The 72,089-nt window shown below is 37.9% G+C and overlaps 2 protein-coding genes across 2 annotated transcripts; one reads left to right on the plus strand and one right to left on the minus strand.

The window, feature by feature from the left end:
• Positions 1–38,435: 38,435 nt before the first annotated feature.
• Positions 38,436–40,433, plus strand: LOC111901577 (GDSL esterase/lipase At1g71691). Its single transcript, XM_023897447.3, has 5 exons — positions 38,436–38,987; positions 39,072–39,199; positions 39,408–39,647; positions 39,759–40,008; positions 40,075–40,433. The coding sequence occupies exons 1-5, from the start codon at positions 38,672–38,674 to the stop codon at positions 40,293–40,295; spliced, it is 1,155 nt and encodes a 384-aa protein (XP_023753215.1). The 5' UTR covers positions 38,436–38,671; the 3' UTR covers positions 40,296–40,433.
• A 589-nt stretch (positions 40,434–41,022) lies between these two features.
• On the minus strand, positions 41,023–44,035 carry LOC111901569 (stromal 70 kDa heat shock-related protein, chloroplastic). Its single transcript, XM_023897438.2, has 8 exons — positions 43,341–44,035; positions 42,999–43,251; positions 42,824–42,903; positions 42,599–42,741; positions 42,420–42,518; positions 42,131–42,320; positions 41,649–42,047; positions 41,023–41,566 (listed from the first exon to the last, which is right to left on the minus strand). Exons 1-8 carry the CDS (start codon positions 43,848–43,850, stop codon positions 41,168–41,170), a joined length of 2,073 nt encoding a protein of 690 aa, XP_023753206.1. The 5' UTR covers positions 43,851–44,035; the 3' UTR covers positions 41,023–41,167.
• Between the last annotated feature and the right edge of the window lie 28,054 nt (positions 44,036–72,089).

The following is a 72,089-nucleotide window of genomic DNA, read 5'->3' on the forward strand; positions in this document are numbered from 1 at the left end:
CATCGCGTTGTTGACATGCAGGACGCAAATAAACACAGACAACTTCGAGAGGACTTAACAGATTATATCTTCTATGGTAACAATAACGATAACGAATAGTGTTGTATTTTTTTTTTTTTTTTTTTGAATTTGGATGTTATTTCTTTTTTTTTTTTTGTTTTTGGATGTTATGTGTAATTTAATCTCTATGTTAATTTTAATCTTTAAAAATCATTATATGTTATTTATTATTTTTAAACATTATGTTTTATTTATTATGTTATATTTAAAAAATATTTGTCTAAATTAGAAAAAAATAAAAAATAAATTATAAAATAGAAAAAAAAAGTTGGTGTCATAAAAAGATACAACATGGTGACCATTTCCCCACTTGGTGTTATAACACCATTGATGATGTGGTACCAAAATGATGTTAGATCTAGTTGCCCACACCAGTGCTCTTAACTAACATGTATTTTTGAATTTTGTTGTTTCCTCTTTGTTGTTTGTAACTCTTTACTCGCCTGGAGACTTGCTATGTGTAGTCTATTTTTAATATATCATTAGATGGTTTCAAAAAAAAACAATATACAAACATTAAGAAAGTATACTATATTAATAACTAAACAAATAATATATTATATTAATAAACAAACAAATAATTAACACTGTTTTTAATTTTTTTTATTAAAGTTATAAATATGACTATAATTAAAATAAATCATAAAATTAAATCAGGTTATATTAAAAAAAAAAAAAAAGATGGAAACCGGAAATATGAGAAAATATAATTTGACAGTTATATATTTCCATACACAGGGTGCATGTTGAGTTATATGAATTTAATGAGTACAAACTTTATAATTCATTGTATCACTTTGAGCATCCACCAAAGGGCCAATGGCCTAGCGGTATGGAGTGACCATCTCATATGAGATGTCTGGGGTTCAAGTCTCGGCGGAGACATAAGTGGTTATTTAGAAGTAGATTAATTAGTTTGACGTTTCAAATATATATATATATATATATATATATATATATATATATATATATATATATATATATATATATATATATAGGGTTAGGTTATTTTGTTTTCACTATCTATTGTGTGCATGTATGATTGATTCTGGACCAATCATTTTAATTATTTTAAGAAAGTAATTAATGCATATTACATGTTGAATGCACACAATAGATAGTGAAAACATTTGAACCTAACTCTCTCTCTCTCTCTCTCTCTCTCTATATATATATATATATATATATATATATATATATATATATATATATATATATGTTTGTTATGATTTTGTGCAGGAGGATATATTGTGAACAATTTGTATAACTATTGGATTGGATTAATAATGTGGTCAAGATATGTACACGCGGGTTATATTTGACCTATATTATTGATCAAATAATCTGAATTGACTTGTCAAAGATATAAATAGGATATTTGTGTAAGGATTGAAGGTTACTGGGACTTTAGCATGAATATCTTCTTCTTTTTCTTATCTTTAGGGTTCTCTGTTCATAGTGTTCTTCTTTTGTTATTAATCATTCTTTCATGAAGAGTGTGGATTAGTTGAGTGATTTGTAGTGAGGTCTTTTGTAGAGAGAAGAGTGTTTATGTAGAGAGGTTTGATTTGTAAGTAATCCTGAAAACCTGGTTCTTAATGAAATAAGAAATGTTGATGTTGTATGTTTGTTGTGTTTGAGTTTCTTTTGTTGGTATCAAAGCCGAGTAACGGTGTTTGTGATCAGTACTTGTCTAGATTGGTATAGGGTTTCTCGTCTAGGTCAAGTTAGGGTTTCAGATTATTTTTGTAGATCGGGTCAGAGTTTTAGGTCTAGTATCTGGATCTGATTCTGGTCTTCGTTTTTTTCCTGGGTTTTTTTTGGATCTGTTATCAGATCTATTATCAGGACTATAATTTTTTTCCTGATCTGTGGTGGATCTTGAAGAAAGTGGTGATCATCAACCTAGTTGTTCTCTTGTCACTTCTTAAGAGTAAACGTTTGTGGTAGTAGTAAACGTTTAGGGTTAATTTGTATTAATCCTAACGGCCAACGCTATCACAACGGTCAACGTTAAGATTGTGCAAACAAGGTTCTAAAATCGGGTTGGTTTTGGCATTTGAATGCCCTTTACGATTTTCAGCGGTGATTCTGTATTACAGAACTCATCGGAACTACTTTGCTGCTTGCTGAGCGTATTAATTGTGGATCACTGTAAGTTTCGCACACTTCTTTTGTTTTCTTTTTAGTGTTGTTCTTGATAGATCAGTTAACATCTGATCATTTGTTTTGCTTCCTTCACATCTGTAAACTAGATTGCTTTAGCCTTCTGTGTGCTATAATTCTTGTCTAGTCTATAGAAACTATTATGGAGGTGTGTGTTTTGAGTGTTGGCTTTCTGATTTATCTATTTTTTTGATTGGTTATTGTTGTAATCATGTCTGATACACCACCTGAAACATCTAATAAAAATGATGTTGTTGATTTTGATGATCCACTATATTTGCATCCTTCAGATCATTCTGTGACAACTATTATAAGTTTTAAACTTCTTGGTACTGAGAATTTTAGAGTTTGGAAGAGTTGTATGACTAGGGCTCTTAAAGCCAGAAATAAACAAGGGTTTATTGAAGGAACTAAATTGAAGGATAATAAGGATATTGTTAAATCTTTAAAATGGGATAGAGTTAATGCTATTGTATGTTCCTGGATACATAACTCTCTTTCTAAATCTATTTACATTGGACATGCTTGTTCTGAGTATGCTTTGGATGTTTGGAATGAACTTTGTGAAACTTATTATAAGGTTGATGGTTCTGTTGTTTTTAATATTCAATAACAGATTAATAATCTCACTCAAGGTAGTTTGTCAGTATCAAATTATTTTAATAAGCTAGATGGTCTCTGGAAAGAATTTGATGGGTTAATTAAGTGTCCTGACTGCACTTGTGAAGCTGCTACTCATACTAAAAGTCATTCAAAACTCATGAAACTTATGCAGTTTCTCAATGGTCTTGATGACTCTTTTAACCAAGTTAAAAGTCATATTCTTTTGATGGAACCATTGACTGATGTTAAAATTGCTTTTTTCCATTGTGTCTAGAGAAGAGTCTAATCAGGAACATGGGAATATTTCTGTTTTATCTAATAAAAGTCAAAATTCTTCTACCTTTGCTAGTAAAATTGTTGATAATAAAAAGTTTAAAGGTAGAAACCAGAACTTAATCTGCAAAAATTGTTGAATTAAAGGTCATACAATTGAAAAATGTTATAAGTTAATTAGATATCCTAAGGATTATAAACCCTGGTTTGAGTTTAATAAGTCATCTACTTCTACTGTGTCTGGTACTGCTTCACATGTTAGTGAAAGTATTAATGCTTCTGATAAGTCTGATCATTGTTTGTTAATAGATGATCAATGTACAAAGTTAATGTCACTTCTTCAAGAGAAAGAGTTATCAGAAGGAGTACCTGCTAATGCTAATATGGCAGGTATGACTTGTAATAATGTTCTTTTTAATAAAAGAAAATGGATTGTTGATTCAGGGGCAAGTCAACATATGATTGCATTTGAATCATAACTTTTTGATGTGGTTGATGTCTCCAAACTTAATGTAAGAGTTGATCATCCTAATGGTTCAACTGCTAAAATAGATAAGATTGGAAACATTAATCTTTCTGATTCTATTATGTTGTCTGATGTCTTTGTTATTCTGATTTTCATGTCAATCTGTTGTCTGTTCACAAAATTTGTAAAGAAAATAAGTGCAAGGTTGTTTTTGATGAAAATAATTGTTTGATTCAGGATTCACTATCAATGGAGACTGTGAAGACTGGTAAAGAATTTGGAGGCCTTTATTATTTGGAAAATCAAGTCTTAGGTAGGTCAAATACAGTAATTAATACTCATATATATTTTGTATCAAAATTAACATGACATAATAGAATGGGACATCCAGATGATAAATCTCTAAATGTTTTAAAACCTTTTTTAAAATTTGATGATGGGTTAGTTATGCCATGTGATGTTTTCCATAAGGCTAAACCGTCACACCCCGAAATCGAAGGCGGAAACGTTCCGGGGCGGAGGACGTCATGAAGTATCGCAACCAATGTACATAGTAAGCATAGTAAACACAAAACATTACATTACATAGATTCATTACATTTGTTTGAAAGTACAGTAATACAAGTTTTGTAGATACATAAGATTAAACAAAAGTAAGATGTAACTTCCATAAGCTCCGTCTTCTGCAAAAGAACGCGAGATACCTGTCTAAGGAGAACCTGAGAATACAAGCAATTTAAAAATCAGCATAAAGCTGGTGAGTTCATAAGTGTTTTGTTTTCTGAAAATGAACATGTTTCCTTTAGTTTTCTGAAAAGTTGATATCCAAGAAAATCCCGTATTTTCTTATAAAGACAGTTTAGTTAAAGTTCTGATTTTCCGTTACAACAGTGTATAGTTTAATACATAAAACTATATATTGAAAACTACTGGGAATACCATCCAGTACAACAGTAGATATTTTTAATACATAAAAATATTGATTGAAAACCATGGGAATACCATCCCGTACTAGATATAAGATAGTTTTAATACACAAAAACTATAGATTGAAATCCATGGGATTACCGTCCCGTACTAGATGTAAAAACCATGGGAATACCATCCCGCACTAGATATAAGATAGTTTTAATACACAAAAACTATAGATTGAAAGTCATGGGATTACAGTCCCATACTAGATGTAAAAACCATGGGAATACTATCCCGTACTAGATATGAAGACCATGGGAATACCATCCCGTACTAGATGTAAAGACCATGGGAATACCATCCCGTACTAGATATAAGTTCTATAGATCAAAGATAGATATGAAAATAAAATCCGTGAATAAACTTATATTAATACGTATTGTGAGTCGGGTAACCATGCTAATACGAAACCGAGACCTCCTTGACGTTCATCAGATGTCGGACGATATCCAGAATTTGTCACCCCAGGCGTTCCCGCCTAACTGTAGCTAGCAGTTTAGGTGTGGGATTGTCAGTCCCGAATAGATCTATTCACAAATTCCACGCTCTCCTTCCAGGAGACTCTAGTTACACTTCCGGGGAGGATTTACTGATAACCCAAAAGGGTTTAATAAAGACGAATCTCACAAGCTAGTATTAAATTATTCACGGTGTTCTCAGATGTTATCAAACATACTAATCATTTTGAAACATAATACAGTGAAAATAGTTAAATACAATGGAATTATCTGGCAATATACTTTAAATTAAACAGAGATAAACTGAATCAGACATAGTTTATCTATTAACTTTACATAAATCTGTGCTCGTAAAACAAGAACTAAAGATCCCAAATTATTCCCATAATAATTTGATTGATTTGATTGTTTCCTTTACTGTAATTGAAATCCATGTATTTATATTAAAATAAACATCCCTTATGCTCCGCATAGTACATAAGGGGTAAAGATATCTAAAAGTTAGCCAGATATTTATAGAAGTACATCAGTTTTAGGTTTTGAAAACATTTATAATTTGCTTGTATTCCCCACCTGAAAACATTGAAAAACACGGAAAAAGGCGTAGGGGTATGAACTCACCAGACGAGAGATGTGCCTGTTGGATGCTAATTGTCAGTTCAGGGATTGAAACACGCGAGGTTCCTATGTAATATGAAGAGATACATAATTTGTATCTAATTAGACCTTGGTCTATTAATTAATTAAGAATAAACACTTCTAGACGCGAAAACACTTCAATTCAAGTGTTTGGAGTGACCCGGGTCGCATCTACGGACGTATAGGGCATAGATAATGAGTTTGCTCTTCAAGAGTAAACTCCTTAGGGAGTTTACGGCCCTAAGACCATGTCCACATGAGTTCACGGCCGTGAACTCATGGATGATGGGTTTTAAGGTGTTCAAGGGTCAAACATCACTTGGGGAATGTTGTTAGGATTTAATCTAAGGCATAGGAAGGAATTAAACCACCAAAGGAACCATCAAAGGGAGTTTACGACCCTAAAATAGGAGTTTATGACCGTAAGCTCCTATACCTTACTTCTCTTAATGATTTGGTGGCCTTAGATCAATCACATGTGGTTCAAAATAATTTTACAAGCCTTGGAATGGATTTATGGCATTATTTGGCTAATGTATAGGAGTTTACGGCCCATGAACCCATTCTTGGGGGGGTTTACGGCCGTGAATTCCCTATGGAGTGGTTTCTATCAATTTTAAGGTCCCTAACTCGATTGTGGTTGCTTCTAGACTTTATTCCAAGGCTCTTGAGGTGTTTAAGGGGCATCTTAACACCCTAGAATGAGTTTACTCCCCATGAATTGGTGTTTACGGTCCAAGCATGTGCTTGGGCCGTAAACTCTCATTGACCCTCTAAATGATGAGTTCTAGGTGTTCCAAGTCCATTCCATTAAGTCCTTATGTCATTTCTAAGCTCCATAAGTGGTTTGAGAGGGTTTTAAGGCTCAAAAACCCATCTTATATGTGTTCACAGCCCATGAGTGTTCCAGGGACGTAAACACATGTTTATGGTCCTAAATCATAGATTAAACACGAATTTGAAGGTTGAAGAGGTTATACAATGAGTTAGGATAGTTACCTTAATGATTTGAGGCTTGAATTGGATGATTTTTGGACCAAGAATTGAGTTGTAGAGAGAGAGAGTAGTGAGAGAGGGTGCAAAAGCTTCAAATGGAAGCCTTTTGAACTTTATATATGGTTCAAGTTTTGGACACGGTGGAATTCTACCCGATACTGACGTTATACGATGCTTTTGGTCGTACCCGATTAAGTTGTCGTAACCCGATATGGTTGTAACTAAAAATTTTCCAATTATTAAATTGGGGCATTATCATGAGTTTCTAATGTGTTTGGACACCCATTAAGTCATAATAGAAGTCCCAGAATTAATGATTTATTTAATAACGTAAACGGAAATAATTCGAAAACGACGAATTTATTAATGGAACGGGTTATAATAACGGAATGAACTTCGGGTTGTCACATAAACAAACTAGGGAACCTTTCCCTCTGAATGAGCACAAGTTCTTTAGTTTAGGAGAGCTTGTTCACTTAGATGTTTGGGGTCCCTATAAAGTTGTTGCTATTGGTGGTTTTAGGTTTTTTCTTACAATTGTGGATGATTTTACTAAAGGTATATGGGTTTTTTTGATGAAGTCTAAAGAAGAGGTGTTTAGTTGTTTCCATGAGTTTGTTATGTTATTAGAAAATCAGTTTAATGTTAATCTAAAAATTATTTGATCTGATAATGGAACAGAGTTTGTTAATCTAAAGATGAAAAGTTATCTTGAATCTAAAGGTGTTATTCATCAGACTTCTTGTGTTCACACTCCACAACAAAATGGAGTGGTGGAACGAAAGCATAGACATTTATTGAATGTTGCAAGGTCTTTATTATTTCAAGCTGGTTTGCCTAAAAATTCTGGGGTGATTCTATTTTTACTGTTGTGTTTTTAATAAATAGAACCCCATCTTCTGTTCTAAATGGAAAAACACCTTTTGAACTAGTCTATAAGTATGTTCCAGTTTATGATAAAATTCGTGTTTGGTTGTTTAACTTTTGCTACTAAGTTAAACATTACTGATAAATTTTTTGAACGTTCTGAGAAATGTGTCCTTATTGGTCATTCTAATGTTAAAAAAGGTTACAAATAGTTTACTCTTGATAATGGTTATTGTTTCTTTTCCATGGATGTGAAAGTTTATGAGACTGTTTTTCCTTTTAAGTTGGCTTCTAAATCAAATGAAATTTCTCATTTTTTTAGACAACTTTTTTGAATAATAAGGATCCCTGGGATCCGTTTTCCAATGATGAACTTTTATTTTCTGAAAATTTTGATGATAATCAAAATAGTGGAGATTATAATAGTAATAGTCAGGATGGTGATACAGTTGTTAATCAACCTTCGGGTGCAACTGATTTAGGTATTGATGGTAGCTCTAGTTTAGATGCAACTATATCTCATCAGGAAGGTACTCTTGGTTGTGAAACTTCTGGGTCGCAACCTGAGATTGTTACATTGGATCCCACTAATTGTTCTGAGGAAAATCTTAATAATGATAATTCTGTTTCTGATTCTCAGTTAATAGGAGTTAGAAAATCTACTCGTGAGTCCAGACTTCCTCAAAAGTTTAATGATTTTGTTATAGAAGGAAAGTATAAATATGGAATCGAAAGGTCTGTTAATTATTCCTTTCTTAGTTTTGATAACAAACGTTTTGCAACAAATTTAAACAAATCAGTAGAACCACAATCTTATTATCAAGCATCCTTGGATCCTAACTGGGTAAATGCTATAAATGAAGAAATTGAAGCTTTGTATAGAAATAATACTTGGGAAATTTGTGATTTACCTGCTGATAGAAAACTCATTGGTTGTAAATGGGTGTATATAATCAAGTATAAATCTAATGGTGAAATAGAAAGGTTTAAGGCAAGGCTTGTTGCTAAAGGTTATAACCAAAGGGAAGGAATAGATTTTGATGAAACTTTTTCACCTGTTGCAAAAATGGTTTCAATCAAGATTGTTTTTTGGTTATAATGATAAGAATAGTAACAAAGTATGTAAGTTACCAAAGTCTCTATATGGGCTAGAACAAACACCTAGAAAATGGAATGAAAATTTGTGTGGTTTTTTACTTGAGTTTGGATTTGTTCAAAGTATGAATGATTTTTCACTGTTTGTTAAAATGGCTAATGGTACTACTGTTATATTACTTGTATATGTTATTGATATAATTTTAAGTGGTAGTTGTGATAAAGAGATTAATAAGGTTAAAAGTTTTTTAAAATCCAAGTTTTTAATCAAAGATTTAGGAAAATTAAAGTTTTTATTATGAATTGAAGTTATAGATATTGATAAAGGAGTATGTTTGTGTCAAAGGAAATATTGTATGGAGTTATTACATGAATTTGGTATGTTAAGCTGTAAACCAGTTAAAACTCCTTTGGATTGTAATGTTGTAATTAAAGGAGAAGACATTGATAATAATGATGTGCTTATCCAAAATGTTGTTCTTTATCAGAAGTAAAAAGCTCCTATCTTGACCCTTCCTTCGTGAGATCTTAGTTTAGGGAGGTTTTGAGGGTTTTCTCCCATCCATCCTTGACAATGAGTTATTTGAGCATATCATGGGGTTGAAACCTCAGATCTGGACTATAGAAGGAATTGAGAGACCAAATATCCGAGCTTTATTGAGCTAGAGTCTAGCTTTTGTGCATCTAACCCTTGTTGGAGTTTGTATTGGCATTATGGGTCTAATATGCCATGCATGAACGTAAAGCTTTCAGCTTTACCTGACATTCGAGACTTGGGAGGCTAGATCTAGAGTTTGGGGTTGTAGATATGACTTAAAACTGTTAGGGTGCAAAGTCATGCTTGGATGTAATGTTTCAGGCTTTCCTCTTTGTATGTGTAAATGGGTTGAGTCTTTTCCTATAAATAGGAAGTGAGTGACTCCCATTATGTAAGAGTCCATTTTGGAGTGTTAGACTAGAGAGAGAAATTGTATACAAACCCATTTTGTATAATCTTTCTAGATCTAATAAGAGCTTACAAAGATTTATTTACTCCTTGTGTTCTTGAATTTGTATGATGAATCACTAGATCTTTCTAATTCCGCACATGCCGTCAGAATCAACACAACTACAATTGGTATCAGAGCGGGTGTTCTTGATTTCATCAAGAATTGATCATTGATGGCGATTTTTGATTTGGTGATTCTTCATGTTCTTATGGATCTTCGTGATTAGAGTGTTTTTGTGTTCTTGAAGTCGAATTTTTCCTTAATTTGATCCATAATTCGACTTTCTCTCTCTAGAATACTTGTTTGTACCACTTTCTCTCACTAGAATTTGGTTCATATTCACTTTCTCTCTCTAGAGATCTCCTTGATTTACACTTTCTCTCTCTAGAAAACTCAAGTTCATAACATTTGATTCAAAAGAAAAGAAGCAATTATGGAGCAATGGTTGGTTCAGAATGAAAGTTTTATATACGTATACACTTCTTTTGAATGCATTCTTTATCAATTGACTGTTGGATCGCAAAGTGAAGATGCACTTATGTCAAATGGAGAAAGGGATAGAAAGGGAGATTTCATTGGTTATCCAATTTATCAAAACAAAGATTTGTTTGATCGATTGATTACAACATATCAAAAAAGACGAAGAAATAAGAGGAATGGTGAAGTCATAAAAGGAATTCCTCTTGCTAATTCTAAACCGGGAAGAAATAGACTTGAATATTATGCAAATTGTCATGAAGCTCAAGAACATGTTCTTGATGATGTTCATCGTGTTCATGATGTTCAAGGAAAAGAAGTTCAAAACAATGGAGTTCAATGTGATGTTCTTGATGTTCAAAAAAAAGGAGTTCAAGTTGATTTTCAAGATGACAAAAGTTTTTTGCTCGAATGGAGTTCAAACCGATGATATTTTGTGTTCTTGTGATTCATTTGAAGGAATGATTCCTTATCGGAAGCCGGTGATTCAAGAAATTCACAAATATCAAACTCCAAAAGATTTGATTCAAACTCAAAATGTTCATGTTGTTGAAAGTGAGTTTGTTCATGAAGTCAAGTCTTCAAGATGTAAAAAGATGAGAAAGAAAAAGAAGAAGAAGATGAATCGGAAGAATAAGCGGGTTTACTCACAAAAATCGTCATATGTTGTGAAGCCAAAATCCGTGAAGCAAATTTGGGTTCCAAAGCAACAATCTCCAAAGATTGCATTGAATTTGAAGTCAAAACCCAAAAGTGTTGGTGGTTCTTTTGAAGATGTTCTTGGTTTGATGAAGAACACGAAGAACACGAAGAACGAGTTGTACATCTCGCATGGTGGGTGGTACAATGTTCGATTTGGAGATTTTCTCATTCCGACAAAAGAACCAAGATCTTCCAAATTTGATTCGTTCGTTGAAAACGGAACTCGATTCGTCAAAAAGGTATCTCAAATTCTCAAATGGATTCCAAAACATCCATGATTTCGATTCGTGCTTTGCGTTTTTCAATTTTGATCAATTTGCCTCATTGGATCAAATCCGTTTCAACCCCGTTAATTGATCCAATTATTTTTCTCTAGATCAAAACCAAATTAAACTCATTTTTGTTTAATTTCACTGTTCATAGAACTCAATTAAATCGAAATCTTTTGAGCCCAAAATTGATATCACAACTGTTCATCAAGCACGATTTAGCCCAAAACCTTTTAAGTTTGTCACTGTTCATCTTTGGCCCAATCTTTTTCTCTAAGCTGGTCACAAATCCGAATTCTTATATTTTTTTCTCGTTGATCGACTTCTAGACTCTTCAGTTCTTAATCAAGATAGACGTTGATTAACTCTTAAATCGAAACTGAATCTTGATTGATGTCGTGAAGACGAACTTTGGAATGTTATCAATCTGGGATGCTCTTGTACTCAGGATCTTCAACAGATGAATTTGTTTCATCTGTTTTGATTTCAATTGAATGGGAAGAGATATCGGAATGAATTTTGAAATCAATTGATTCATGACGATTTTGAGTAAGGTTCGATTGAAGATAATCAATTTTTGGTTCCTGTAATGAAATCGAAGGTTCTTGATAATAAAGAACGATTGGAGAAAACGAAGAACGAAGGATCGACAATCAATTAGGGTCTAAGTCGATTTTGGATATTTGGAAATTGATTTGGGAGTCAAACCTTGAGGATAGATTCGATTTTGATAGCAGATGGGTTCGTTATTGATAGCTTCATTTGTTTTTGGAATCGATTGAAGTTGAAGTCGACTGATATGATTTGGATATTGTAATCAAATTCGATTTCAAAATTTCGACTGATTTTTGATGTTGAAATCGAAATTGGTGTTAAAATCGAATGGTTATGTGAATCGAGTTCGCATATTTGGCTTGAATGATAACGAAGAAATTGGGAGTGATCTTGGTTTCGACTAGAATGATGGTTGTAAATTGCTAGCAGACAACGAGATTGTTGGGTTTGCATATTAGCTGTAGATTGATTTTGTTAAATCGGTTGATTTGGAGTCGATTGTGAATCAAAGGATCGATTATGCAAAGTAACAGCTTTGAATCGATGGTTTGCGAATGTTTCAGGTTGAAATTGATGATTTAGGAATCGAGTTGTTGTAATGAAAAAATTAAGTTCGCATATTGATCTTGTTTGGGTTCGCATTGCCATGTTTGTTCAATTCGCATTTGTGTGAATGGAATTCGCATTTGGTTAATTGGGGATAAAAATGCGAAGGAGATAATGATTCGCATTCATGAAATTTTCTTATACATCGTTCGCATTCATGATTCACAAATGTGCGAAGGGTCAAAATGCGAAATCAAAAAGTAAGGAACGTGCGAAGTCTTTTACAGTATAATGTGAATTGGGGAAGAAGAAAGAAAAGATTTTCAGTTTACACCCCTGATCTTTTCACGAAATGACAAAATTGACCCAACTTCGCAAAATGGGTAATATAAGCTGAAAAATTGCAGAATTTTCAGTTTTGGTCCATGCAGTTTGTGCGAATTTACGCTTTATGCCCGGTTTCGCAAATGGGCTAGAGTTTCGCATATTTGACTGTTTTTGGCGCAACGAGTCCCTGCAAGTTTCAGAAAGTGACAGTTTCTACCCGGATTTTGAAAAATCTTGCAACTTTCACCCAAAAAGTCAAAAAATTTCATACATTGGAAATTTTTTTGTGGCTTTTTCGTGATTGTTTTTCCGTGCAAGATTTTTGGTGATTCATTTTTGGTACACATCAAGGGGGAGTATCGTGAAGACTATTCCTCGGACGCTTCTCATCCTTAGTGGGTTTTATAATCAATTTTTGATTATAAAAACGGGGAGAATGATGGGTATTCAAAGCTTCTCGGGTTTGTCGAATATTCATTTGCGGATTTGAAGACCGGTGTTACTTCGAGGGGGAGTTTGGTCTTGATCGCGCTAGCTCGTTGGAGATTAAAGTCGGACATCCAATCCTAACTTTGAGGGGGAGAATGTCAGGGTGAAAAGTCATGCTTGGATGTAATGTTTTAGGCTTTCCTCTTTGTATGTGTAAATGGGTTGAATCTTTTCCTATAAATAGGAAGTGAGTGACTCCCATTATGCCAGAGTCCATTTTGGAGTGTTAGACTAGAGAGAGAAATTGTATACAAACCCATTTTGTATAATCTTTCTAGATCTAATAAGAGCTTACAAAGATTTATTTACTCCTTGTGTTCTTGAATTTGTATGATGAATCACTAGATCTTTCTAATTCCGCACATGCCATCATAATCAACACCACTACAAAAACGAGTGAATGAGGAAATAGATTGAATGGACTCGCCGAGTCAATGAGCTGACTCGACGAGTCGGCTAGGGTTTTCCCTGATGTGTCTGGAAATGGGTAACTCGACGAGTTGACGAGACAACTTGACGAGTTAAGTTGGGTTTTTGAGAAATTTCAGAGGAATCGAGGGGACTCGACGAGTCACATAGATGCACTCGGCGAGTTGGGTCAACATGGACTGTTAACTCGAGTGTTGACTTCTGTTGATTTTAGGGTTTGGTCAAGACAGAGTTATGGGGACCGTGGAGGGGTAAAATGATCTTTTACCCATTCTAAGAGTTTGAGAGAGAAAAAAACTTAGTTTATTTAGAGTCGTGATTTAAGTGTTAATTAGAGATAATTATTCTATGTGTCAGGCGGAGGCTAGTTCGAGATTCGTGTATGAGGTTATTTGCTTACTTGTTTGCGAGGTGAGTCTTCTCACTATAATTACCTAGAGTGGTAATCTTTCTGTGACTGGAGGGTATTATGTGCTTATATTGAGTATTATGATATCCTGTATTATGTCTTTGTGATTTATGATGTGTATTATCCTGAGCTTACTGAGTTAGGACCAGAGGGTCCACCCGAGTTGTGGGACTGGAGGGTCCCACTGAGACACATTGACTGGAGGGTCTTATTTGGGTATATCCATGAGAGGCTAATGAGATATGTGTGGTATTTTGGGGAACTCACTAAGCTTCATGTCTACCGTGTTATGTGTTATGTGTTTCAGGTACTTGTCAGGATCACGGGAAGGCACCGACTTGATTGTACACACACGAGTTGGAGATATGTTTTGGAGGATCCTGGATTGTGTTTTAAACAATTTATGAACATGTGTTTTGATAACTTGATATTTTGGGGGGGTGATATGTGCATAATTAGTTAATTATTTAGCATACATTTTTTATTCATTTTCAACTAATTATGTGTATAATGTGGACAAAAGGTACTTAATACTGTTTAAATTTTGTTTTCAGTCCAAAAGACATGCTTGGGAGTGAAAGGGAACAAGGGGAAGCAGTTAGAGACCAAAGAATGAAGATTGAGGGACAAAAGCTTTCCTACTCGACGAGTACACGAGCCTACTCGGCGAGTCCATTAGAATATTCCAGAAGATAAGTCACGACTCCCGATTTGAGATGGATAACTAGAACCTACTCGGCGAGTTGGGTCTGCTACTCATCGAGTACACCCTGTTTTGAGATAGCTATAAAAACCGAGCCTTTATCCGATGGGACTACTTTCCTGACGTTTTTTTTGAGATTCATCTGCGATTGGAGAACCTTGGAAGGCGCTGAGGAACTCTAATCTTCAATCTCTTGAAGAATCAAGGCAACTAGGTTAATCATTCCACTTAGCTTTAGGAATTAAGTATGTTTAGCTTAGTTAAACCTGTTTTTGTGTTTTTTTTACTGCAACTATGAGCTAAATACGTTTTTGTTTCTGTTTGGGGAATACCAAGTAACTCCTATGGTTTAATTCTTAGCTTTTGATTGATTGTTTATTGGTGATTTATTAAATTAAGTTTGTTAAAGAACCTTATGCATTAATCACAACTATTTTCTGTTAATTGGAAGACAATTAAGCTGCATGAACATCTCTTAGTTGTTAACCTCATATGTCTATGTGAACACTTAATCATACGCTTAGGAATAATGAATATGAAACTAAGATTAACAAGATAATGGGTAGATTAATGTGTGAGCTTGTTTGAGAAACCAACAAACAAGAGGTTAATTGAACCACTAATTTGATTAACCATTACAAATCTTATTTAATCCAAATCATTAATCTAGGGAATTAATTAGTTTAAACACTTGATCACCGCTTGAATTAATTGACTGTCTAAGGGTTAGGAGTAATGAACATGAACCTAACCACTATAGTTGGTAGCCAATAACAATTAATCTATCATAAATTCAAAATAACCATAGGAGTGAATTGGTTGAACCTAAATAGAAACATCTTTATCAAATTTGGTGAATTAGTTGTTTGCTTTAGTTACTTAGTTAATTAAGTGTTTTTATGGTGTGTTTAAGTTTCTAGTCTTGCAAAACTAGAGAAAAAACCTTTTTACTTTCATTATTTGCTTAGTTAAAATTAGCTATTAGTTTAATTTTCCCGTTCCCTGAGATCGACACCCTATTTATCCAACTATACCACTAAAAGACAGGTTCACTGCCTTTGTGTGCTAAATTTATCAATAAAAAGTAGGAATAAAACAAGTGCATTTTACACACATCAAAATACCCCACACTTGACTTTTGTTTGCCCCCAAGCAAAACTGAATTTTAAACATATTAGAACGACATATGACAACTCCAATCTAACCCAACCATTATGCCAAGACCGCAACACATGTATTTGTGTCTAAAATTGTCCTAAATACCCCCATACTCCAAATATTCACAATCCTCATAAACATTCGCCCACTCACCCCAAACTATTCTCATTTTATGCATCCCTCCGAATCCATCCGTAGAAAACCTCTTACCCTCAAGGTATTTTTAGTTGAGCAACCCAAGCATACATAATCTAGAATTACAATTTATGGTACCACTATGGAGCTTTTTTGAATTCTTCACTTCCTTGATAATTTGATCTTTGATCTCTTTGAATTCACCACTTTGTTGTTTGATTTTTGGTATCTTCAACTTTTTGAATTTCTTGGAATTTTGATCTTTTGATCTTCACTTTATTTGCTCCAAAATTCTTCAAACTTTTCTTGCAATTCTCGTTTTTTTTTTTTTTTTTTTTTTTTTTTTTTTTTTTTTTTTTTACATGTACCTCTCTTTTTTCACTCAAAAACCTACATGCTTAAGCAGGGGCGCTCAACCTCAACCTTTATTGGCTAACGATAATAATTTTCCTAGATACATTTCAGGTTTAGGCTGCTAAACATATTGCATCCCTCAGGCTGAGCGGGGTCGTGTTGTTGTCCCATGATTTCACTGGAATAAGGAAGCCACAAATGCACTAGAACGTGTATAGGCTCAACTAAACATTTGGGTTTTCATGCAATTATCAACACAATTCTAACATGAAATCCTAATTTGCTTTTACCAAAATTTTCTAAATTAAGTCCTAAGTAATATTTTTGGTATGCAACAATTTTTTAAAATTAGCCTAAATTAAGATTCTAAATTTTCGAATATGTGACCAACCCCCTACCCCACACTTATTTTATGCAATGCCCTCATTGCATATTATGCAAAAAAATAAAAATGCAAATATAGAGAGAATTGGAACAAACTCCCCTGGGGTAGCAGTCGATAGGTTGATACTCTTCTCTTCAGCTCCATCTTCACTTGACTTTAGCCATGGGAACAGCTCATCCATGTCTTGGGTGTCATGCGTCTCGTGTGGTTGACAGCTCGAAAATTTCACGGAACAAGCTTCTTAGAAAAATCCCCAGTAACAATTTCTTTACAAAAAGTGGATAAATGTTGCAGTGAAAGTGCTTAAAACAGCTCTTGAAATCGAAAATTGCAAGTCTACTCGGCGAGTAGGGACGTGTACTCGGCGAGTATCTCTTGACTTGGAACTATATCGTGTAATATCTCATGTACTCGCCGAGTAGAATTTGTGCACTCGACGAGTAGGCGATGTATTGCCAAAACTGATCCAACTCATGTTCCTTTTGACTCAGGTTTTGAAATTGGAAATTTCACTGACCCTCACTCTAAATCCTTCAGCAACAACACTCTCCATTACTCTCGACTCTAACAGACTCAATCCTAAGGACAAAACTTTGTACTTTTCTTGAACATCTCTCATTCCTTACTTGACCCTCAACAATTTAGTATGCTTCCTAATCTTCCATCCCTGAAAAATAAACAACTAAAAGTGAAAGTAATAACCATCCCAACAAAAATAAAAATCATCCAAGTTTTATCATTTGTTCAAAACATAACATCATAAAAACACAAAACATAAGTAAAGTCTTCAGTCTTCTTCTTCTTCTTCTTCTTCCATATCGGCTCCTCCCGCGCCACTTCCTCCTTCTTCATTTCTTCTCCTCATTCTCTCGTCCCAACTCATAATGTATGGATACCCGGGTCCGGGTCTTGGGGCAATGTTCATCTGTTGGAAGAGGTATTCAAAAGATTGATTATTATAATTAACCCCGCGTCCAATATCGTCAAAGTAGCGCCGGTACTCCACTTGGTTCCACCCATCGTTGTCCTCTTCCACAGGAATAACTGATGGGTCTTCTCGCACCCGCTCGCTACGTTGTCGTACCCGCCTTCCCGGCTCATCAGGGATTGCCGACTCGTCTGCATGTGGAATGGAAAATGAATCACCAAACTTCTCAACGATCCGTGCCCTCCTGTATAATGCAGTGTTGAATGGTGGAGGGTGAATGACCGTGAGTGCCCTAGCTTGTTGCAAATCTAGGACCCCAAACGACCTGGCCAGCCTAGTAACAAACATGCCTCCATTGATTTTGGAGTAAACTTTTTCCTTAACCGCCCCTTCAGCAAGAAATTTGGCAATGCAATAGGGGAGATTGCAGAAAGCGTTGGGAGTAATAATACTCCATAGATAGAAGATATCAAGGGTTGGGACCTTGGCCCAATCCTTCCGCATATTGGTGGTGCTGGCCACGAAGCGGTGAATAAGGCGATGGATCGGCGAGCGAATATGACTCTCCTGAGCGGTGGAAGGAATATACACCCGGTTGGCAATTGTGTTCCACCATGTAGAGGCCACCACTGCCTCGGGAAGTTCCTTATGGCAGTTCTCCAAAAAAGTCTCAAAGTCCTCAATCATCATAGTGCTCTGGTCATAAATCCCCAGCCTCCAAGAAAACTCAGCAATGCTGCATTGTCGCAGCTCCCCGCCCAAAGAAAAAGAAATTATGTTGGGGTTGTAATACTCACTACCACCTCAAAATGAGATGGTAGCAAAAAATTCCCAACACAACTCGACATAAACAGGCTCTTGTATCTTGAATAATTGTAACCAACCATCACATGTGATGGTGGTATATACCCCAAACTGCACTCCTTCACCAAGTATGGTGTGATCTCCTCCTCCAAACCCACATGCATTGATTACCGAGAGCTGAACAAGGCAACAATAAAGAATAGATATCCGTTGCCGAGGATTGATGACCTGTTTGATCAATTGCAAGGATTACTCGCCGAGTAGGCACGTATTGTTGCCTTGTTCAGCTCTCGGTAATCAATGCACATTCTCATGCTTCCATCTTTCTTCTTTACAAATAACACCGGAGCTCCCCAGGGTGATGAACTAGGTCTAATGAAACCGTTGTCCAATAACTCCTGAAGTTGCATCATTAGCTCCTTCATCTCCGTGGGTGCTAATCGATAAGGTGCTTTTGCAATTGGCGTCGTTCCTGGCAACAAGTCAATACGGAATTCCACTTGTCGATCAGGCGGTAATCCAGGAAGATCTTCGGGAAATACTTCCGGATAATCACACACCACTGGAATATTCTGCATCACCTTCTTTTCCTTCTTAGCATCAATCACGAATGCTAAATACGATGTACACCCCTTGGTCAAACATTTTCTGGCTTTCATCAATGAAATGATTCCAGAATTCACTCTGCGTTTATCTCCATACACCATAAACGAATCTTTCCCAGGCGGGTTTACTTTGACTATTTTCTTCTTGCATAAAATTTCGGCGTCGTTGGCGCTAAGCCAATCCATTCCCAATACGATGTCGAAACCATTAAGTTCGATAGGCAATAATTCCTCGTGGAACTTATTCCCATTCAGATCAATTAAGATGTTTTTCATGCGATAGCTAACAGGTACAAACTTGCCACTAGCAACTTCGACTAATAAGACATTATCTAGTCTAACAACAGGCAAAGCTAGCTTTCTACCAAATTCATGCGATATAAAGGAGTAATTGGCTCCAGAATCAAATAAAATTTGGGCAGGCAATTCGTTAACGAGAAAGGTACCTGAAGCGACATCAGCTTCATCTTTAGCAGCTTCTAGTGTCATCTGGAATGCTCTCGCCTTTGGCTTTGGCGGAATGTTGGGTCTAGCTGCCTCCTTCTTCTTCGGGCAGTCTCTCGACATATGACCCTCCTCACCACAACCATAGCAAACTTTCTTTGTGAGGGTACACTCATTGGCATAGTGCCCTGGCTTTCCACACTTGTAGCATGTGTTCGCCACCTCACATCTTCCATGATGCTTCTTCTTACAGTTGTCGCACCATTTCGCTTCACCTCCACCTCCCCTCGAACCAGACTTCGAGAACTTGTTTTTCTTGTTGGACCCTGAAGTTCTATCGAACCTCCTCTTTTCACCAACATCTATCCTTTCCAGACCCTTTTCCTTCTGCTGGGCCTCCACATTCTTAGCTGCACGAACAGCCGTTTTCAGAGTGGTTGCCATTTTGACTGTCGGACCAAAGTCAGCAGGCAGTCCGTTAGCAAACCTCTCAATCTTGGAGAGTTCCGTTGGCACTAGGTACGGAAACAACTTCATCTTCTCAGTAAATGCAGTAGCATAGTCATCTATGCTCATCTTCCCCTTCTTTAAGTTTTGAAACTCATTGTTCAGATCAATCAGATCTATCTCCGAACAATACTGCACCCTTAACTGTTCCAAGAACTCCTCCCATGACATTTTCAGGGCTTCTCCTCGTGGCATAGTATCTGCCAACAACTTCCATCAACTCAAGACTCCAGTCTTCAGTTGTCTAACCGCAAAGACGGTCTTCTGTTTGTTGCTACAGTCGCAACTTTCAAATACCATCTCCATTTCGGAGATCCAATCCATTATTTCAACAGGCTTTGGGCTCCCAGAAAGACTTGGCGGCTTGGCGCCCAAGAAGTTCTTGTACATACGCCCATCCTTGTTGTTTCTCCTTTCTGGATCATTCCTTCGTTCCTCTTGAGTCCCAACTTGACTCACCATGCGACTATTGTTCCCTTCCTCCGATTGCTCGGGAATTAATTCGGGTTCCTCAATAGGTATGATAGGTTCATCCCTATTATTATGCAACATTTGTCGCATCTCCTCCCTTTGTTCGGCTAGCATAGCCCGAATCATGGCTTGCACCGCAGCCATTGTTATTGGTTCTGGTGCTGCTGCTACAACAGGTATCTGCTCAATCACTGGCGGTTGATTCCTGTTTTCATCTGCGTTTCCAACGCCACTCCTCGTTCTCACCATTTAGATCTACACACCGAATAAGGTGAAATTAGATCTTCATTTACGATAGATATTCAAATCATCCTTATTACTCCGAAACGTTTACATGCTAGTTCTAATACCCTAGACATACGCTTAGAATCCTACACACATAAGGTTTCCAGATCCGGTCGGCAACAGACCGTAGATCCGAACAAATAATATCATATATGGCAACATATAACATTTAGCACATAAAGCATTTTAGGCAACTTTCCTAAAATAAACTAGTGCTCGTGTCTAAAATCCAACAGACACACATCTCATCATTCCATTTAGCATTCTAAGTTTAAGTCTAGAAACCCTACAAATTCCTAGTTCGCTTAAACTAATGCTCTGATACCAACTGTGACATCCCCAAAATCTCGGCCAGAAAAGACCATTTTCATTTATGCTTTTAAATATTTTCAGAGTAAATCCTTTTGATTTGAAAGAGTTGTGGAATTTGTTCCCAAAACAAAACATGATAAATAATATTTATCAAAGCATTTCATCAAGAGATGCATTTCATTATATAATCAAAACTCGGGATGTCATGTTCCGATACAGACCATAAAGCATAAACGATAAACATTACAAGTCATTCAACAAATATATACATATACAGACTTGTAAACAAAACAACAAGATGATCCATCCATCTTACGCCCTTGTGCCACTTCCTGTAATACAAATAAAACTGAGTGGGTCAGGCTTGGGAGCCTGGTGAGCATATAGGGTTTTCAACCCACAATAAATAAGTTATATTTAATTTCACCAACCAATCACTATCCCGATTACCCTTTCCCGTTATCCTCACTTTACGTCCCTAAAACAGCTATCTCAAGGGACCTAATCTAGGATTTTCATCGGGACGGACATCACTGCGAAGGGGTTTCCTCAACAATAGATATCCTAAAGGCAACCATGAGGGGGATAGAGTACACCGGTGAACACATCGTTCACAACACCTACAGGTTATGAACCTGCTAGCATTCCACTGGACTGTCTAGAAAGAGTCCGTGGTCGTTATCCATACTCCGCTGAATAACTAGATCAACAACAACAACAACATCGAGGCCTCTCATCTGTTTATTACACACCAACTATCTACCCATGTTCTACCCAACATATTAGTAGATAAAATATATATTTTCATACGTAGTTTAAAGAAAACCTTTATAGCATGCTTTAATCAACACATATATCACATAACAGATGAGGCACACACACACATAACACATATCTCATAAAGAAATAAGCAGATCTATAAGATAGAAGAGAGTGAATACTCATTCACACATAACACAACCAAATATATACACATAGCATGTATTTTTATATAAAATACTTCGTATTATTGTATTAGAAGAAATAACTACACACTCACTTGATCAGAAGACGATCCGACAACACTACGGCTTATAGAAGTAGTATTCCTCAGCAGATCTGGAATATCTCCTCGAAAATCGAACTTCTCGCGGGCAGAGCTTCGACTCGGGAACCGCGCTTCTCGGGATCTTCGGGGTCTCGGGACTTGCCTCGGGGCTAGAGTATGATACTGGGACTTCGGGGTAGCTTCGGCACGAAAAACGATGCAAAAGACTAGAGAGAAGAGAAGAAATTGAACAACAAAGAAGGCTGTCTTCGGATCCTTTATATAGAGGCTGGAACCTCGGAGTACGCGGGGCGTACTGCGTTACGCGGGGAGTACTGCCCAAAACGTCATTGCTTACGTATCCGAAGTGCTCGAGTGCGAGTGTCGACATCCCTCGGAGTATGCGGGGCGTACTCGAGTACGCGGGGCGTACCTCGGATCAGATCGGTGACTCCTTCGGATAATGCTTCCGAATTTTGATTTAAATTTAAATACAAAATGATTAATAAACTTCGGAAATTCATAACTTCTTCATACGAACTCCGTTTTCGACGTTCTTTATATCCACGGAAAGGTGAGACCATGCTCTACGACTTTCATTTAGACTCCGTCGGCTAATTTTGACTTTATTTTTATTAATTATTTTTAATAGGCCGCGACAGAAACTTTCGTTATAAATTCATAACTTCTTCGTTTGACGTCCGTTCTCGCCTAACTTTTTATCGCTTCGATACCAACAACGAGATCTTCGATTCTCATTTAGATTGCTTCGGCTAACAACCGCTCGATCTCAATTCGAGTATTTCAGGCTGTATACCGCTAAGCCGGAACTTCGATAAATCATAACTTCCTCATACGAAGTCAGATTTGGGCGTTCTATATATATTCGGAAACCTCGTTTCGACTACTACAACATTAACCAAAGATATTAAGTTTATTTTACACTTAAATTTTGACGCTTATTTTTATTCTTAATTATTCAGACCACATAATTAAGTAATTAAGCACAAAACACATAATACTCAAATAATACATTCTTATTATTTCAAAACGGGTTACAAAGGTTAACCTAGACTATTATATTGCTAAATATGGCAAGCCCGAAAACACAGACGTTACATCTTGACAATAGCTCTATAGCACCCTGTGGAAACACCGTCACCAGAAAAAGACCATCCCATCTTGACTTGAGTTTTCCCGAGAAAATTTTAGTCGTGAGTTAATGAGTAACACTTTTTGGCCTTCATGAAATTCTTTATTTTCTTTGATCCTTTTGTCATGCCACTTCTTGGTCTTCTCTTTATAGATCAACGAACTTGAGTATGCATCATTTCTAAGCTCCTCAAGAGCATTCATTTGCGTCAACCAGTTACTTTTGAGTTCCTCCATGTTGAAGTTACACATCTTTAAGGCCGAAAATGCCATATGCTCTATCTCCACCGGCAAATGGCATTGCTTTCCATAAACTAACCTATATGGTGTAGTACCAATATGTGTTTTGAAAGCTGTACGAAAGGCCCAAAGTGCATCATCTAGCTTATCCGACCATTCCTTGTGATTGCTCCCCACCGATTTCTCCAAGATTCGCTTTAAAGCTCGATTGGTCACTTCGGTTTGTCCACTAGTTTGTGGATGGTAGGATGTAGAAAACTTATGGGTTACCCCATATTTCTTTAACACCTTCTCCAATTGGTCATTGGCAAAATGTGTGCCTCAGTCACTTATAAGAGCTTTCGCGACTCTAAATCGTGAAAATAACTTCTTTAAAAACCTCACCACCACCCGACCATCATTAGTTGGTAACGCTTGTGCCTCCGCCCATTTGGATACATAATCCACCGCCACCAATATGTATTTGTTTCCTTTAGACATGGGAAATGGTCCCATGAAGTCGATTCCCCACACATCAAACACCTCGCACACTTGGATACTATGTTGTGGCATTTCATTTCGAGATGAAATGTTTCCCACTCTTTGACAAGCATCACATTCTTTGACAAATTGGGCTGCATCTTTAAAAATTGTGGGCCAATAGAACTCAATGTCAAAGATCTTCTTTTCAGTGTAGTGTGCTCCATGATGTCCACCCGTGGGCCCGCTATGACAATGCTCTAATATCTTCCGGCTTTAATTCCCGAACACGCATCTTCGTATGATCCCATCCGCGCAGCTTTGGAAAAGATATGGTTCATCCCAAAAGTAATATTTTATCTCAGAAAAGAATTTCTTCTTTTGTTGACTTGTGAGATCTTTTGGGATGTAATTTCTAGCTAAGTAGTTAGCTATATTTGCAAACCATGGTTCTTCTCCCATGGTCACCATAATATACTCGTCCGGAAAATCATCGCCAACTCTATCTTCGTGCAATTGCGGGTTTTCAAGCCTTGACAAGTGGTCAGCTGCTAAATTCTCCATTCCCTTCTTGTCTCGTATCTCTATGTCAAACTCTTGAAGAAGTAGCACCCATCGTATCAGTCTTGGCTTAGCATCCTGTTTGGCAAATAAATACTTGATGGAAGAATGGTCAGTAAAAACGGTTGTTTTAGATAAAACTAAATAAGGACGGAACTTGTCAAAAGCATACACCACAGCTAATAATTCTTTTTCCGTGGTGGTGTAATTTTCTTGGGCTGGATTTAGAGTCTTGCTAGCATAATATATGGGTCGAAAGTGCTTATCAACCCTTTGACCAAGGATAACTCCTAATGCAAAGTCACTAGCATCACACATAATCTCAAAGGGTAAACTCCAATTTGGTGCAACAATGATCGGGGCATTAGTTAATTTTTCCTTTAAAAATTCAAATGCCTCTAAACACTCTTTAGTAAAATTAAATGGTGCGTCTTTTAATAACAATTGTGTTAGAGGTCTAGTTATTTTGGAAAAATCTTTTATGAAACGCTGGTAAAAACCCGCGTGTCCTAGAAAACTTCTAATGTCTTTCACATTAGTTGGTGGGGGTAATTTGGCAATGGTGTCAATCTTTGCCCGATCCACTTCAATTCCCATTTTGGAAACCTTGTGGCCCAAAACTATACCCTTCTTGACCATAAAGTGACATTTCTCCCAATTGAGGACCAAGTCGGTTTTTTCACACCTAGCAAGCATTAAGTCAAGATTTGTGAGACAATCATGGAAAGAAGATCCAAAAACGGAAAAGTCGTCCGTAAAAACTTCCATGAATTTTTCCACCATATCATGGAATATGGCTGTCATACACCTTTGAAAAGTCGCGGGTGCATTGCATAGCCCAAAGGGCATGCGTCTATAAGCAAAAGTCCCATTTGGGCAAGTAAATGTGGTCTTTTCTTGGTCCATTGGGTATATGGGTATTTGGAAATAACCCGAGATTCCGTCTAGAAAGCAATAGTAACTATTGCCCGATAGTCTTTCTAACATTTGATCAATAAAAGGTAAGGGAAAATGGTCTTTACGAGTGACATCGTTTAGCTTTCGATAATCGATGCACACTCTCCAACCGGTTACCGTTCGTGTCGGAATTAGCTCGTTCTTTTCGTTGGTTATGACCGTCATCCCTCCTTTCTTGGGCACCACTTGGACCGGACTCACCCACGGACTGTCGGAAATGGAATACATAATTCCTACATCTAAGAGTTTAACCACTTCCTTCTTGACTACTTCTTGCATATTTGGGTTTAACCTTCTTTGGTGCTGTACAACCGACTTTGCTCCTTCTTCCATATTGATCTTATGGGAGCAATAGGATGGGCTTATTCCCTTGATGTCGGTGATGCTCCATGTTATGGCCCGCTTCCGCTTCTTCAACACTTGCACGAGCTCTTCCTTTTCAGAATTGGACAGGTCAGAGGCTATGATTACTGCTTTTGGTTGCCTTCTTCAAGGAAAGCATACTCCAAATGTTTTGGTAAAGTTTTGAGCTTAGATTTTTGGTTATGACTGTTGGACTCGCCGAGTGCAGGTAAGGTACTCGGCGAGTTTGTGGCTGCATTCACGAATTCTGCCTTTTCTAAGGAAGAACTCGGCGAGTAGATCGGCCGTACTCGGCGAGTAGGGCTGTCAGTTTGCTTCACCAATTCTTCAAACTCAGCTTCTTCCAGCAGCCTTTCAATCTCCATTAAGTCTTTTTCTCGATCAAATTCTTCATCATCAGTTGTGAACTTGCTGGAATCTTCACTCATGCATTCCTCCAATAATTCGTCAAGCATATCAATTGAGAATGCCGTGTCGTCACTGTTCCTTGCATACTTCATAGCTTGGTCTACCCCAAATGTGACTGAATCTTCTCCTACCCGCAAGGTGAGCTTCGAGTCCCTCATGTCTACTATAGCACTTTCCGTGTTGAGGAAGGGCCTTCCAAGGATGATTGGAACTTATGGATCCGCCTCCATGTCTAGAATGATAAAATCAGCGGGAAAGACGAATTTGTCCACCTTGACTAGTAAGTCTTCGCATATGCCTCTTGGGAAGGTGACTGTCTTGTTTGCCAAGTGAATGGCCATGCGAATTGGCCTTGGTTCCGGGAGATCCAACTTCTTAAAGAATGAATATGGCATTAGGTTCACACTTGCTCCGAATCGGCTAAGGCATGAATAGCAGCCAAGTTGCCAAATTGGCAAGGTAAAGTCAAACTCCCCGGGTCACCCTTCTTCTTTGGTAGCTTATTTAGCATAGCAGTTGAGCAGTTTTCATTGAGGACTACCTTCTTCACTTCTTCCATCTTCCTTCTATTAGTGAGAAGTTCCTTAAGGAACTTTGCATATTTGGGCATTTGCATGACGGCTTCAATGAAGGGTATGTTAATTTGAAGAGTCTTGATATGATCTAGAAACTTTTGGTACTCCTCTTCCTGCTTCTCCTTCTTAGCTCGGGTTGGGTATGGCATTGGAGGCTGATACGAATTTTTTAGGATCTGTTTGTTCGGATTTGGTAGTGTACTCGCCGAGTCCATACGTGGTACTCGGCGAGTAGGGCTGTCAGATTGTAAGTTTTGCTCTTCTGCTTGATTTTCTGCCTCCTCCTTATGTGATTCCTTGGATGCCTCAGTCTGAATAGGTGCCAGGGGAGTGATTATCTTCCCACTTCTTGTTGTGACTATGTTTATGTGCGCGCCTCGTGGGTTATTTTCAGTTTTGCTAGGAAGTTCGCCCGGTGACCTTTGGTTGATTTGTTGAGCAAGTTGCCCAAACTGCGTTTCTATATTATGGATAGATGCTTGCTGGTTTCTAAGCATGGTCCTTGTTTCTTGATATGACCCTTTAGCTCGAAAGTAGCAGTCGCGGGAATTGCGGGTTGCACAAGTCCCAGGCCAGTGTCATCGCGCATCCTCTTCTTCCATTCTCCCATGGGGATTTCATCAATGTTAGCCATTGTGATAGCTAACTCTTCCTCGGAATCGGATTCGTGCTCATATGTAGGCTCCTCTTCTTCCTCGGTCTCGTACTCGATATCTTCCTTAACCGGTTCGTCGATTACTAAAGAAGCGCTAGATGCTCCTGATTTGCTGCTCTTCTTTTTCCCAAAAACAGTCTTCAAATTGGACAAAGGTGACTTCTTTGGTGTACTCGAGCTCTCCACGTCCTTTCCTTTGTTCCTTTTCAATGCGGATTCCAAACGGGGGTACCAGCGGGGTGTTTGTGTTGGAATAGTGTCTAAGGTTGTAACTATATTAGGCAAGTATTTGATCCGGTTGTGCATGGTCCTTTTGGGTTGCCTTCACCATAGCAACTTGATAGGATGATTTATTAAGAGAGAGTAAATATTATTAATATATTATGAGAATAATATATTTGTTATTTGATTAATATAAGTCATAGAATTAATTAGAATTAATTTGGTGACTTAAAGAGATTAATTAAATAAAGGGGTATAAACTGTCAATTGTTTGATAGTTAAGCTTTAGACTGTAAATCCATTAGGATATGCTTTGGACGAATTCTAAGAGTATTTGGATAGCTAAAATCGTCCATATGCTTATCTATGGAATGGATTTGGATAGCCTTAAGAGAAGATTATCCAATTAGGGTTTAGGTTGTAACCCTTAAGGAGTCTACAAGTATAAATAGACCCCATGACATAGGGAATTCGACACCTCTGATTAAGCAAGAGAACCCTGGTCGAATTCCTCCCCTCTCCTCTCTCCTAAATCATTCTTATTGCTTTGGTGTTTGTAAGGCATTAGAGGAGTGACACTTGTGACTCTAGAAGCTCCAAGACCTTAAGATCAACAAGGAACTCAAAGGTATGATTCTAGATCTGTTTCAATGTTTTTATTTAACCTAATTAGTCATTAGAAGACTTGGATTCAAAAGCATGACTATAGTAGAAAGCCTAGATCCGAGCATTAGGGTTTTGCATGCGCACATAGGAAAGTTCTTATGGCTAAAACCCATCAGTGGTATCAGAGCCTAGCTTGGTTTTCTTTAAATTGTTGCTTGATTAACTGAAACAAACCTGCAAAATTCAATTTTTTGGTTTCTGAGTCACTGACTCGGCGAGTCCCAAGGTGGACTCGGCGAGTCCCCTTGTGCACTCGGCGAGTCCAGGCGTCAGGAATGACCAGATTCGGGATTTCTTTGTGTTTATCTTATGGAAACTTACCTTAATCATAATAGATCAACCTAAATCCGGTTTTATGATATATATGACTATTATCTTGATCTAGAAAAAGATATTTATCAACAAATTAAATATTTAATTTCCTTATATGATAATTAATTAATTATTTAACTATTTTGGTAATTATCTTTCAAAGAAATCTTGAATAAATCAAATATAGATAATTAGGACATTAATTGTTAATTGGAATTATTTGTTATTTGATCCTCCATGTTTTAAATGTTTAAAACCTACCCTCATGTTTTGAAATTTACTTTTGTGATTAAAAGCTTTAATTTAGACAACTTAAATTTCAAACCCTAGATTTTAAAGGTTTTAAAATACAACCCTATACTAATATGATATTACTAGAATAATATATATATGTATAACTAAATGCTAGTCTTACCGTTAGTAGGCCTCATTCACGAAGCCGATCTATAAGGTGGGTATAAGGTTGCGGCCTATAAAATGGCGCTTAATGGGTGTACACTCACACCCACCGCTTGCTTGATTGGTGGAGGGTCGTTAGCCGAACAGGTAGGATAGGGCAACCTCATTCTCTCATTAAAAGTATAATAAGAAATACAAAGTAACTACACATATTTTTCCAAAATTTCCCAATCCTAGTTACTTTAGGAAAAGTGAATTGATGCAATCCCATGAAATTACACTTTGCACCTTGCTAAGATGTTAGTGGAGCGTGTGTGGTTTACCAGCACACTAATTGGCTCTAAGCGAAGGTGGCAAAGGGTGATTCATTGTTTATCATAGTTCGATGGAGCGTGTGTGGTTTACCGGCGCATCAAATAGGTGATTGTTACAATGAAGGCACCATGTGAATTTGCATGGTAATTCACACCCGCTTTGTGATCCTCGGCATCCTAGTCACAAACGAGAGGGGCATATCGAGATTTAAACATGCCATTGAATAGTTTCAATGAATCTCATCCGAACCTAGGAATTCTCAAAAACACTTAGGACTAATAGTTTAGGTTTTTTTTGTGATGGAGAATTAGTGAATCGTCATTCACTTACCTTCAATTTATTTGCATGTTAGATCACAGCATCCCTTTTCTAATATGTAAATGTTATTGTTGGATCCTAGCCCTAATTTTTCTTATTGGGTGATGATTAGGGATTCTTATTCTAATCTATCTTTGTCCTTTTCTAATTGTAGATGTCAAACGCAAACAACGCTGCTGCTAGTTCTTTCACGTTGATGAGCCTTTGCCAAAAGGTCACCTTCGATGGAACGAACTTTAGCGAATGGATAAGATACATTCGCACCATTGCTCGCTATGAGGATAAGGAGTATGTCCTCGATGAGAAGCTCGAGAAAATCAACCCCGAAGTTGCTACTCCCGCCGAAATCACCGCCTTTGAAACTCATGAGCGAGATGCAACGAAGGTACATTGCATCATGATCACCACCATGAACTCCGAATTCCAAAAGTCCTACGAGGACATGTACCCGTACGAGATGCATCAAGACTTATTGGAGAGGTACCACCAAAACGCAAGACAAGAGAGGTACGAGATTTTCACTAACATGATTTCCGCAAAGATGGGTCATGGAGAATCTCTTACCGTGCACTTGCAAAAGATGCAAAGGTATGTCGACCGCCTTCGCAAGTTAAATGTTGACTTCGGTGAGGATTTGGCGATCGACATGGTGCTTCACTCTTTGCCTCCGATGTACAACCAATTTAGGATGACCTACCACATGAACAAAGAAGAGGTCACCCTAAGCAAGCTCCAAGGTCTCTTGAGGGTTGCTGAGAGCAACTTCAAGGACAAGTCTGTTGCACCCACTCCCAATCCGCCCGCTGCTCCTGTCTTGGCTATTGGACAAGGGAAGGGAAAGAAGAGGAAAGCTTCATCGAAGAACCATCGCAAGGTGAAAGCCCGAGATGGTGCCTCTTCTAGTGGGACCAAAGTTGATCCCGCTAAGCCCTGCTCTAACCCGAAGGAGGCAGAGTGCCACCACTGCCACAAGATAGGACATTGGAAGAGAAGCTGCCTGGATTACCTGCAAGCAATCAAAGAAGGAAAGATCAAGCCATCTTTCGCAGGTATATATACAATCAAATCTAACGATTCTAATCATGCTATTTCTTGGGTTCTTGATACCGGTTGTGGTTATCACATTTGTTCTAATGTGCAGGGACTAAGAAGAAGTAGGGATGTGGAGCAAGGAAGGATCAATCTAATCATGGGGAACAGAAGATCGTTGCATGTGACCAAGATTGGAGTGTATTCCTTAGTACTTAGGAATAGTTTAGTTTTAGATTTGAACAATTGTTGCTATTCGCCAGAAATGCAAGAAACATCATTTCATTTCATGGTTTATATAGACAAGGATTTAGATTTTCTTTTAATAATGAGAATGGTTCTATTTTGGCTTATCTAAATGGTGTCTTTTACTTTGAAGCTATACCATGTAATGGAATATATGAAACCGTTATGATTGTTGATAACTTAGGAAATGATGTTTTGAATATTGATTCTTCCACTAGTATGGATAAAGCATCCTTGTGGCATTGTCGTCTTGGACATGTCAACAAGAAACGCATAGCCCAACTCTAAAAGGATGGAGTGTTGTAGTCATTCGACCTTAGGGAAGATGACACATGCGAGTCTTGTTTGCTTGGAAAGATGACTAAGTCGCCCTTCACGAGTACGTGTGAAAGGGGCGAGGGTCTATTGGACCTAATACATACCGATGTGTGTGGACTGTTTAGATCAACCACGAAGGATGGGAACCACTTCTATGTGACTTTTACCGATGACTATAGTAGATATGGGTATATCTACTTAATCAAGCAAAAGTCAGACACCTTTGAAAAGTTCAAAGAGTTCAAGAATGAAGTGGAGAATCAATTGGGCAGGAAAATCAAGATGCTTCGATCCGATCGAGGAGGAGAGTACCTAAGTCTTGAATTCCATGATTATCTCAAGGAGTGTGGAATAGTTTCACAATTGACGCCTCCTAGGACACCGCAGTTGAATGGTGTGGCAGAAAGGCGTAATCGAACCTTATTGGATATGGTTCGCTCTATGATGAGTCGTGCCTCGCTACCAATCTCTTTTTGGGGGTATGCCTTAGAGACTGCCGCCCATATCCTTAACCGAGTCCCTACTAAGAAGGTTGCCAAAACACCTCACGAGATGTGGACAGGGAAAGCTCCCTCGTTGGCACATATCAAGGTTTGGGGTTGCGAGGCTTTCGTAAGACGAGATACTCACGACAAGCTTGAACCTCGAAGTGAGCGATGTATTTTCATCGGCTACCCGCAGACATCCTTTGGATATCTCTTCTATAGACCGAAGGACAACATGGTCTTCGTTGCGAGGAGAGGAGTTTTCCGAGAGCGAGAACTCATAAGCCAAGGAGACAGTGGGAGGCAAATCAAGCTTGAAGAGATTCAAGAGTCAATAGATGAAGGAACCTCTACCGCTGGCACTCAACCTGAGGAGGAAACTCCGGTTGAACCGATTGACGAATCCTTACCTCTTAGACGTTCCGATAGAGTTAGAGTTCTACCCCAGTTTTATGGTTTTCATATTACTACCGAAGGGGACACGTATATTAGTGATGGTACACTAATAAATCTTGATGAACCTAATAGCTATAAGGAAGCCATGGCAGGCCCGGAGTCTGCGAAATGGAAAGAGGCAATGGATAGCGAGATCCAATCCATGTATGATAACCAAGTTTGGAATTTGGTTGATTATGTGCCCGGACGTAAGACCGTTGGGTGCAAATGGATCTTCAAGAAGAAGACCGACGTGGATGGAAACGTGCACACATATAAAGCGTGATTGGTTGCGAAGGGCTTTACTCAAACTCCTGGAGTTGACTATGATGAGACCTTCTCACCAGTTGCGAAGATTAAATCTATTAGAGTGATGCTAGCTATTGCCGCATTTCATGATTATGAGATTTGGCAAATGGATGTCAAGACCGCTTTCCTTAATGGGAAGTTGGCTGAGGATGTTTACATGGCTCAGCCCGAGGGGTTTGTGGATCCGAAGCATCCGGATAGAGTGTGTAAGCTTGAGAAGTCCATTTATGGACTTAAGCAAGCGTCTCGCAGATGGAATCTTTGCTTCGATGAGAAAGTCAAAGAGTTTGGATTTGTACGAAGCGAAGACGAATCTTGTGTATATGTCAAAGCCAGTGGGAGTATAGTAAGCTTCCTCGTTCTATATGTCGATGACATATTACTCATAGGAAACGACATCCCGACTCTGCAGGAGGTAAAGTCCTGGCTCGGGAAGTGCTTCGCTATGAAGGACCTCGGAGAGGCTTCTTACATTTTGGGAATAAGGATAGTAAGAGAAAGAAGTAAGAGACTAATTGGACTTAGTCAGAATACTTACTTAGAGAAAGTACTAAAACGCTTTAGTATGGAAAACTCAAAGAAGGGAGAACTACCGATACAAAGTAATGCCAAATTGAGTAAGACTCAAAGTCCGAGTACCGAAGCTGAAATAGCAGAAATGAGCCGAGTACCATACGCTTCTGCAGTTGGCTCAATCATGTACGCTATGACTTGTACTCGCCCTGATGTAGCCTTCGCTTTGAGCATGGTTAGCAGATATCAAGGGAATCCTGGCAAAGCACATTGGATTGCGGTGAAAAACATCCTTAAGTACCTTCGGAGGACGAAAGAATGGTTCTTAGTCCTCGGAGGGAGTGATGACTTGAAGGTGCGAGGGTATAGTGATGCCAGTTTTCAGACCGACAGGGACAACTACCGTTCGCAGTCGGGCTGGGTCTTTACCCTAAATGGAGGATCAGTGACATGGAAGAGTTCCAAGCAGGAAACCGTAGCTGATTCAACGTGCGAATCAGAGTACATTGCAGCGAGCGAAGCGTCAAAGGAGGCAATATGGCTAAAGAACTTCATCGGTGATCTTGGAGTTGTACCTGCCATAAAAGAGCCAGTAGAGATTTTCTGTGATAACGAAGGTGCGGTTGCCTTAACCAAGGAACCGAGGGATCATGGTAGATCAAGACATATCGACAGAAAGTATCTCTTCATTAGACATCGTGTAGAAGAAGGACAACTCGTAGTGAAGAGGATATCATCAGAAGATAACCCAGCAGATCCGCTTACGAAGGGACTGAGTAGGGTTAAGCACTTGCAGCATGCTAGGAGTATTGGGTTGAAGGATGATATTAGCGTAGATTAGATAGTATTAGAAACGTGTAATAGATAAATGTAATTGACATTTGATGATTAAATAAAGGAGTTTTATTTATGAGTAAAGTTACTATCTTATGTTAATTGTTTAGCTATTGTTTCACTTTGCATGTTTTGACTTCCAGAATAATTGAGTTTATTAGGAATAATCGAATTGTTCAAATGGTCCACAATCGTTCATATGTTGGAAGTAGATATGAAAGAAGATTGTCATGAATTGGTGTGTAGAATGTCTAAATGGTGTTAGACATAGCAAAGGGTTGCTACAACATTCATGAGTGCTTATGAACTAGTTTTGAGCATTGGAATAAACCCGCGCTTGCTGGAATGACCTTATGGAATACGATAATAAAAGGTGATCGCAAGACGATAATATCATATAGTCTTAAAACCTAGATATATGGTTTATTATTTGTTAATTGATTATACATTGATAATACGAAAACACATCAGTAACTTGATGTTATAAAACGTATTGTTGTGTATAGTTGGTAAATGAATAAGTAAATGCATATAAGTCGAAGTTTATCTGTAACTTTTATCTAAGAAGGTAAAAGCGATATCTCGGCCGCTCGATGATTTGATTTGACTTATGTGCTGGGCCCGGTCAGAACTGAATTGATGTGTTCGATTAAGTTCTATGTCAAATAAATCAGAGATCGAGAAACCTAAATGCGTGACTAACCATTCCATAGGATTGTCAGCATGATATCTAACACAGGACTGTACGTTCCCTTATCTAAAGGACAAGATTGATTAGATCAGAGTTGACAGCGTCTTTGAGAGCTATGATTGCAAACCGAATTGTACTTATGAATATAGTTACTAGACTTATCCAAGTGGGAGACTGTTGGAATAGTGTCTAAGGCTGTAACTATATTAGGCAAGTATTTGATCCGGTTGTGCATGGTCCTTTTGGGTTGCCTTCACCATAGCAACTTGATAGGATGATTTATTAAGAGAGAGTAAATATTATTAATATATTATGAGAATAATATAATGAATAATATATTTGTTATTTGATTAATATAAGTCATAGAATTAATTAGAATTAATTTGGTGACTTAAAGAGATTAATTAAATAAAGGGGTATAAACTGTCAATTGTTTGATAGTTAAGCTTTAGACTGTAAATCCATTAGGATATGCTTTGGACGAATTCTAAGAGTATTTGGATAGCTAAAATCGTCCATATGCTTATCTATGGAATGGATTTGGATAGACTTAAGAGAAGATTATCCAATTAGGGTTTAGGTTGTAACCCTTAAGGAGTCTACAAGTATAAATAGACCCCATGACATAGGGAATTCGACACCTCTGATTAAGCAAGAGAACTCTGGTCGAATTCCTCCCCTCTCCTCTCTCCTAAATCATTCTTATTGCTTTGGTGTTTGTAAGTCATTAGAGGAGTGACACTTGTGACTCTAGAAGCTCCAAGACCTTAAGATCAACAAGGAACTCAAAGGTATGATTCTAGATCTGTTTCAATGTTTTTATTTAACCTAATTAGTCATTAGAAGACTTGGATTCAAAAGCATGACTATAGTAGAAAACCTAGATCCGAGCATTAGGGTTTTGCATGCGCACATAGGAAAGTTCTTATGGCTAAAACCCATCAGTTTGATCCTCTGGTCATGAAAGTCCTGAAATAAACAAGATAAAAATGTAAAAAGAACAAAAATAGTGTACTAAAAAAATCGAAAATTAATCTGCCAAATACACTTGTACTCGCCGAGTAGGTGCGACTGCACTCGGCGAGTATCGGTGTAATTTTAAAGAGACTCTAAACTGAATATTAACACTAAAACAGATGCTAAAACCTAATTACTAGTTACTAAATTGAAATAAATTAACTTTATGCCATTAAACTCACACAAAGGATCGAAAAAATTAGGGATTAGATTAATTATTTAGAACCGTTCCCCGACAATGGCGCCAAAAACTTGATGTGTGTAAAATGCACTTGTTTTATTCCTACTTTTTATTGATAAATTTAGCACACAAAGGCAGTGAACCTGTCTTTTAGTGGTATAGTTGGATAAATAGGGTGTCGATCTCAGGGAACGGGAAAATTAAACTAATAGATAATTTTAACTAAGCAAATAATGAAAGTAAAAAGGTTTTTTCTCTAGTTTTGCAAGACTAGAAACTTAAACACACCATAAAAACACTTAATTAACTAAGTAACTAAAGCAAACAACTAATTCACCAAATTTGATAAAGATGTTTCTATTTAGGTTCAACCAATTCACTCATATGGTTATTTTGAATTTATGATAGATTAATTGTTATTGGCTACCAACTATAGTGGTTAAGTTCATGTTCATTACTCCTAACCCTTAGACAGTCAATTAATTCAAGCGGTGATCAAGTGTTTAAACTAATTAATTCCCTAGATTAATGATTTGGATTAAATAAGATTTGTAGTGGTTAATCAAATTAGTGGTTCAATTAACCTCTTGTTTGCTGGTTTCTCAAACAAGCTCACACATTAATCTACCCTTTATCTTGTTAATCTTAGTTTCATATTCATTATTCTTAAGCATATGATTAAGTGTTCACATAGACATATGAGGTTAACAATTAAGAGATGTTCATGCAGCTTAATTGTCTTCCAATTAACAGAAAATAGTTGTGATTAATGCATAAGGTTCTTTAACAAACTTAATTTAATAAATCACCAATAAACAATCAATCAAAAGCTAAGAATTAAACCATAGGAGTTACTTGGTATTCCCCAAACAGAAACAAAAACGTATTTAGCTCATAGTTGCAGTAAAAACAAACACAAAAACAAGTTTAACTAAGCTAAACATACTTAATTCCTAAAGCTAAGTGGAATGATTAACCTAGCTGCCTTGATTCTTCTAGAGATTAAAGATTAGAGTTCCTCAGTGCCTTCCAGGGTTCTCCAATAGCAGATGAATCTAAAAAAAACGCCATGAAAGTAGTCCCATCGGATAAAGGCTCGGTTTTTATAGCTATCTCAAAACAGGGTGTACTCGGCGAGTAGCAGACCCAACTCGCCGAGTAGGTTCTAGTTATCCGTCTCAAATCAGGAGTCGTGACTTATCTTCTGGAATATTCTAATGGACTCGTCGAGTAGGCTCGTGTACTCGCCGAGTAGGAAAGCTTTTGTCCCTCAATCTTCATTCTTTGGTCTCTAATTGCTTCCCCTTGTTCCCTTTCACTCTCAAGCATGTCTTTTGGATGAAAACAAAATTTAAACAATATTAAGTACCTTTTGTCCACATTATACACATAATTAGTTGAAAATGAGTAAAAAATGTATACTAAATAATTAACTAATTATGCACATATCAAGGGGTTTTGTGATTGTGTTAATGAGATTAAAGAGAATTTTAAATGAAAATTTTTGTTTGAAAATTTATGGTGTTACAAGACTATCAACAGAAAATCAACAGCAACATCTTCAAACGAATTAGCTGACACAAACCACCTAAATAACAACCAGAGGTCAAACCTTAACCTATGGCTCAATTTCTCAAAAGTTGACCAAAATTTAAACTGGTTAAAAAGTTAAAGTCAATGGGATGCGTCATGACCACAAAAGGTGATCTCTACTCACAAAAAGACAAATAGTCGAGTTTCTTCATGAAGCGCATTGTGCCAAGGAAAAGGCACGTCATGCTCTACATAGCAAATCCTTTCTTCCAATAAGTGTTATTCCATTAAGCCAGTATAACACCTAAATTTCATGTATAATTTTTATATTTCATTTTTGAAAATTCTGATAGCCACAACTTAGTGAAGGGATCAACATGACTTAGCATCCTACCAAGGCCACACATGCATTAAATGATTGCCACAGTGTGGCCATGCATTTGTCATGGCGTGGCGATTTATTTTTGGCAAACCCTTAAATTTTCGGGTTTTTTGCATTATTTAAGGGAACTAATGGTTAGGGTTCCTCCTGTCCTTAGCCTCCATGACCTCCAAAGTGCCCTAGATAAAACCCTAGCCTCATTGTAAGTTTTGAGCTCATCTTTGGTGTTTTTATGACCTTGGAAGGAAGAAAAAGGTATTTCTTATGATTGAATCTAGTTATTTCCAAAAAAAATCCTTGTTTAGCCGCTCAAAACCACAAACACTTCCACCTAAAGTCAAGAAATATATAGGTAGTAGCCAAGTCTAGCCCGTAGGGTTACGAAGGTGTTGTTGACTACAAGAGCAGATAAAGTGAATTAATGAGAAGAGGCCAGGCTTCACATGTCATATCCGTCGGCATATGAATCAACATGCAATTTACATGCCGTTAGTTGCTCCCACATGCAATTTCCCTCTTCATTTACATTTATATTCCCAACGCATCTCCCAACACCTTCCCTCATTTACTCTCACTAATTAATTTCTTACTAAAATATACCATTCAACACCTAAAATAGTAAAATTATAACCGAAATGAGAAAAAAAAAAAAAACAAATAACTTAACTTAATTACGGCTCATCACCACTCACCAGCCATTTTACAGTCTCCTTCAAGAAGCTAATCACGGGTCTTAAAATTGGACAGGTCGTAACTGGTGCGCCAAGATTTTTGCGACACCTTAATTAGTAGTTGACATTGTCTTACAAAATGGAATATATATCTCTGAAAAACAGTTTGTTTAGTATTCATGCATTTCAGTGATTGCGTACTTTTTTTTTTTTTTTTTTTATGAAATTAACTACAAACCACTTTTTTTTTTGTAATATTGGAGCAAACATAACCTGTGCCTACGTACAACCCCCAACATAATGATCAAGAATGGCCAGTGGTAAAGAGATAACAAAAGGTGCAGGCCACACTTACTGCTATTCAAAATTTACAGGTGAAACCATTTAATAACCTTCAACCACCGCTAGTAAATTTCCCTTTATAATTACCCCCACAGCCAAGTTTTTGTGAATCCCAATTCCACTTTCACTTTCCACTTCCTCTTTCTCACAAGCGACACAGAAAATCTAACGAACGAGTATGGGTTGCTTATTATGGGTACTGTTGGTAACTGGAATGACGTTGTTAAGTGGTGGGAATCATGTAGTCTGTGGACAAGATTACGGCCAAGATGGTGGTGGCGTTTTTGACGCAGCGGCGCCGGAGGCAGCAGCGGCGGCAGCAGCTAAAGAAATGGTGCCGGCAATGTTCATATTTGGAGACTCACTCATCGACAATGGAAACAACAACGACTTAGCTTCTTTAGCTAAAGCCAATTATTTCCCTTATGGGATTGACTTTAATGGAGGTCCTACAGGCCGATTCTCTAACGGTTTCACCATGGTTGATGCTATAGGTTCGTATATATCCTCTGTGTGTGTGTGTGTGTTTCTTCGAGTATACATATATAGATCTCTAATATGTGGGATTTGTAATGCAGCGGAGCTACTGGGATTGCCACTTATACCAGCCTATTCGCAAGCTTCGAGTTCCGCAGATCAAATGCTTCATGGTGTCAATTTCGCATCTGCTGCCGCTGGAATTCTCGACATCACAGGCCGAAATTTTGTAAGCTCGTATTTCCCTTAGTTTGATAGATCAAGATTATCTTCTATAGTTACTAAAGTTACCAACTTTAAGGTATAGGTGCAAGTTGTTTAGCTTTTTAAAGGTAGATTTGGATCATAATGGGTGGTCATAATTAAGTCATCATTTTGGCGACTTCTAAAAGTGGTATGTGTGTCGTGCTAATCGGATAATGAACTCTTGAATGTAGGTGGGTAGAATCCCGTTCAATCAACAGATAAAGAACTTCGAAAATAGTTTGGATCAAATAAGTGATGCATTGGGTAGAGCAAATCTTGGTCAGGCTCTCTCTCGTTGCATTTTCTTTGTAGGAATGGGAAGTAATGACTATTTAAACAACTATCTCATGCCCAATTACCCTACTCGAAACCAGTACGATGGCAACCAATATGCTGATCTTTTGTCCGAAGAATACACTATTCAACTTCGTGTAAGTTGTTAAACTTTATAATTAAGCTTAATTCGTAAACACAATTTGTACGTTTGTATTAATTGGATTAATTAAGTTTTGTTTTGTTTTGTTGAATATTATATAATATAGCAACTTTACAATCTTGGAGCTCGGAAGTTTGTTCTAGCGGGGCTAGGGTTGATGGGTTGTATTCCTAGCATCTTAGCGCAAGGTACTACAGGAAGATGCTCGGATGAAGTAAACCAGCTTGTCCTACCTTTCAATGCAAACATGAAGACCATGATCAACAACCTAAGCGCAAATCTTCCTGGTTCTAGATTCGTTTTCATCGACGTTCATAACATGTTCCAAGATATTCTAGCAAACGCTAGATCTTATGGTATGAGCTACGACCTTGTTTTTGCTTTTTAATTCCATGTATTAAAACACCAGGATTTTGATGCAGGTTTTCGAGTGGTGAATAGGGGATGTTGTGGAATAGGGAGAAACAGAGGGCAGATAACATGTTTACCATTTCAAACACCATGTCCGAATAGGAACGAGTATGTGTTTTGGGATGCATTCCATCCAACAGAAGCAGTGAATGTGTTGATGGGGAGGAAGGCTTTCAATGGTGGTACTGATGTTGTTTATCCCATCAACATTCAACAACTGGCGAATCTCTAGTGTTCAACACGTACATCTATGTCCACCTAATTAACTATGAAGAAATCTGTGTTTCTTTGTATTTTTTCGTGAGATGGATGATCTTTAGGCTATGATCAAGATGTGATTTAAATATATTCGCCTTCATTTTAACCTTAATTATATACTTACAATGTCGAACCTTTAGTAATATACGGTTCAAATTAAATTATGAGTGCGATGAAATCTCCAATATGGAAAGCGAAATGTTAGACCAAAAATAGGGCTGATTTGGTGTTAAAAACAGGGACCGATTTCGTATGTGGTTATGTGTTTTCAAGTCAGCAAGACAGAAAAGACAGAAAAGAGAAGGAGAAATTTTGGACCAAATGTTTAATGTTTTTATTAGCAAATATAATATAATTAACCAGGTCATAAATTACAATCCTAAATTAGATATATTCTACTGATCCTATTTATAGCCAAATACCTAAACCCTTTTATACCCCACTACCCTGCCCTAAATCAACGAGGTATGACTTATGTATGACTTACGTTTGTTGATTCAACAAACATATCTTAATCTCTATAGTCTATACTAATAAAAAAAAATAGTTTTATTAGTATTATGTCATACGTAAATAAGATATATATTAGGCAAATCTATACAATGCACCAAGAAACTTTAGCTGTGTTTCAATTCAAATCATTTTGTTTTGATTTTTTTTTTTAATTCTACAAACTATAAACTATTAGATGTCTAGATTCCTTTCCTCACAACAAAAGCATACTATTAACAAACTACAGTTTTGCGATTAAATCAGTGGAACCAAAACCACAAAACAATCTACAAATCACCTATATACATCTTTACAGAGTAACACACATATTCCACCTAATATGGCTATGCAATCTCATTGGCTATCACTAAAATCAGCATCAATAACCTCACCATCACCTTCTCCACTAGAACCAGACGCCTTACCACCTTCACCACCACTGGCAGCAGCAGCAGCACCACCACCACCACCTTGGCTGTAAATAGCCTGACCAACCTGCATCATTTCTTGATTCAACGCAGCCATGGCATCCTTCATGCTCTGAGTTGTCCCACCAGATATCGCATCTTTAAGCTCTTTCAACTTCGCCTCCACCTTCTCTTTCACTTCACCAGGTACCTTCTCTCCCACTTCCTTCAGCTGCTTTTCACACTGATACACAGCCGATTCAGCTTGGTTCTTTGTATCAATGGCTTCCCTCTTCTCCTTATCCTCCTTCGCATACTTCTCAGCTTCTGCCACCATCCTCTCCACCTACAATAACAACAAAATTTTCCTCAATATCCATCAACCCAAAACAGACCATATCACGTTGTAAATTAACCCTAAATCATACCTCATCGGAAGGCAATGTGCTAGCACCAGTGATTGTAATGTCCTGTTTCTTTCCTGTTCCTTTGTCAATGGCTGTGACTGAAAGGATACCATTGGCGTCGATATCAAATTTGACCTCGATTTGAGGAACTCCACGTGGAGCTGGAGGGATTCCATCCAATCGAAAGCTTCCAAGAGATTTGTTATCACGTACGAATTCTCTCTCCCCTTGAAGAACATTGATTTCAACACTCGTTTGACCATCAGCTGCTGTTGAAAAAACTTCTGATTTGGAGGTTGGGAGTGTCGTGTTTCTTGGAATGATCTTCGTCATCACACCTCCTAGGGTTTCTAAACCCAGCGACAATGGTGTCACGTCTAATAACACAATATTGCTCACATCTCCAGACAAAACACCAGCCTAAAATTACAAAAGGCAACATCGTCATGACCTTTTCCTAAACTGTTGTTGAAAATTGGAGTAAAGATAGGATATATACAGACCTGAACTGAAGCTCCAAGAGCAACAACTTCATCTGGATTGACTGTGACATTTGGTTCTTTAGATGTCATCTTTTTAACAAGCTCTTGAACAGCAGGGATACGTGTTGATCCACCAACAAGAACCACTTCATCAAGATCTTTCAGAGAGAGGTTTGCATCTTTTAAAGCTGTTTCAACAGGGGTCTTTAGCCTATGTTAAACAAAGAACAAACAAATTGGTTTTCGAAAGTTATCATCTTGAAGAGTGACAATTACTTGAATCATCAAGAAAGCAAATTAACTCAAGTACCTGTCTAGTAAATCTGAGCACAACTCCTCAAACTTTGCCCTTGTTAGTGTAGTATCGATATGTTTTGGGCCATCTGATGTTGCTGTAATAAAAGGTAAACTGCAAAAAACAGAACCCATGATCGGAAAACTTACAATGAAAAAACCAAAGTAAAAAAATACTGAAAATGCATCATCTACCTGATATTAGTTTGGGTCAAAGTGGATAACTCCATCTTTGCTTTCTCAGCAGTTTCTGTTAGACGTTGAAGCGCTTGTTTATCTTTAAGAAGATCTATACCTTCATCCCTCTTGAAAGTTTCAGCAAGCCAATCAACAATTCTCTGTTTAAAATTCAAGAATCGTGTTAGAGATTTGGTTATAAAGAATGTGTTTATGACACGCGACATGATCCCAATTCCTAACCTTGTCAAAGTCATCTCCTCCCAAATGGGTGTCTCCCGAGGTTGAAAGTACCTCAAAAACACCATCACCAACCTCAAGCACTGCATAAAGATGAATCTAAGTTATCAATGGCGCAAGGGTAGAACTAGAACTATTTAGGTAATCATAATTTCACAGATGAGAAAGGGAAACTTACCTGAAACATCAAACGTTCCACCACCAAGATCAAAGACTAGAATTGTTTCATTGTTTTTCTTCTCAAAACCATACGCCAATGAAGCAGCAGTTGGCTCATTGATAATGCGAAGAACCTCAATACCTGCAATTCGTCCAGCATCTTTGGTTGCAGTTCTTTGGGAATCGTTGAAATATGCTGGCACTGTTACCACTGCTTTCGTAACTTTATCACTCAAAAACTTCGATGCGTCATCCACGAGCTTCCGCAGCACCTAAATTGAACAATTCGTTGAATGAAAAGATGAATTTCATTGAGTTAAACGATAAATAGAGATCGATGAAGATGAATTGAAGTGGGTACCTGTGCAGAAATTTCTTCAGGGGCGAATTGTTTACCAATAGCAGGGCAATCTAATTTGACATTTCCATTATCGTCTCTGATCACTTTGTAAGAAACCTGCTTCGATTCTTCATCGACCTCCATCATCTTCCTCCCAATAAACCTCTTCACAGAGAAAAACGTGTTCTCCGGATTAACCACCGCCTGCCGTTTCGCAATCTGACCTACTAACCTATCTCCATTCTTACTGTACGCTACTACCGACGGCGTCGTCCTCTGCCCCTCGGCGTTCGTAATTATTGTCGGTTGCCCTCCTTCCATCGCCGCCACCGCGGAATTCGTCGTACCTAGATCAATTCCCACCACCTTCTCGCTCACGACCTTCAACACGCGTCGCCTTTGAGGTCTCAATGTCCATGATCTCGGATTATACGATGTGGGTTTGCCGAAAAAAGACGTTCTTGGATTAGAGCTACGATCGATGATGTGGGGTTTGAAGGAACAAGAAGGGGATAGAGTTGTTGCAGACATTTGGATGAATTGAATCTTGGTGTGTTTTGAAATCAAGAATGCTAATTGCTACGCAGTTGAATAGATGAGTGTGTATGGAAGTGAGGTGAAAGGGTTTATTATAATCAGTATAGAAGAATTGAGAAATTATGGGCGATAGGAAGAAAATAGAAGAAAGTGGAGGGTTCTAGAGAAGCCTTGTGATTTAGACGTGGTTGATGCATGGAACATGCTAGGGGTTTCGTTTTATAATTTATGGACAAATATTATTTGGACATACTAATATTTTTCGAAAATAATACTGTTACATGTCACAACTTTCTGAGTAAAAATATTAAATAAGTAAGCTGGTTGTATAGGGAAAAAAATTATAATATTATACTTACTTTTAAGTCTAGTTAACTTGGTACTTTTAACCGATATAAATGGATCAAAATTTCAGAAATTTGGTGTATGATAACATTTTTAATGAAAGTAGCATGTAACTTCTGTTGGCAGTTGAAAATCCTTCGTCTGATGCTGCTGGTATAGCATCTGGTATTCTATAAACACTTTTAAATGATGTGATATCTCAAAACTTGAAGTCATGAGACTCGAGTTTTAAATATTTAATTCATCTTCTTAAAAATATTTAATTCTCAAATAATATTATCGTTATGAAATCATGATGGTATAATTTTATGTTCTTTCTGTTTCATATTTATTGTATATTTTTTATTTTTTTATTGAATCTTGTATATTTAAAGCCAAAGTTCAAAAATAAAGACTTTAAAAGTCAAAAATAGACACAAATCGGATGATGAAGATGCTGACATTTTGAGTAATATTTTTTACAGATAAATATAGAGAAATATAGATTATGGTTTAAAAAATGATAAAATGTTTGAGTATTTATAGATTAAGAAAAGGGAAGAAAAAAAAAATATATATATATATATATATATATATATATATATATATATATATGTGTGTGTGTGTGTGTGTGTGTGTGTGTATGTGTGTGTGTGTTAACGGCTATATAGCCGTTTGATTAAAAAAGAAAAAAAATGCATCGGCCAATGGTTAGAAGAGAGAGAGAGCGGGACTCTCTCCCCCCTGTTGCTTCCCGCGGTTCCTTTTCCGCACCCACGGTGTGGTGTGCATAGGTGCGGGATCGGTTCTCGCTCATTTCCCTCACCCCATTCCGTCCGGTCTTAAGGGAGGTGTTAAGAGAAATGCTAAAGATGTTATACCACTCCATATCTTAAACTAAGGAAGGTGCTAAGAAAGAGGTGCTATGTGTGTAGCGAGAGGAGAAAGGAGAGAGAAAATATAAATGTGTGTTGTGATTAGTTGATTAGTATTTCTTTATATATTTTAATTTTTTTTCTTCAAAATTAAATCTATTAAATTGTCACACTTCCACTCCCTATCTTTTTCGTGCTAGACATGCTAAGCCTATGTGTCATGAAAAAAACAAAAAAAATCCTATGTGGCAATATGCTAAAAATGTTACCACTCATTTCAGCCTAAGTAATTTGTCTCGAAATAACTTTGTAGCTGCATTTGAAAACGAATATAATGTTGAAAACAAAATGTATAAATTACAAGAAATTGTTTGGTATAATAGTACCAACTATTGACATTATCATGCATTTTCATTCATTTCATATTCACTCATTCTCATTTTTACAAAATACACTTAACAAGACACACTGATTATCAGAAAAAAAAAAAAAAAAATCATACTACCTTTATAGTCGATTTAATTAGTGAAAATATGTAAATGATAATTATTATGCGAGATTGAACTATTTACATTACTAAACAACATATTATCTTAGTCCTCTCATAGAAATATTTGCAAGTTAGTAGCTATAAATAGGGCTTTAATGCTTCAGTCACTATGTTAAAGTGTACAATCCCAAAAATTTCATTTTCTTCAATTTTGCTCCGAAAATTCTAAAACTTAGCAGAGAGCTTTTCTTGATCATCCTAAGCATACCCAAAGTCTCGAACGCCCTTTCAAATCCACAAAAACTATCAAAAGTAGATTGATCATCGAAAATATCCCGAAAATGCAAAAATGCATGCAAAATTAAACTAATATGTTATGTAATGCTAGAATTAAACATGAAATATTTTTAAAGACCACAACCTAAAATGAAAAAAGGTCGGGCAAAAGAAAGAACAAAACGTACAAAGTTACAAGATTTTAAAGGGAGAACAAACCCAATTCGCCCAATTACAAACCTCAAACTTCCCCCTATGTTTAATCCAACCAAACAACACCGAGAGCACATTGTTTGCCGGTTTCGAAGAAGAAACACAAAGAGCAAAAAGACTTTCATTCCTTGCTTTCCAAACGCAACACAAATAATCGTAAATGATGGCCATCAATATTTTGCGTTTTTTTGGAACAGTTGTCCTAAGAATTAAACATGAAATAAGTATGAAAAAGATGCAATTTATGCACCTAACACCTTATATGAATAATAATAATAATAATTTAAAAAACTCGGATAAAACTTGGATTCCCGAAACCCATCATTTTGCTCACCTCTAGAGTCTAGAGTAGTCCTGCACAAAAAGACTAGTTTCGGACCGAAACCAAAAAAGACTGAGATCGGACCTCTCTAACGACACTGAACCAAGAAAAAGACCCAACCGAAAAAAGACTAGCTCGAAACCGTCCAAGACCGGTCGGAGAAAAACTTTTTTTTGGACCATTCTTAGACCAATCCCCAAAAAAAAGACCGGAACGTTCCGGGAGCGACGCAAGACTGGTCCGAGACCAATCCGAGACCGGTCTGAGACCGATCTCAAAAAAGACCGGAAGCCAAAGTTTATAAATATATCATTTTTGTGTTACACAGTATCTTACTTCATTTTTTTTTCTTTTATTAAACTTTATCATTTTTAATAAAGTTTAATCTATCATCTTTGTGTTAATCACACATTTGTTAAGGGAAAAACTCGAAACTAAAACTAAAAAAAACCAACAAATACCGAAACCATGCCGAACCGACCAAAAAACCCCGAAAATCGAACCGAAAAAAGTACATGGAAAGACCACGAGACCGGACCGAAAAAGATCATGACTGGTCCCAATAAAGATCAGAACGAAAGAGACCGGTCTGAAAAAAGACTGAACCAAAATAAGACCGTCTTGAGACAGGACGGGACCAATCCGAAAAAGACCAGACCGCTCCAAGACCGACAATAAAAAAACCGGACCGTTTCAAGACCGACCCAAAACCCATCTGAAACCGTAAATGTGCAGGTCTAGTTAGAGTGTAAACATAGTGACAATTGTTGGGCCATACAAACCACAACAATGAAAACCTAGAGTGTAACCAGCCCTTCTATATTCTTGTAAAGTATGGCTTAACCCAATGGGCTTAAACCATTTTGTCTAAGCAAAGCCAATGGTAGTCTCAATGTTAAAGAGAGAGCACAACCCAATGGGCTTACACCATTTTGTGTAAGCAAAGCCAATAGTAGTCTCAATGTTAAAGAGAGGTGAACAAATGCCGTTTTTTCCCCTAAAAACTGGTTTTTATATAATTGAGTTTTTCTAGGTTGGTTTCGGTTACAATTTTTAGTGTTTTTATGCGTGAAGTTGCGCTAAAACACCGGTTTGGTTCGGGTTTTTCAGAAAAATCGGTTTCATATTTAAAAAGAAAAAAATAACTATTCCTAACCAATGGTTTGGTTTTAAATTAACCGATTCTTAAAAAACCGATTTTCAATAAAACCGGCCCAGGTTTCTAAATGAACAGGTTCTTGTGTACACCTCTAATCTCAAACTCTCGATACTCAATACTCGATTGGAACCATGAAGCTATTTCATTATTATTTTTGTTACAACCAATATGAAGAGGGCCTACATATTCATACTTTTACATACTTAACTTAGGGGATTGGAAAAATGATTATTTATAGATAAAAAGGTGTTATTATTTTATGTGATACATAATTTATAAGAAGGAATAAAGGCCAGATATGCACCAATAATTTGACCACAAGAAGACATGATCCATCCAACCTCATTGCTCAAATTCAAAAGGGCACTCGATTGTTTAACCTCATAATATTCACCACATGATATATATCCAAAATTGAAAGAAAAAAAGTCTGTTTTTATTATTAAAAAGACGAATGAGTTCATGGTTACAGGATGGCAGGCACTTTAATACAATATAATAATAATAATAATAATAATAATAATAATAATAATAATAATAATAATAATAATAATAATAATAATAATAATAATAATAATAATAATAATAAAGTAACACACACTTGCTAAACAACTCGAGATGTATATGAATATTCTATTTTGAATCTAATTTTTGGTTATAAACTATCTTAACTTCCTACAGAATGATACAATACATCTTATAATAGATTCAAATAAGAAAAAAATTATTGGAAACAGTTTAAGGATGATCAACAAATAGTATGTATGTAATTATGTATGTATATATGTAAGAAGTGTTGGAGACATGATCAGAAATATTTGCAAGTTAGAAGCTATAAACAGGGCTTTAGTGCTTCACTCACTATGCCAACTGCAGACAAAGATTGTCAGCAGAAAGCGGCTTCATTTTCAGCATGGACCACCTTGTATAAATGTTTAATTTATTTTTTCTTTTAAATGTATAAAATACTATTAAAAAACAAAAATGTATTTTTATTTTATCTATTCATTTGGCGTTATAACTGTCTATTAATGATTATATATTATACTTTCATATTTTTGCATTTACAAATAAGAAAATTTTAATTTAACAGTTTAATCAAATTCCATTCCGATCAAGAACTTGGAGGTATGGCGTTTAGGGCTAGAAACTGAGGATCAGGTAAAATATGAATCTGATAAGGTAGTTTCTAATAATTCATGAAATTGATTAGAATATTCCCATAATTGTAAGTAGATGTGAGATCTATAAATCTTTGTTATTCATAGTTGTAGGCAAGAAAGCAAGATCAGAAGAAGGAGCAATGCAGAATAACTAAGCATGACAAGGAGAGGATAGCTAGACTTTCAAAGACAGTAGCAATGGCAAGGAGACTAATCCCGATATTCTTTCCCGGAGGATTCTATTGATCCAAGACCTGTATGTAGACCTGGGAGACTAAAAACAATATTGGGTGATTCAATCGATAAAATTACTGTTTTGTGTAATTTGTATTTTTATTATGGGAAATTGAGTAACTAATCATTTTTTAATTTTATTTTAATAATAATAATCATTTTTTTTTGTAAAATTACCACTATGTCAGGAATAGGCTATTTCGGACCAAAATACATGGCACAAGCGCAATATTGTACTCAAATGTTATATATATGGGTCCCACACACAAAAATCCAGAATATGTGTTCCGGATTCTCGATTTCTGAAGTTCATTTTATCAGCATTTCGAACATATTTTTAGCATGGATTCATCAAACCATGTGAGTTCTACTCTTTAAATTACTTTCATTTGAGTTTTCAAACAAATAGACGTATTCCAGAATGTGATGAACACTTCGGGTACGAAGAATGAGTCCGAAATATCCAAAATTTGTATGTTTTTTTCATTGTACATGTATGTGATGAACACTTATATTGCGTTTAAGACCGTTTTTTTAGTCCGGAAGTATGTTTTCTAGGGAATCCGGAAAGGTTCTGTAGGTCTGGGATACGAAGATCTTGGTCCAAAATGATGTCCTCGAATACGGAGAACTTCATCCATAATGAGAATTGATTATTATTATTATTATTATTATTATTTTGTCTGACACTGTTCGTTAACCATTATTAGTCCAAATACGAGTTTGCGTGGATGGTGTTAAAAAAGTGGGCTTTATGGATGAAAAAAGTTTTATTCCATTTACATGAGCTTTCAAAATTGCACCCAATAAAGATAAAAACGATTGAAATTTTGTTAAAATGGTTGGTTTAATGGTAATGTGTATTAAAATGTTGTTGAAAATTTGTTTTTACTCATAACAAACCGGGATGTTGATTTATAAATTAAAAATAATAAAGACACCTGTAAAATTAAGAAAGAAATCAAAAATGATGTTAAAGCTTAAATTGAAAGCAGATAAACTCTAAAAGATAGAACCGGATCAAGTCCAGACAAATATGTTATTATAGACTAGTTGCAATGCCATTATATTATTGATTATGTTTCAGCAAGTTGGTTTTATTGTTGGATACGTTTATGAAAATTATTTTAATGTGTATGTTAATATATTTAAAAATTTCCAGTCTCCAACATCCAGAGTGACTCGATCAATGAGGATGAGTTGACAATAGAATATGATATACTACGTCATGAAGAAGAGCAACGACGTCTTGTTGATACGACTGCATTAGAATGATTCGTGATTTTCAACGTGCTAAACAACGAATGGTGATACTGGAAATCTCATTACCGTCTTCTGCGGTCGAGGAGCGGAGAAAACTAGCATTGTATAATATGCAAATGCTCATCATTACGATGTCTAAAGATATACGACCGTTTCTAAACACAATGGACCTCATCGAAGAAGCACGTATGACAACTCCAACAATAGAAAATTGAGTCTAATTGACAGATAATGGGTCCAGCCTAACTGAAACCTCCATGGAATTATTTGAAAATCATGTAGACACCGCTAATTTGCACCAGACGCAAGTTCCCGATTATCCTGGAAATGTAATATAAAATTTTAATATTGTAATAACTTTTGAAACTTAAATATGCAAACGAAATGGTAGTGTTATCTAAAATGACAATGGTTTTTATCAACATGAGTAAAAAGTTCGTTACAAATCCTAATACATACTTATATTAGTTTCCACAAATTAGGAAATTGTAAAGGATACATATTTTGATTGTAGTCAATAAAATATCCTCTAATTCTAAGACACAACGTTTATAACGCCGACATGTATATATTGTTACACTGTAATGCTTTTTGGCCTTAAAAATACAAGTGCAACCTGTGTAGTCAATAGTGGTGGGATAGTGGTGAAATAGCGGTCGGATAGCGGTTATTTGTAGTTGGCAAAATAGCGGTACTAAATAGCGGTCCAAAATAGTGGTGCCACAAATATCGGTGATATTGGCCGATATTTGGCAAATATCGGTGGGATAGCGGTGAAATAGCGTTTATAGCTAAAGTTTTTATTAAATCACTTCATTTTTTATTAAAATGTAGATATATGGTGGGGTTTTTATGGGATTGACAAACATTTGCTTCCAACATTTTCTAATTTACTATATGTTTTACTTAATGACCTTGTATTCATCCAATACAATATAAGGTTTCAAAGGCGCTACATAATATAAAAATACCAATATTCCACCACGATAACCTATATATCGTATATTGGCCCTTGATTGATATTTGATTTTGGATCGCAATAATTGCATAGGGTGCAACATATCAAAGGTTGGTAAATCGGATGCTCAAAGACAAGCTGGGGGGCACCATGGAAGTCTATATTGACGAAATGGTGGTGAAGTCGATGAAAGCTGAAGATCATCTCAAGGATCTCGAAGAAGCCTTCGACATCCTGGATGAATACAACATGAAGTTGAATCCACTCAAATGCCACTTTCGGATGAAGTCGGGAAAGTTCCTTGGATATATGGTAACCAAGAGAGGAATAGAAGCCAACCTGGAGCAGATCAAAGCAGTCATCGAACTGAAATCTCCCTCCTCAACAAAAGACATCTAAAGGTTAACTGGAAGAGTAGCAGCTCTCAACAGATTCATTTCAAGATCCTCAGAAAGGTGTAATCCCTTATATGATATCTTGAAGAAGAACAAGAGATTTGAGTGGAAGGAAGAACACGAGAAAGCCTTCCAGGAACTCAAAATATCCAAGTTCTGCACCACTGCTAGTGAAGCCTATAGTTGGAGAACCACTTCTCCTCTGCCTCTCAGTATCTTCAAGTGCAGTAAGTGCTGTCCTGGCCAAGGATCTTAATGGAGACCAAAAATCCAACATCCTATCTACTATGTAAGTAAAAGTCTTATGGATCCTGAGACCAGGTATTCCCACCTCGAAAAATTAATTCTTACCTTAGTAACCGCTTCTACCAAATTAAGACATTATTTCAAAACACACACTATGCATGTAAAAACTAATTATCCTATTAAGAATGTCATGAGGAAACCAGAAATGTCAGGAAGGATGGAAAAATGGTCAGTGAAGTTAAGCACGTTTGACATCAGATATGAGCCAAGATCCGCCAAAAAGTCACAAGCATTAGCAGACTTTAGTGATGATCTAAAAAACGAAGTAGACATTGAAGCCAAACGACTCCTAGAAGATGAGCACTTGGGAAAATGGACACTGTTCACAGTCTCACAGATGAAGCTTCAAACCAAAAAGGAACAGGGCTAGGGATCATACTAAATTCACCACATGGCGACATCCTACCCACGACAGTTAATTGAGAATTCAACACTACCAATAACGAAGCAGAATATGAAGCACTCATCATGGGACTACAATTGGCTAAGGATCTTCAAATCAGGGATCTTCATATATTTGTGATTTCTTATTACTGACTAATCACGTCAATGGATCTTATGCAGTGAAAGGTGAAATATTAACACTATATCTAGAGATCCTCAAAAAATTAGCCTCTGATTTTGAAAACTTTAACCTAATCCAAGTTCCTAGAGAAGAAAACACTGAAGCAGACGCTTTAGCCAACTTAGGATCCTCCCTAAGGATCCTACCAGAAACAAAGATCCCTATAACCCATATAATAACTCCATCAAGAGAATCCCTTCCCGAAAAATCAGAGGATCTCGTACACCCAATAAGCGTAGCAGCCATTAAAAATCCTGACCTTCAGATCCCTCCTCAAAGGTATCCCGACGAACATGATCCTCAAGGAAGTCCACGATCATGGAAACAACCCATTATGGAGTATCTCCGAATATTGGCACGATTCCAACGAAAAAAAAGCGAAAGAGCATTCAGAACAAGAATCTTAAGGTTCGTAAAATCCAAGGTAAACTTTATAAAGAGTCTATGGCAGGTCCATACCTTAGATGCTTGGAAGATCCCGAAGCTACACAAGTCCTGAAGGACATACATAAAGGAGACTGTGTCAATCATGCTGGAGGTAGATCCTTATGCTCCAAGATATTAAGAACAGGATACTATTGACCAACCATGAAAATAGACTCTTTCTTACATGCTTAAAAATGTAATGCTTGTCAAAGACATAACAACATCCTACATCAACCAACAGAACCTCTACATCCTAGTATTTCTCCATGGCCATTCATGAAATAGGCAATGGATATAGTGGGAAAATTACCAATAGCTCTAGAGGGAAAAGTCTTCATGCTGGTGATGACTGATTATTTCTCAAAGTGGATCGAAGTTGAAGCCTTTGTTCAGGTCAGAGACAAAGAGGTAGTATCATTCATTAAACATAATATATTGACCAGGTTCGGGATCCCGGCTGAGATCATATGTGACAACGATCCTAATTCATAAGCAAAAGGACATGAGACTTTTGCAAAATTTGGGGAATCAAAATGATAATGTCCACTCCTGTCCATCCCAAGGCAAATGGTCAAGTAGAATCTAGCAATAAGATCACAGTAAACAACTTGAAGAAAAGGCTGGATAAGAAGAAAGGAAGATGGGCAGAAGAGCTTCCCTTTGTCCTATGGACAGACAGGACTACTTCCAAAGTAGCCACAGGTCAGACCCTCTACTCCTTGGTGTTTGGGACAGAATCAATGATCCTTACCGAAGTAGTAATCCCGACAGCAAGATACCTGCTCCAAAATCAAGAAAACAATGATAGGATCCTAGCCCAAGATCTTGACATTATTTATGAACTCATAGATCTTGCCAAAGTACGCATTGCTGCTTACCAACAAAGGATCACCAAGGATTACAATAAGAATATAAAAATCAGAAGGTTTCAAATAGGAGACTTGGCATTAAGGAAAACATTCTAGAACACCAAGAATCCCAATGCAGGTAAATTAGCTTCTAAATGGGAAGGACCATATCTTATAGATGCTGAAGCAGGAAAAGGAGCATACTGGCTGGAAACACTCGAAGGAGACGTTCTGCCAATATCCTGGAATATATACATCTCAAAGCATACTACATGTAAGTAGGTTCGATTAATCTTCAATAAAACCAAGGTACACATGCTCCTTACCTTGAACTTTTCATCGTTACTTACTTTCTCCTCGATTTCATTACTAACTTAAGCATCGAAGGGGGGTTAGCTAGACTAACGCCTACCCCTAGCTAACGTTTTCCATGCAGGACGACGCACAGCTAAAGATATCCATGAGTAACAATCCTGAGACATGAGGATCCTCGAATTTAAAGATCCTGGAACACTAGGATCTTCGAGCTTGAAGATCCTTAAAGTATAAGGATCATCATGATTAAATAAGCCTCTAAACACATAAAGATCTCAGCATCATAACAATTCCATTATATCAATGATATGATTTTTAAACTATTACATACACAAGATAGAGACTGGTCATCTCTCCTACGTTTAAGTGTACTTAATCCACTCTAAGGTTTAAAGAGCTAATTACCACTTTCACATGAACTAAGGTTTGTACACCTCACTCGAACGCACGATATCTAACTGTGGAATACGAATAAGGGGATCATTTCACGATACAGTGGCTTGGCAACCCTCTTATCTTTGAACATAAGTTAAGATCCTCAAGGTTTATAACATTTTCATGTTATCTAAAATTACGATCTTGCCCCAGTGATTACATAAGGTTTATAACATTTTCATGTTATCCAAAAGTTGGGATCCTACCCAGCGATGACTTAAGGTCTATAACATCTTCATGTTATCCTAAAGTTGGGATCTTACCCTCGAAATAACATAAGGATCATAACATCTTTATGTTACCACACGTTGGGATTTTTCCCTAGAAAATACACACGAATCGTAACATTTTCATAAGTAGGGAGATTTCCCTTGAGGTACATCGAACTTATGGTGCTACCCATGAATATTATCAAAGTTTATAACCTAAACAGGTTATCTTGAGAGGAGAACTCCACCGCAGGATCCTCATCTTTGAGCATTCTCACCATTAAGAATCCTCATGGATCCTCATTTTTAAGGATCCTCATCGATCCTCATTGGTGAAGAATCTTATTGTCAGAAATCAATAGTGAACCTAAGTTCTTTTCGAAGTTGAGGTTTGTCCTCAGGTTGAAGAACTTACAAAGCTTAAGGAAAAACTTGGAGATAATGAGGTTCCATCTATCCTTATTTTCAAAAAGTTGTAGATAAAGCTTAAGGATCTTAAACCTTATAGGATCCTAAGCAAAAACCATTTGGTTATCAGAATTCAAGCACACTAAAAATGATCCACTAAGAAAATTTTGTCTCAAGATTGTTTGCATGAACCAAGTTTTCTGGGATCCTGATTATTCAAGGATCCTAATATCATAACAATAATGCAGAGGAATCAAAAGAGAAAAATGAAAGGAAAACACTACCATGTCGTTCATAAAAGGGTTGCGTATCAAACCAAGCAAAAAACTAATGTTTTTTACATCGATGATAAATACAAAAACTACTTAAATTAATTTTTTGCATGCTTAGACCTTAGCCTGGTCATCATCGGCCGCGTCCTTCTTCTCCCCTCCTTCGGTCAACAGCAGTATAGAATCCTGATTGGCGATAACAGGCTTGTCGATCAATTTGGCCAATGCCTCGTGCCATCCGCCCACGTCCCAGGAACCTGCATTTTCCAGATCCTCCGTCATCTTGATCTTAGCCTGCAGAATAGCTATCGCAACGCTTGTCTTTGCATCAACGATCACCTCCTCGAGATCTACGAGACGCTCTTCCTCCTTTTTAGCCTTCTATTTACTCAACAACTCCACCCTCTGGAGAAGATCCTCATTAGTGGCCCTCCATGTTTACTCCTGATATTTTAAAACAGACTCGGCTTTATCGACACGGATCTTGAGATCATTGGTGAAATGGGAAACGTGTGCGGAGACCTGAAAGAAATACAAACATCAACAAGAGAAGAAACAAGTATAATAGATTAATATAAATAACGCTTATCTACATAATGTTGGATAAGGTGTCTAAGTCCATAACTATTTCTGGTATGTACTTGACCCGACCCGGCATGGTCCATTTGGGTTGCATGGCACCATGCAATTGGATAGACTAAATAAGAGAAATAACACTTCTGGTTTATTAATATATTATAAGTTCTAATATATTAATAATATTATTTAATTAGTTTGATCAATAATTAATTAAGATTTAATTAAGTGATCAAAAGATAACTAATTAAATATATGGGTTGATTATGTAAATCATCCATAACTTGTATAGTGGGCTAAGAGGCTCCATGGATTATCAAGTTGGGTTAAACCCAATGGATGCTCCATGGATGCTCCATGGGAGTTAAAAACCCATGGGTCATGGAAATGAAGAGCCATGACACATTAGGGTTTACATGGTGTAACCCTAGATGTGTCACACTATATAAAGACCATCTCCTCCACCAAAATCGGAATATAACCTTGGAATTCAACTTTGCATGATAATTAGACAAACATAGATCCAAGGTTATTAGGGTTGTATGTACACTTAGGAAGTGTTAGAATGCTCAAAACCTATCAGTGGTATCAGAGCCTAGGCTTGTTTGTTGATTTTTTGTGCAAACTACTTGAAAAAATTGTTTTTCTGTTTTCTGCTCGTATGAACTCGCCGAGTCCATGGGGGGACTTGACGAGTCCATGAACAAATGCAAGCTACTCGTCGAGTATGTTCTTGCACTCGACGAGTAGAGGCTGTAGTTTTCAGAATTTTGACATTTGTTGCTGGAAATGGACTAGAAACATTACCCTAAACTGTTTTGGTGTTTTAAAACTTGTTTAGATGGTGTAATGTTTATGCTAATCCATTTACAATGGCAATTAGCAAAATTACAAGATTTTAAGTGTAATTTTTGATTCTTGAAAGTGTTCATATTCATGTTCTTGAACTTATGAAGATTAGATGATCATAAGAATTGCTTGTAACCTTCATGGTAGTTTAATTCATGATCATGATGTGTTTTAATGGAGTCCATAACTTGTCCTCAAGTTATGGAAAACCAAAAATCACACTTTTATTAAAGCCATTAAAAGAACACAAGAGTTATAAAAAATGAAGAGTCTTCATTTTTATTACTCAATTAATTCATAAGCTATAAGAAATGAAAAGTTTTGAAAGTTTACAAAACTTGCCATCAAGTTTTGGAACAAGTAAAGTCTTGATTAAAACTTTAGTTCCAACCCTTAGAATTTTAAAAGTTAAAATTCAACCCTTATACTTTATAATATTATAAGTTAATAATAATATATATATATATATATATATATATATATATATATATGTATGTATGTATAAGATCAATTTGTCTTACTGCTAGGACGCTTCATTCACGAAGCCGGTCTATAAGGGGGTATAAGGTTGTTGCCTATAAAATGGCAACTTAATGGGTGTCCACTCTCACCCACTGCTTCCTTGATTGGTGGAGGGTCGTTAGCCGAACGGGTAGGACATGGACTTATAAATTCTCATTAAAAGTATGATGAATATTATAAAGTAACTAAATGTTTTATTAAATTCCCAATCTTAGTTACTTTAGGAAAAATGTGAATAAGGTGCTAATCTATGAAATTACACTTTACACCTTGTTTAAGTCGTTGGTGGAGCGTGTGTGGTTAACCGGCACACTAACTTGGACTTAACAAGGTAGGTAAAGGGTGACTTAAGGTTTATCATAGTATCGGTGGAGCGTGTGTGGTTTACCCGCACATCGATTGAGTGATAAACTTTAAGGGTACCAAGTGATTTGCATGGTTACTTCACACCTCGTTTTGTGATCCTCGGTATCCCAGTCACAAAACTTGGAGGGCACACTCGAGATTGAAACATGCCTTTGAAAAGTTCATTGAATCTCAAAAGAATCTAGGATTTTCTAAGAACCAATTAAAAACCTAATATCTATATTTCATTTTTTTATGGTGGAAATTGGTGAATCGTCATTCACCTACCTTTCAAATATGTTATAGCTTGGCTTACGGCATACCTCTTCTAAGTTATAATATATTGTGATTGGATCCTAGCCTTAATATTACATTTGCGTGTTTTATTAAGGACTCTCTTAATATCTAAACTAATATTGTTCTCTTCTTTCAGATGTCTTCAAACAATGCTGCTTCTGGCTCTAATCCTAATGGCTCCTTTACCCTTATGAACTTGTGTGGGAAAGTCACTTTTCATGGATCCAACTTCAATGAATGGATCAGAAACATCAGGATGATTACCCGTTACGAGGACAAAGAATATTTCCTTGACAAGGAGCTTAAGGAGATTGATGAGACCACTGCAACTCCTTAGGAGATCGCTGACTTCCGGGCACATGAAAGGGATGCTACAAAAGTGGCATGCATCATGTTGGCCACCATGACATCGGAACTCCAAAAGTCCTATGAGGGCTTCTACCCTTTTGAAATGCACCAAGATCTGATGGAAAGATACCATCAAAGTGCACGGCAAGAGAGGTATGAAATCATTTGCTCCATGATAACAACCATGATGAAGGACGGGGAATCCGTCACGAGCCACATGCAGAAAATGTAAAGGAATAGATATCATTTTGCACTCCTTACCATCATGCTATGATCAATTCCGCATGACATATCACATGAATAAGGAATAGGTCACACCCAGCAAACTTCAGGGACTCCTCAAGACCGCAGAAACAGGTCTAAAGGGTAAGTCGGTTGTTAACACTCCTACTCCAAACTTCGCCCCGGTTTTGGAAATCGGGAAAGGTCGAGTGAAGAAGAGGAAGAGCTCTTCGAAGGGTACCAAGGCTAGGACCCTTGATGGCTGAATGCTTCTATTGCCACGAAAAGTCATATTGGAAGCGAAACTGCCCAAAATACCAGCAAGATGTGAAGGATGGTAAAGTTAAACCCAACCATGCAGGTATTTACACTATCTTATCTAATAACTCACCCCATTCTAACTCTTGGGTCCTTGATACCGGTTGTGGTATTCATATATGTTATGATTTGTAGGGACTAAGAAGAAGTGAGAATGTGGAGCATGGAAGAATAAACTTAATCATGGGTAATAGGAAAGCTTTACCTGTCACCAAGATTGGAGTTTATACTTTATCGCTAAGTAGTAGTTTTAGTTTAGATTTGAATAAATGTCGTTATTCGCCAGGAATGGCAAGAAATATTATTTCCTTTCATGCATTGTATAAACAAGGTTTCACCTTTTCATTTGATAATGAAGTTGGTTCGATTAATGCTTTCTTTAATAATGTTCTTTCTTTTAAAGCATTACCTTGTCATGGTGTGTATGAAACTGTATTTGTGGTTGATAACTTAGGAAATAATGTATTGTGTATTGATTCTGTTAATGATAATAACTTGGATAAAGCATCATTATGGCATTGTCGTCTTGGACATATAAGCAAGAAACACATAGGCTAACTCCAAAAGGATGGAGTCTTGGAGTCATTTGACCTAAAGTCAGATGATAGTTGTGAATCATGCTTACTTAGAAAAATGATAAAGTCACCCTTCACAGGTTCTTGTGAGAGGGGTGAAGGTTTTTTGGATCTTGTACACACGGATGTGTGTGGACCCTTCAAACATGCCACATAGGATGCTAATCGTTATTATTTGACTTTTACTGACGATTACAATAGATATGGATATGTCTACTTAATCAAGCATACGTCAGAGACTTTTGAAAGGTTTAAATAATTTAAACAGGAAGTCGAGAATCAATTGGGCAGGAACATTAAGATGCTTCGATCCGATCGAGGTGGTGAGTATCTTAGTTCAGAGTTCCTTGACTATCTTAGGGAATGTGGGATTCTCTCACAATTGACACCTCCCACGACACCGGAGTTGAATGGTGTGGCTGAGAGGCAAAATCGAACCTTGTTGGATATGGTTCGTTCCATGATGAGTCGAGCTTCGCTACCAATATCATTTTGGGGGTATGCCTTAGAGACTATCGCCCATATCCTTAATCTAGTCCCTACAAAGAAAGTTTCCAAAACTCCTCATAAGATGTGGACTGGTAAAGTACCCAAACTAGACCACATCAAGATTTGGGGTTGCGAGGCTTTCGTGAGATGCGAGACTCATGATAAGCTCAAACCTCGTAGTGAGAGGTGTATTTTCATCGGCTACCCACAGAAATCCTTTGGTTACCTCTTCTACAGACCTAGTGAAAATGTGGTCTTTGTAGCTAGGAGGGCTGTCTTGAGAGAGAGAGAGAGTTCTTAAGCCAAGGAAACAGTGGGAGGCAAGTTGACCTTGAATAAATTCAAGAGTCAAGTGGTGAAGGAACTTTAAACCCTAACACTCGACTTGAGGAGGAAACTCCTGTTGAGCCAATTGAAAAGTCAGTACCTCTGAGGTGTTCCACAAGGGTTAGGAATGCACCTGAGCATTACTATGGATTCCATATTACTGCGGAAGGTGATACACTTATCAGTGATGAGACACTGATAGGTCTGGATGAACCTAACAGTTACGCGGAAGCCATGGCAGGCCCTGAGTCAGCCAAGTGGAAAGAGGCAATTGACAGCGAGATACAATCCATGTATGACAATCAAGTTTGGAACTTGGTTGAGAATGTACTAGGTCGTAAGACTGTAGGGTGCAAATGGATCTTCAAGAAGATGACCGACATGGATGGTAATGTACACACTTATAAGGCACGACTGGTTGCAAAGGGTTTCTCACAAACTCCGGGAGTTGATTATGATGAGACCTTTTCTCCAGTGGCCAAGAGTAAGTCTATTAGGGTTCTGTTAGCCATAACCGCATTTCATGACTATGATATATGGCAAATGGATGTCAAAACCGCTTTCCTTAATGGAAAGTTGGCTGAGGATGTTTACATGAGTCAGCCAGAGGGTTTTGTCAACAAAGAGTACCCTAATAGAGTGTGTAAGCTTGAGAAATCCATTTATGGGTTAAAGCAAGCACCTCGCAGATGGAATCTTTGCTTTGATAAGAAAGTCAAAGAATTTGGCTTTTCTAGGAATGAAGATGAATCTTGTGTATATGTCAAGGCTAGTGGGAGTATAGTTAGCTTTTTGGTATTGTATGTGGATGACATACTACTCATAGGAAATGACATCCCAACTCTGCAGGAAGTTAAGTCCTGGCTTGGGAAGTGTTTCTCTATGAAGGACGTAGGAAAAGCTGCCTATATTCTAGGGATAAGGATCTTGAGAGACCGGAGTAAAAGACTAATTGGACTTAGTCAGAGTACCTACTTGGATAAGGTGTTGAAGAGATTCGGCATGCAAGACTCCAAGAAAGGAGAGTTACCCATCCAGAGTAACGCCAGATTGAGTAAGACACAAAGCCCTAGTACTGAGGCTGAGATAGCAAAAATAAGTCGAATACCTTATGCTTCGGCTGTAGGATCGATCATGTATATTATGACGTGTACTCGACCTGATGTAGCATTTGCCTTGAGCATGGTTAGCAGGTATCAGGGGAACCCTGGAAAGGCACACTGGACTGCGGTAAAGAATATCCTCAAGTACCTACGAAGGACTAAGGACTGGGTCCTTACCCTCGGTAGGAGTGAAGACTTGAGAGTTGTAGGGTATAGTGATGCTAGCTTTTAGACTGATATGGATAATTTCCACTCTCAGTCAGGCTGGGTCTTTACCTTAAACGGAGGAGCAATTTCTTGGAAGAGTTCCAAGCAAGAGACAGTGGCTGATTCAACTTGTGAATCAGAGTATATAGCAGCTAGCAAGGCAGCAAAGGAGGCGATATGGCTGAAGAACTTCATTGGAGACCTTGGAGTTGTACCAGCTATAAAGGAGCCTATGGAAATTTTTGTGATAGTGAAAGTGTTGTTGCCTTAGCTAAGGAACTGAGGGATCACAGGAGATCCAGACACATCGACAGAAAATATCATTTTATCAGACATTACATAGAAGAAGGAATCCTCGTTGCAAAGAGGGTATCATCAGATGAGAACCTAGCAGATCCCCTCACGAAGGGACTGAGTAGGGCTAAACATCTTCAGCATGCTCGAAGCATAAGGCTAAAGGATGATATATGTTTTAGTAGTTAGATAAATTATGAAGTTTGTAAAGTGTAATTAACATTTAATGATAAATAATAGTTGGTTGTTTATTTATGAGTAAAGTGTTACTATCTTTTGTCAGTCATTTACTATAATTTCTTTTGCATATTTTGACTTCTAGAATATTATGTTGTGTTTCTACATATTATTCAAATCTCCACAGTCAGTCATATGTTGGAAGTAGATATGAATTAAGACTGTCATGAAGTTGGGTGTAGGTGTCAAGGTTAAGGACAACACTTCATTAGTACTCATAAGTTCTGAGTACTGGAATCAAACCACACTCACTGGAATCACTTCATGGAATTTATCTCGAGTGATCGTGAGATGGTAATATCACATAAGTCTTCAAACCTAGAGATATGATTTGTTACTTATGAGTTGGTTATGCATTGATTGTACGTAAACGCATTGGTAACTCGATGTTATAAAACGTGCATTTGTGTATAATTCAGTGAGTAGTAGAACAAACATATGAGTCGAAGTTTATCTGTTCCTTCTTGGATTAGAAGCTGATATCTGGGCCCCTCGATGATTTTGTTTTGACCTATGTACCGGGCCCAGTCAGAACTAAATTGATGTGTTCAATTAAGTTCTTTGTCAAACAAATCGGAAATCGGGAAACAAACTGTTGGACAATAAGTAAGACATTGTTCCATGTATTTGTCTGGCTGATATCTAGAACAGAGGATTATGTGATCACTTATCTTAAATGGTGTATCAATATTTTCTCAGTTCCGATAAACCTTGAAAGAGCTACGATTGTTGATCGGTTCCTGAAGTATTACAGTTATAGTTATTAGACTTATCCAAGTGGGAGACTGTTGGATAAGGTGTCTATGTCCATAACTATTTCTGGTATGTACTTGACCCGACCCGGCATGGTCCATTTGGGTTGCATGGCATCATGCAATTGAATAAACTAAATGAGAGAAATAACACTTATGGTTTATTAATATATTATACGTTCTAATATATTAATAATATTATTTAATTAATTTTGATCAAGAATTAATTTAGAATTAATTAAGCGATCAAAAAATAACTAATTAGATATATGGGTAGATTATATAAATCTTCCATATCTTATATAAAGGGCTAAGAGGCTCCATGGATTGTCAAGTTGGGTTCCACCCATAGGATGCTCCATGGATGCTCTATGGAGCTAACCCATGGATCAAGAAATGAAGAGTCATGTTACATTATGGTTTACCTAATGCAACACACTATATAAGCAATGTATTTTTCCCCAAAAACGGCTACACTAACTGGAAGAAGAGGGCTTGGCCAATTTTGCAAGTGTTAGAGTTTTCTCTCAAGTTTGTTCATTGCATTTGGTGCGGTGTGAAGCATTTGAGGCATCACACTTGAGGTGCTAGGCTCAGAAGGTTTTAAGGAACACTTTCAACAACAAGGTATGTAGTTCTATCTTTCATTCAAAGAAAAATTGTTCCCCATGTATGCTAGATAGGAACATAACCTTGGAAATCAACTTTGCATGATAATTAGACAAACATAGATCCAATGTTACTAGGGTTGCATGTACACTTAGGAAGTGTTAGAATGCTCAAATGCCATCACATGGTTTGTAGGATTTCTCGGAATGACGTACAAGGTCGAGCAACTATCAATCGAGTCGTGGAGATTGACGCCAACTCTGGCGTTAACACGGTCCACATTCGCCAACTAGAGTCTGATCATGAAAGGACTCTGGTTCGCAATGTAGCTCTAAAGAGAGAACTTGCTGAAACCCAAGCTGAAGTCAGGGAACTTCAAGCTCAGCAAGTAAGAGCTGACAGGCGTATGGGGGACCTAGAACGCCTACTGTCAGGATCAAGAACTCACTCTAGTAGTTCTCGTCGCCGATAGAATCTCATCGACTTCTCTTTTGGATATAACCTAGTTTATGTAAAAACTCTGGTCTAATTTCCTATCTTTGTAAATCTTAGACTTACTAGGTCTTGATACCATCATAGTTCTGTCAAAATTTTCCCATCTTGGTTAATGTAAGGCCTACTTCTAGGCCATTTTTCCCAAACTTGTTACATATGTAATTCCAGTATTACTGACAGATATCTAATCATATGGAAATTATTATCCAAATGTTATCATCTTCATTCAAATGTGTTATTCAATTGTGTTGTTGGACTATGGGGAGTTAGTCCATGAGTCACTCTCATCAATGTCTTAATTCTAAATCCATATTATCATCTTTGTAAACTTATAGTTAAAAGATGCCGCCTCGCAGAAATCCAAGGCGTAACCCTAATAACAAAACACCGATACCACCACCTCAACCACCTCCTTAGTTTGACGTTGCCATGTTCCAAGCAGCTTTCACGGCGGCCGTAGCGGCTGCTGTGTCACACATCAATACTCCAGTCCCCAGTGGATCGGGAACTGGTGCACCTCCTTCCAACCATGGCGAGAGCCGTGGGCATCTTCGGGAATGCACCTACAAGGATTTTATGAATGCCAAACACCGGAACTTCAACGAAACTGGTGGAGTTATGGTCTTAAGGCAGTGGATTGAAAAGACAGAAGTGGTCTTTGAAATCTACGTCTGCCCGCAGGGCAATAAGGTCAAGTTTGCTACTTGTACCTTTTTTGAAAGGGCTTTAACTTGGTGGAATGGCCATGTTAAGTATTTGACTATTATAGTGGCAAATTCGATCAGCTGGGAAAACTTGAAAGCCATGCTGATGAGGGAGTACTGTCCTCGAGGGGAAATTCAAAAACTCGAGCAGGAACTCTGGGGTCTGGAAATGGTTGGTTCTGACATATCAACCTATAAGAATAGATTCTGTGATCTGGCAATTCTGTGCCCTGATATGGTTGCTCTCGAGAGCACGAAAATAAAGAGATATATTTGGGGATTGTCGCCCCAGATCCAGTCGAGTGTGTTAGCATCCAGGCATGTTACTTTTGACAGCGCCAAAGAGCTGGCACAATCTCTTATAGATCACGGGAACCACCAGAACCCAACAAACCCTACACCCCAGCCACAAAAGGGAAACAAAAACGACAACAAGAAAAAGGGGTGGAACAAGAGGAAAAGTGGGGATTCGCAAGAATCCTCAAAGATACAACAACTAGTGGCAATCAATGCTGCCACGGCAACCCCTGTTGTCCCGGCCAATCCCTTACCAGCAAAAGCTTATGTCGGTAATCTTCCAAGGTGCAACAAATGCGCCTTTCATCACAACGGACCTTGCTGGGAAATGCAGTGCTCTAACTGCAACAGAAAGGGGCATACTGCCCGTTTCTGCAAGACTCCAGCAAGGCCGACCGCTCAAGTTCCTAACGCTGGTGTGGGCCAAGCTTGCTACGGTTGTGGCGAGGTGGGCCACTACAAGAGGAACTGCCCTAAGGCGGGGATAGCTGGCGGAGTAGGAAGAATTCTGGCCATAGGCCACGAGGAAGCCATAGCTGATCCTACGATAGTTATTGGTACGTTTCTCCTCGATAACTCTTATGCTTGCATACTTTTCAACAGTGGAGCAGAGAAAAGTTTCATAAGCCATAAATTTGCACACCTACTTAAACAAAAACCGCATGCATTAGATAAATCATTCACGGTAGAAATGGCAAACGGTAAAACGGAAAGTACTAACTGCATATACGTAGGTTGTACTCTAACTTTAGATGGCCATTCTTTCAAGATAGACCTCATGCCGGTCCCAATTAAATGTTTTGACGTTATTATTGGCATGGATTGGTTGAGTCTTCTTCGTGCCAACATCATGTGCTTTGAAAAAGTAGTTCGTCTTAACCTCCTAAACAATGAAACCTTAGTTATCTATGGCGACAAACCTAGTACGAGCCTTCGCATCATTTCGTGCATCCAAGCTCAGAAGTGCTTACGAAAGGAATATCATGCATTCCTCACACACATCGTGAGTCAAGAAGTAAAAGACATTCAGAACATCCCAGAGGTACGCAACTTTCCCGACATATTTCCAGAAGAACTCCCAGGATTACCACCACAACGCCAAGTCGACTTCAGAATCGACTTAGTGCCAGGGGCTACTCCAGTAGTCAAATCTCCTTACCGTCTGGCATCGGAAGAGATACAGGAACTTTCCAGTCAGCTTAATGAACTTCTCAAGAAGGGATTCATTAGGCCAAGCTTCTCACCATGGGGAGCATCGGTCTTGTTCGTCAAGAACAAAGACAGATCGTTTCGTATGTGCATCGACTATAGGGAACTCAACAAGCTCACCATTAAAAATCGTTATCCCTTGCCCTGCATTGACGATTTATTTGATCAACTTCAAGGTGCCAACTACTTCTCGAAGATAGATCTACGATATAGATATCACCAACTACGAGTGTTAGAGGAGGATGTTCCGAAGACAGCCTTCCGAACTCATTATGGACACTACGAGTTTGTAGTAATGCCGTTCGGATTAAATAACGCGCCCACAGTATTCATGGACTTAATGAATAGTGTGTGTCATCCTTACTTAGATTAGTTCTTCATTGTATTCATCGATGACATACTCATCTACTCTCGAAGTAAGGAGGAACATAGTCAACATCTCCGCAGAATCTTAGAAACATTGCGATCGGAGAAGCTCTATGCGAAGTTCTCTAAGTGAGAATTTTGGATTCGAAGAGTCGAATTCTTGGGTCACGTAGTTAGTGAAGAGGGAATACACGTGGACCCTTCCAAAATCAAGGCCATTGAGAACTGATCAGCACCGAAGACACCTACAGAAATTCGTCAATTTCTAGGTCTCGCTGGCTACTATCGCAGGTTCATTCAGAACTTCTCCCGCATAGAGAAACCTCTTACAACACTGACCCGGAAAGGCGTGGCCTTTGGCTGGGAAGAGAAATAGGAGATAGTGTTCCAAACGCTCAAACGAGCCTTGTGCACCGCACCAATACTATCCCTCCCCGAAGGGATATAAGACTTTGTTGTCTATTGCGATGCTTCAAATCAGGGTCTCAATTGTGTTCTGATGCAACGCGGTAAGGTCATCACCTATGCCTCGAGACAGCTGAAGACACGTGAGGTTAACTACACCACGCACGATCTTGAGCTAGGAGCAGTCATGTTTGCTCTGAAGATCTGGAGACACTACCTGTATGGTACAAAAATCACGATCTTTACAGACCACAAAAGTCTACAACATATATTCGACCAGAAAGAGCTCAACATGAGACAACGACGGTGGTCGAGCTACTCAGTGATTACGAATGTGAAATTCGTTATCATCCGGGTAAAGCCAACGTAGTAGTTGATGCCCTAAGTTGGAAAGAATATTCTGGTCGTAGAGTCAAATCTTTGACTCTAACTATCCATTCACACTTGTCCACACAAATTAAGGAGGCTCAGCTCGACGCTTTGAAACCTGAAAATGTGGCGGGTGAATCCCTGAGAGGAATGGATAAAAACTTGGAAGTCAAGGGTGGCGGAGCCTTATACCTCATGGATCGGCTCTGGACACTGAAACACGGGGGTTTCATAGACTTGGTCATGAACGAGGCACACAACACTCGTTATTCCGTCCACCCAGGTTCGGATAAGATGTATCTAGATCTTAAAAAGTTGTACTGGTGGCCTAACATGAAAGCAGATATTACTACCTTCGTAAGTAAATGCCTTACTTGAGCCAAGGTAAAGGTCGAATACTAGAAACCCTCTAGTCTTCTGCAACAACCGGAGATACCAGAATGGAAGTGGGAGCGGATCACTATGGACTTCATAACCAAGTTGCCCAAGACAACGGGTGGACTTGATACCATATGGGTCATCGTCGACAGATTGACCAAGTCCGCACACTTCCTGCCCATCAAAGAAACCGACAAAATGGAGAAACTTACGAGAACCTACATTAGGGAGATTGTACGACTGCACGGAGTTCCCGTATCCATTATCTCGGACAGAGATAGTAGATTCACTTCGAGGTTTTGGCAGTCGCTACAAAGTTCCCTAGGAACTAGGTTGGACATGAGTACAGCCTACCATCCACAGACCGACGGACAAAGTGAGAGAACTATCCAAACCTTAGAAGATATGTTGCGGGCCTACGTGATTGACTTTGGGAAAGCTTGGGATACTGATGTGTGTGAAACGAACTAGTTTTAATCCTATTAACTTAAACACAAAGACAAACACACGAAAGGCAGTGTACCTATCGATTAGCAGTTTAGTTCAGGTAAGTAGAGTATCGAACACAGGGAACGGTAAACAACTAAAATAAATGCTAATATTATCTAAATAAAACAAGTAATAGATAATGGGTTTTCTCTAGTTTTGCAAGACTAGAAACTTAAACAATTAACTAAAATTTAAACTGAGAAACTAAGAACTATATAAACAAAGATTGAACTAAATTCAATAACGAAGGGAACTTCTGTTTAGTTCAACTAAATTGATCCTATGGTTGATATTATGGTAATAGTGCAACGGATTAATTCTTCTATTGGCTACCGATTCAAGTGATTAGATTCACGTTCACTGTACTAATCCTTAGAGAACAAACTAACTCAAACAGTGGCCAATTGTCTAATTTAATTCAATTCACTAGGTTATTTATTTGGGTTAATTTAGACTTGTAATGGTTAACTAATTTGGTCCTTTAGTTAACCTCTTGTTGATGGTCATCACACAAGCTCACACATGAATTTACCTATCTTTCTTATTAATTCTAGTTTCATGTTCATTAATCCTAGACATATGATAAAGTGGTCACATAAACATATGAGGTTGACAATTATGAGATGTTCATGCAGCTCAATTATCTTCCTATTAACAGAAAAATAGTTATCATTCACACTTAAGGTTCTTTAACAAGCTAGAATCAACAAAATCACCAATATTAAATCAATCCTACCATAAATCAAACCATAATCACAAAATCATCTATCCTAAACAGAAGTTATGAGTTTTTAGCTCATATCTACATCAAATAACAAACTAAAAACATAATCTAATGATTGAAACATGGTTTATGCAAAAGATTAAGATAAAATTAGTGTGTTATTGCCTTTGATCTTCTTCCAAGTTGATATCTAGGTTGAAATCTCGAAAACCACAGCTTCTAAGAACCCTTCAGGCCTCCAAAAATCGTCCTAAACTTCCCCCATTCGTTAGGGTTCGAATGAGAAGCGTTTATATATATATATATATATATATATATATATATATATATATATATATATATATATATATATATATATATTATGAAAACAGGGGCTACTCGGTGAGTCCAGTGACCTACTCGTTGAGTCCATCACTTAAAATCCCGTGTACGGCAAGGCAAAGTCAAGAATCGCGAAACTTCTGACCAACTCGTCAAGTTGATTGCCTACTCGCCGAGTCCGTTTGGAATCATCATTTTTTCAAAACACGAAAGTCGTCCGAAATTGTGTCTAGTTTTTAGAACATTTTCTCGTCAATCGGAGTTACGGTTCATGAGATATGGCCAAAACACTGACGAGGGGTCAAGCTGTCTAGCAACATCATTCTTTCTTCAAAATCCAAGATCCAAGCTTCCAATCACTAGTTCTGCTTCCTTTTCCATCCGAGCATGTAATTGTTGATGAAAAATGAAATTATAAACTAATTAAGCACCTTTTGTTCATTAAATGAGGCAACAACAACATAAAGTATTAAGATAATGCATGAATTATATGACTAAATATGCCCATATCTGTAACACCCAAAGTTTTGAAGGCCAAGAAAGGAAAGAAAACCTTAATTTTAAGGGGCGACTCAGCGAGTCCAAGGAGGAACTCGGCGAGTCCGAGCGGGATCCGAGTCGAGGAGTAAGTGACCGACTCGGCGAGTCAGCCAAGGTGACTCGGCGAGTCTGGTTTGTGCGAGGAAAACCCTAAATTCGGGACTTGGAGCCTTTATAAACGCCTTAACCTCCTACCTAGGGTCCCTTTACTGCCTCTTGAACCCAGAGCATCGAACCCCAAACCCCATTGTTTCCCATTCAAGCTCCCAATCCATATTGAGTGATTTGAAGGAAGAAGAAGAAGGCGAAATCATTGAGGCTTCAAGAAGTGGTCTTGGATCTGAAGATTTGGGGAACATTTCTGAGCATCTGAAGGTAATAAGTCGTTTCTCTCTTTTAGATCTTCCAAGGTTGTGAGATTTGGGGCTTTTAAGCCATGTTTTGCCACCCAAGTGAGCTAGAAGTCGGATCTGGAGTTGCTACTTCAGATCCAAGTGTGTTATGAGCTGGGGAAGCATAAAGTATCAGCCCTTGAGTCGATTTTGGAGCCCCTTTGGCCTTAAACCCTAGTTTATGGTGGATTGTGCCTAGATCTCCTTCTCTACACGTAAAGTTGGCAACTTTACGTGGGGAATAGGCTTGGGAAGGGTAGATCTACAGTTTGGAGTCCATGCATGACTAGAAAGTCCTCTGCATGTAAGTAGATCCGAATGGACTCGGCGAGTCCTTCGAGTGGACTCGGCGAGTAGCATGAAGATAAGGAGGAACTCGACGAGTGGGATGAACAGCTCGTCGAGTCGGATGAAGATGGGCATGAACTCGGCGAGCTGGATGAACAACTCGGCGAGTTGGATGAAGATTGCCTTGTGCTCGGTGAGTCTGTTCTTAGACTCGGCGAGTCAGGTCGCATAGTCCCAAACCCTTCGAGTTAAGACTCGAGTCAGCGAGTCGAGCAAGGACTCAGTGAGTTGGACAGCACAGGATTCGGGAATCAGTAGACTTGGCGAGTCAAGGGCTGACTCGGCGAGTCAAGTCGTGATTGGAAGGACTTTGAGCATAGGGACTCGGCGAGTCAGTAAGTGGACTCGGCGAGTAGGGTTGACCTGGAAGGTTGACTTTGACCAGGACTTTGACTTTGGCAAGAGTTGACTTGGTTGACCTTTGAAGGTTAGTTAGACTAAGTGTTATGTTGATATTGGTAGCTCGGGGAGCTAGTGGAGCAGCAGTTAGGAGTCAGTGGTCAGGTAGCGGTCAAAGGGATTAGCAGCAGCAGTTCAGCAGTATCAGGTGAGTTTCCCTGTGGATGTATGAATGGGTCTACGGCTACAATGTCGGCCCATGTAGTTATGAGTAGAAGACCCGGGGGTTAGCCCTAGGCCCAGTATGCTAGTATGATATTCGGGACGAGGTCTAATGATAGAGGGCGGGTGCCCAAGGAATGGTTTAAATGATAGTTTATACTTGTTGTCTGTGTGATACTGGTATGTGCCTGGTAGGGAGGTGAGTGTGGGCGAGGTCCCGTATCTCACCAATAGCAGAGTGTGGATGGTGATCCATATCTCAGTAGCAGCAGATCAGGGGCGAGGCCCAAGTTAGGGAAGGAGTGAGGGTGGGCTGGGCCCGTATCTCACTATCAGCAAGAGTATGGACGGGATTCCGTGACTCATTAGTAGCAGGTCAGGGGTGGGGCCCAGAGATAGGCGAGGCCTTAGGACAAGATCCGTTAGTATGTGTTTAGCTTATGTGAGATGTTTATGTGCTATTATATGTTAGTGGGCGAGGCCCTGTGACAGGCGAGGCCTATGTGAAACAGATCTGTATCCGAGCGGGGATCGAAGCCAGGCGGGGCCTGGAGCGGCGGGGCCGTTGTAGCGGGCGAGGCCCGAGGTAGGGGGCGAGGCCCAGGATAGCGGGCGCGGCCCAGTATGTGCAGTATGTGGTTATGCATGGTATGTGGTAGGGTGGGGAACTCACTAAGCTTCGTGCTTACGGTTTTCAATTTTGATTTCAGGTACTTCCGGTAGCGGATGATGGAGCTCGGGATGATCGCATGGCACACACCATAGCTTAGACAGCCTGGGAATGTTTACTCTGATAACGAATATGTATTTTGGAAACTAATACTTTGTTTATGTTTGAAAATGATGAATTTGCTTAACGTAATGTTTTATTAGATGAAATTTTTAGTCTTGAATTTTGGGACGTTACAATATCAGATACTCATTTACCCCTTGTCGAATTTTCCTACAACAACAGTTATCACACGAGCATAAAGGTAGCTCCTTTCGAAGCCCTCTGTGGCCGAAAGTGCAGATCCCTTCTGTGTTGGGCTGAGGTGGGTGATACTCAGTTAGCTAAAGGACGAATTCCTGAAAGCACTCTCACAGGTCCGGAGATCATTCGGGAAACA

This window comes from Lactuca sativa, chromosome 6 (genome assembly GCF_002870075.4).
Source record: "Lactuca sativa cultivar Salinas chromosome 6, Lsat_Salinas_v11, whole genome shotgun sequence".
In the NCBI taxonomy this organism is placed as follows: domain Eukaryota; kingdom Viridiplantae; phylum Streptophyta; class Magnoliopsida; order Asterales; family Asteraceae; genus Lactuca; species Lactuca sativa.

What these genes read in the sequence shown, in the direction of transcription:
- LOC111901577 (XM_023897447.3), top strand. Translation starts at nt 38,672, where the DNA reads ATGGGTTGCTTATTATGGGTACTGTTGGTAACTGGAATGACGTTGTTA. An exon ending in CACCATGGTTGATGCTATAG is followed by an intron (nt 38,988 to 39,071) that starts GTTCGTATATAT and finishes TTTGTAATGCAG; the next exon opens with CGGAGCTACTGGGATTGCCA. An exon ending in AGCAAACGCTAGATCTTATG is followed by an intron (nt 40,009 to 40,074) that starts GTATGAGCTACG and finishes ATTTTGATGCAG; the next exon opens with GTTTTCGAGTGGTGAATAGG.
- LOC111901569 (XM_023897438.2), bottom strand. Translation starts at nt 43,850, where the DNA reads ATGTCTGCAACAACTCTATCCCCTTCTTGTTCCTTCAAACCCCACATC. An exon ending in CTGAAGAAATTTCTGCACAG is followed by an intron (nt 43,252 to 43,340) that starts GTACCCACTTCA and finishes TGTTCAATTTAG; the next exon opens with GTGCTGCGGAAGCTCGTGGA. An exon ending in TTGACCCAAACTAATATCAG is followed by an intron (nt 42,519 to 42,598) that starts GTAGATGATGCA and finishes TGTTTTTTGCAG; the next exon opens with TTTACCTTTTATTACAGCAA.